Raw genomic sequence first — 72089 nt, forward strand, 5'->3', positions numbered from 1 at the left:
CAAAGATGGACCGAGAAGTTGAAGAGTTTGTCAAAAGCTGCCCAGAATGCCAACTAGTTACTACACACAGTCATCCTCCACCCATCACGATGACTGAACTTCCTAAAAATCCGTGGGATTATGTATCAATGGATTTTTCAACCGCTTCCGATCTGCATAGTTGGAAAGCCTTAGTCCTGACTGATAACTACTCTCGTTTTCTTGTTGCAATTCCTATGGACAAAACCGATACCGAAGCCGTAAAAAAAGTACTTCACAGGGTTTTCAACACCTACTACATTCCAAAAACGTTGAAAGCAGACAACGGGCCGCCTTTTAATAGTGTAGGACTCCAAACATGGCTAAAAGACAAATGGGGCGTAAAACTTATCCACAGTACTCCAATGAATCCCACGGAAAATGGTCTCGTTGAAAGAAGTATGCAAGGTATAAATAAAATCTCGGCTATTGCAAAACTTGGAAAGCAAAATTGGAAAGATGTTTTGGCTGACTATGTAGCTGCGTATAACTCGTGGCCACACCATGTGACAAAAGTACCGCCAGCGGAACTCATGTTTGGACGAGCTGTCAGGAGCCTGCTACCGGATGTGCGTACAGATCGACGAAATATCATAGATGATGAGTTACGTGATCGTGACAAAGAAGCGAAGTTCACTCGTAATTCCAGGGAAGATACACGACGCTGTGCTCGCGAGCCACAAATCAGAGTGGGCGATACCGTGTTAGTTGCTCAACAGAAACGAGACAAGACTGACTCATCGTACAAAAATGCGTTCCACAAAGTGGTACAAATAACTGGAGCTGGTAGAGCGACCATCGTGGATATGACGACAAACAAAACATATGACAGAAATGTTAAAGATTTGAAGAAATATGTTAAAAAGGACGAGTCGAATTCCAATGGTGAAAACAAAAAGCTGAATTACACCTATACAATCTCTAATTTTTTTTCTCATTTATTTATAGTAAAACCGCAGGACGACGTACCGGAATCATCGACACAACCTCAACGCAGTTCTAATCAAAGATCGTCTATGAAACGTTTATCTGAAGACCAGTGCATTGAAGGTCAAGAATTGAACGATGATGAGCCGGTTCCAAGGCGATGCAATGGCAGAACAATAAAACGACCACAAAGGTACATCGACAGCTTGGAGCTTGAAGGCGCATTGGGACACTAGCTCATAGCAACATGATGTTTTGTCTCTCATTGTTTGCCAGGGGAGGATGTGGTATCTAGAGATTAACGGGTCCGTGTGTCTGTGAGCAAAAAGACAGACAGTGTGTTATGTCAGTGAGTGAATAAACGGTTGGAGGTTACTCCACATTGAAATAGGATATTATAAGGTATTTTACATTGTAATTTCTAAGATATCACAGTAGGTACCATGCACGTTAATTATGCTGATGTTGAAGAACCGGCCCTTGATCCTCAACCTGCACATTCTGTCACTGGCCGGCCACCATCCGATCACACGCTTTTGCATCTCCCCCACCTAGGGTTGCCACCCCTCCGGGTTTGACCCGGAGACTCCGGTTTTCGGGAGCGATCTCCGGGTCTCCGGGTTTTACATCAATTTCTCCGGGTTTAATTAATTGATTCTTTACAAAATATTTAAAATGTCTAAATTAACTATTACTCTGGTTCAGATTTATTTTTCCCGACTAACCCTTCGTTTCAAGAGTTCACCAAATATTGCTAATTTCTTTCACAAAGCAATGAAAATGAAAAACTAATAAAATTTACTACAAATTAACCTTCCGGAAGTCGTGCTAGTACATTAGAAAAAGATCCTGCTCTCAAAATCTAGCGAAATCGTCTTAGGGGACCAGCGGCTGCTCGTTCGATAAGCCATATGCGCGACTTCCGGAGGGTTAAGGAAAGTAATATTTCGCTATGTGCTACAATTGAAATTATTTACTACAATTTTACCAAATCATTTCACTCTTAGTGGTGCTTATCACCAGCTGCACTAGGGTCTGGCAGATTTGTTCTAATCCAACTGACTAGGTCAACATCAAACGAGTTCTTGCGGTGTTGTTGCTACTCTAGCAGCGATCCTTAATTGAGCTAGGGAGGTGAGTTTTGCTCCTTTGTTGCGAAATTAAAATTTGTTGGTGACGACTAACCGACACCACATAGTGTGATGTCGCAGCTTTGCCTCCTTTGCTCTCCTTCACCTTGTGGAGGAGAGCAATGCTCGTTCGACCTCCACAGTGAGAGTAGCTGGTGCTTTTGTGTTCATGGCACTTAGTCGGGAAAGTGAGATACTACACCACATTAAACCGATAAAACCGTTCTCAAGCGTGAAAAATTTAATTTTACTTTAACGTGGTAATAAAAAGTGATTAATGTGCTCTAAAATGCCTAGTAATCCGCTTTGATTCCAATTTCTGTCTCGTTTCACTCAAAATCCACCACCACCCCCCAGATCAGTTAAAATCTCCGGGTCTAAGCCTCTCCAGAGGTGGCAACCCTACCCCCACCACCATAAAAGCTGTTCCCAGCTCGTGTGTATTGCCGCAGCTCCGGTAGATGGTGTGGTTCTCGCGAAAGACCCGCACCGTAGACCCCTTCCAACACACCTCCTGCAGCGCTACAATGTCGAACTTGCGGTCTTTCACTATATCGGCAAGTATGCGAGTGCGATAAAGTTAAGCGACCTGCAGTTCCATGTCCCAAGTTTCCAGTCTCTTGTCCGTTTCCGTTGCGTACGTCTGTGCCAATTTTGTCCATCCGAAGTTTCTTGTTGATCATCCTGAGCATGCTATTTTTATGGGCGGCTAGCTAGGCCTGCGCCAACCTTGCAGTAACGCTGAAGGATCACGGGAAGAGAAAGATTTGGGCTAAGCGCTTATTAAAAAGCGGTGCTGGCTCGCCTTGTCAGGGTTGCTTTAGGGCTTGTGGTATTTAGGGCCAAGAACGTGTAGAGCCCACTACCTCGTCCTACCCCACCCGCAGTCAGCCCCTGCTACAGGTTCGGGTCGCGAATCACAACTAGTTGCTATCGCGACTAAGCATTATCCACCACCTATGACCCGCCCGGTCGCTTGCAGCTCAGCTTCCCACATACCGTTCCTCCGCCACCACGGGGCCCGGGAACAATCCGAAGTGTAATCGTAATAATTCACGTCAGGAAGTCGCCATCTTGGATTTCAACATGGCGTCAGACATAAACTCTGGACTCAGAACTTCAAGCTCTGCACTCGGGTCTTTGCATTCTGGACTGTGGGCTCTGTCCTCGGGACTGTGGGCTCAGTACTCTGGACTCTGAACTCGGGACACTGGGCTCAGTATTTTGGGTTGAGGATTCTGGTTTCTGGATTCTGAACTCTGGTCTCAGGATTCTCGTCTGCGTGTTAGTGGTTAAATAGTGAGCACAAAATTTTGGCAACTTTGTGATCCACAGTTAGCCACAGTCGCACGAGTGAACGAATTTTCCCATGCTTGGCTACGAGTGGTCTTAAGACGTCCCTGAGAATGGCACCCAGTCCCAGATAGTGCAGTAAGACATTTTCAATGTCAAAAGATATTCTGCTTTGCGTACCCCAAGTAACTGCTTCACGGCTCCTTAGGGGTCCGCTACCTCTGGTTTATAATCGCTACTCCGCGTGTTAAGATCTAGCTAGTTGATGTGAAGAAATTTGTTGCATCGATAATTTCAAGAAAGCATTGAGTGCTATATTTTCGAATAACTACAAGTTTGCAACGTCTATTTGAAGAATATGATGAATGCTACCAAACCTCTAATGGGTTAAACCCGCACAAATTCATCCCTTCCCGTTCTATCCAATCATTACTTATGTGATTTTCATATAAGCTGGATTTCAATCATGGTCGTGTAAGTGAAACTACTGGCCCAAGTTTTTTTGTTAACCGCATATATCTCTCCGATCTCTACTGGTAGCACATCTATATTCGTAATTTTCATTCATGTGCATTAACCTTTCTTCGAATTAACGTTTGCTACGCTTATTCATGTCACGCTAATAATCAATGTTTTGTTATTCAATTCACGTATGAGTAGGTATTTAGTCTTAATAGAGAAAAGTTCAGTGTTTGGTTTGATCAATAAAATTTTATTGTCGTATTTGTCAATTTGGAGTAAATCTGGAAGCGTAAATTTACATGGAGGCTACGTTTGTCATCATGTTGGCTTTAGCATAGTAAACTGCTTGGTGACTATTCAGATGCTTAGGGAGATCTTCCTCCTTCTTATCGTTGAGAAATAAAAAATGGTTTATTGGGATACGATAGTCACCACGCAATGATAAAGCAATCAAAATTCTGTTACTCTGGGCAGCGCTAAAATAACTTCCACGTCAATCTCCAGAAAATATGAATTTTACCAACCATACATGCTTCTAAATAAATGGCTCATCATGATCATACTATCCTCAGCATTCCTATAGTGAATTGTATTTTAGTATTCTCCTTTATATTGCACAAGAGTATACTTATTACAAACATTCATACTTCAACACTGGATTTCCCAAATAGGCAAGAAAACGCCAACCAAGTAATTCAATACAGCACATAGTATCACAGATTAAGCACCTTCATCAACCTAAGCGGATTATACCACCTGACTTAGCTATTGCCCCGTGTCCGAAGGTAGGGCATTTCTGGCGTTGGACACTTGAAGTTTGTAAACTCGTGCTCCCAATTATCAGCTTTCTTTCCTATCGGCTCTAACATGTTATTCCACAATGCATTGCTGGCACGAGCATAACCTTTCTGACTTAAATGGAAACAATCGGTTGACATGTAGCTGAAATCTGTATCCCCGTTTGACCTATCCGGAAACGTTAAATTCATGATAAACGGTTGATAGACCACACTAAAGTCGGGCTTCTGGTGAAATTCCTCCCGGTTTGTGATATCCAGCTGTAGCAGGTTCCACTTTTCGATCAGCTTCAGGAAGCGTTGCTTTTCGCTGCGAAAGCGAGATGCGATAAAACAGGGACATTCCACGGCGTGCATCGTGACACATTGGTGTGGTTTTCCTTTAAATCGGGTTAGGATACCGACATCTGGGGAAATTGAAATAACATACATCCATGAGGACAGTGATATATTCGTCGTTATACATACCTGGACTTGCGATTAGATTTACAAAAGTACGCGGTAGATAATCACGAAAGATTCTCAAGGCAGTTAGTATGTTCTTCTCGTGGTACTCCAAGGTTTTCTCTGGTGGATTCGTGTAGCAAATATTGGCACAAAAGTCGTTTCCTCCTATAAGTATGGTTATCAGTTTCCAATGGTTCTTTAAATCTACTCTTGGATCATAGAGCATGCGTTTGACTAGATTTTTTGCCATGTGTGGGATGTCTTGGCTCATGGCACCGCCTTCGGCTGCATTAAAGCTATAACAAAATATAGAACTTACTAGAGTCTTTTTTACATCTTTGCGCAAATTACCGTGAAGCTCTGCTAGTTGATACTCCATCTTTTATAGGATATCCATACAAGTTTGGATTGTATTCTTTAAGTATGTTTGGTATTGTTAGGAACTGTCTCCAAGTGCCTTGACCTCCAATACTCCAGGAAAGGCCTTTGTTTTCTACTAGTACCTCCAGAATATTTGTGGCCATCGCACCATTTCCAGCTGTCAAAGAATCGCCAATAGCTCCTACAATATCTATGTCGCCAGGTCGTAGCATGTCCACCGACGTAGGAACAGTTGAACTTCGCATTCCGGTTGTGTTGCAGAAGAATGGGTAGTCCAGAGGAAATTGCCTTTGCAGTTTCTGAAATTGCAAGTAATTAGTAGTATTTCGAATTACACTAGTGGAGATAAGCTATAATTTACCCCCTCTTTTAAGTTGATTTTAAATTTGTAAGGATTATTGCCCGTGCTTCCAATGATGTTAAGAGCCATACTGCGGAAACCTCTAAACTTTGCTATAAATAACGGCGAATCTAACGATGTTATCTGTTCCTGAGCATAGCTAAGATGGTTCGAACAGATAACAATCAGTAGGGATTGCGTTAGTCCGAAGGCAATGTAAAACGTGTTTCTCTTGGAGGGCATATTGCTGGTGCAAAGGCTGCAAAAAAGATTATGCATTATTATACTTATTCGCGCTGCTACTTAACTAGTTAACAATTGAGTAAAAATGAGATTTAAATTAACAAAAGAGGGACTAGTAAAGTTGTATTGTTTCAACTGTGTTACTATTTCCTACTACATACAGTTTTATTGAAAAGGCATTTAGCACGTTCCATAAGGATAGAGTAGATCGGGACGAAGCGGGGATGGCTCACGGAAACGAACATCGGTATCGGGAGCAGTCTACCGCCGGGGAATTCATGATAGGCTAGATTCGCCTACTCCACAGAATCGTGATGAAAATGGGAGTTAGTTGGTTTAAGAAACAAACACCGGTGCCGAGAGAAATTCCGTTGCCGGGCTCGATAAAGCTGGGAGCTTAGCTCTCGTTGATGTCTTCTTGGTTATGTGTCTTCAGCTTAGTTTCATAAAGCTTCATTACGCCAATAAATCGGATAGCATTTCACTTTTCTTAAGGGGGTATTCCCATTTCTATAAAAAATTGAATGAACAATATAAAAAAAAATATCGCAACCTTGTGTAATGTTTAAGTTGGAGGGTTTTTAAGGGTGCTATTTATCTATATGTATGTATGAGCTATATATATCTATCTATGTGTTGGTAGTGATCTGTCCTTTTTTGAAGTTCCTTACAATAAATTCATATCACTTCTTGAAAGCTTCATTTTGAAAAACAAGCATTAATTCTTTGAAATTTTCGTTTTTATCCCAAAATTGGCATCAATTCAAATTAATGCGTTCACGAAGGTTAGTGCCTGAAACTTTAAAGAATAAACCGAAGTAACCAATACTTAGGTACATATCGCTCGTTTAAATATTTAGAAAAGTAAACTCATTATCCTATATGTCACGGTGTTAAGTCCTTTAGTTTGAGGGTATACCTTATTAAGAAACTATACCTCACGTTAATGGTCATTTAATAACATTCCTATGTAAAAAAATAAATTTTAGCTACGCATCCTCCCCAATCGAGCGCGGAATCTCATCCGCAATTTTGATGTGGCATCTATCCCAATGTAGGGCAGAGATGCCGCACGACGAAATTTTCCTCTGAAATTAATGAAATTAACCGTGTTTATAATCAGAAATCAGAATGCCTTCTAAAAGGTCCCAACTATTCAACTGATTCATGATTTACTAAAAAATCGCATCATTTAAACAAAAACGCAATTTTAAAGTGCAACTGGGCGCACATAATCATTAATAATATTTTTGTGGGTTAATAATAAGGATTATTTTACATCTCCAAGGTTGTAATTCTTCGAAAGACAAACTTGCAATATGATATTACCGCACTAAAGTGATTCTATATACGGGATATAGAGAGTGCGTCATTTCACCCGACATTACCCTAAATCATAAGTTTTTTACATTTTAACGACATACAATTAGCTAGAGATTACTGGGTAGGGAAAGTTATGAAAATTAGATCCATAGTACTCAAGTGAGAGCAAGGATGTGAAGTAAACAGATCGGAAAACTAGAAGTGGCAGGGTCATTAGAACAGGCTTAATATCGTGCGGGCTTAATCTTTGTCTTCCGTTAATGAGGGTCGAGCTTAGGCAGTATAACTACGAATCACCCGAGTTCACTAACAAGTGTCCTGGTAATGATAGACGTCATATTATAAGTTTTCGTCTCAACAAAACATAATCTCTCTACTAGAGGTCGCATGCCGCTGTTGACACTGATGGTTTATTATCTCACTCTTACATACTGCCCATTAGTTTGGTACATATAAGGTCTGATCCAGTACCGGGAGAAACTGGAAGTACTCCGGAGAAAATCGTTCCTGTACTCTCTTCTTCTCTTTTTTCTTCTTCTGGTAGCAAACCGGAGTAAAAAGGAGCAAATATTTTTTGCTCCTGTTTACTCCGGAGTGACTTCCGTGTACTGGAACATACCTATTGTTCCTATCGATGTCTGATTTTTGCAAATAATCGATTATCCATTAATCGAATAATTTTTGAGAGCTTGATTAATTCATTAACCAATATAATCGATTAAAATCAATAATCGATTACTTTGTAAATCTTAGCTTGTCAACCAAAAAAAGGGCATTGGATACATTTTGAAAAATTTGGAGAAGTCTTGTCATATTTTTTTCTGCGTCTTTCATTTTCAACACTCACCCTTCATTAATTATGCTCTCGATTAATTGATAGCAGCTACTCGATTTGCTCGATTATACCGAAAGCTTGTAATAGATTATTGATTTTTCGATTATTTTAGAAATTAATCGATTATTTGCGTTAATCGAATAAAAAAATACATCACTAATTGTTCCAGGTCAAAGTAATGGAATGCAATATGCTAGAGCGAGACCCCATGTTTCAGTCCGTGAATATATATGGAGACATTAGAGCTTTGCTCCCTCTAGTAGTTATAATCTTTTTGTCTAAACTCTACGCATGCATAAAACAACATTTTCAGAAAATGTTGAAATTTATGCAATTTCATAATCATTCAACGTATTCCAACTTGCGTAGTGTGTTCACTTGCCCATATTTCGGTAAATCACTTCAAAAGTGAGCTCAATATGATTAGAAATATTATGGTTGTTATGATCACACAGAAAAAAAATTGGTGAAAGTAAGAGTGTTCCGCTCTTAGCAAAAAACAACCAACGCTGACTATTAGGTTGAAAGTAAAACTTTTAAAATAATCAACAATAATAATCAAAATAAAAGTTTTCCTTTTAAGCTAATGAAGAATAGTAATCAAAATAAAAGTTTTATTTTCAAACTAAGAGTATGCGTTGGTTGTTTTTTGCTAAGAGTAAAAAACTCTTATTTTTACCAACATTTTTTTTCTGTGTAGTTTCTGAACGTGGAATTAGTTTCTATTGAAGTCTTCTCATGAAGATATTTTACATGATATTGATATGATTTGACAACTATGGGATCCCAACTTCGAGATCAGTTACAAGATCTCATTCCCACAATTTTCCAAAAGTCTCCGTAATGCGTAAAACAATTGATCAGACTATTATTATTGTAAAATTTAAATAATTTAATCAATGACTTTTTCTTCAATCCATTTAATTTTGGTTTGGAGGGGGTATTAAGTAGGGTTACCAACTGTTCTTATTTTAAAGGACATGTCCTTAATTTCGATGATTTGGGAAAGTGTCCTTAATTTTACTTCAAACATCCTTAGTTTTAGTCAAGGGTATATTTGAAATCAATCAGATTAAGTTCGTCCAAGCGAATGAAACATTTTATTCGCCATTTTAGTTGATCACTGCTCTACAGTACATTTGATTTCTAATGTTCAGATTAATGATTCAAAAGCATTGATAAAGTTTATTGATTTAAGTAATGTTTCAAACTGAAGCTTGTTGAATATTGGCTGAAAAAAAAAATTTTGTCCTCTAATTCAAAGCATAAAACTTTGAAAATTTTTGAGCAGCTCTTATTTTCTAGCACAGGGTTCTATTCCTCAGGGTAGTCATCTCGGACCATTCATATTTTTGCTCTATTTAAACAACTTAAACTATTTGCTGAAGCACATGAAACTTTCGTTTGCTAACGATTTCAAACTATTTCACCTTATCAGGAATGCTAAAGACGCAGAATTCTTGCAGTCCCAGTTGGATGTTTTCACCAATTGGTTCTATGCTAATAGGATGATGTTAAATGCTCCCAAGTATTCGGTTCGAAAGTTAATTTCGACTGCAATATTTCACAAATCGTTCTCAAACGGGACTCGTCTGTTCAAGATTTGGGAGTCTACCTAGATCCCGAACTAAATTTTAAACATCACCTTGAGTACACTATTTCGAAGGCCTCTAAGCTGCTAGGATTCATTTTTAAACTCACTAAGAACTTTACGATTTACGAATATACATTGTTTAAATGTACAATATTGTGCTTTGGTTCGTGTTTCACTCGAAGACGGCAATGTAGTCTGAGCAACTTATAATCAAAATGATATTCAACGCATTGAAGCTAGAGTTACTATATCAAGAGTTAGGCGGACACAAAAGCCGGAAAACTGGCAGCTCTTATTTCAGGAAGAAAACACTGGCATCCCATGTAAATGTTCAAGCTCTAGCTTAATAATTTCATTGTCATCGTGAGTAAGAACTTTACATGCACGAATAGAAAAACCACAGATAACAGACGTTTAGGCTAGAACAAAATTTCTTCAAAAACCTGTGTAAACTTTCAAATTGATAAACGTTGAAAATCCGTGTTTCACTATTGCCATCTGCGCAACTGTTTGCTACACGTGTTTGACAGCTGCACTATAACTGCATTGTATTGACCACTGCGCCATCTGCAAACGTTTGCCAAACGTGTTTCAGACGTCTGATTTATTCGGAATTTCAGTAGCGGGTATTTACACACCATTCAAATCGAGCCTAACCGTCTGTTATCTGTGGAAAAACCAATTCGAAGATCTGATGATATGATTTCATACTTGTGCGAATATCTCTTCTTGCTACAGAAAAAATTTGGTTCTTTTCGTTTCTCTACACTCGATAACACAAGATAAGAGTAAAATAGTTGTGACCATAATCATAATACCTTTTCCATATACATTCAAAGAGCACATGTTATGTGACGTCATGCTCGATTGGCTCCGGCATTTGACATGTTCAATTGGCTCTGCTCAGTGTCTCCGCCTAACTATGAATATAGTAACTATAATTGAAGCTAGTCAGAGAAAATTTGTTCGTTTCGTCGACTTCCATGGAGGGGCCCACTGAACCTACCAAGCTACATAGATCGCTGTAAAAACTTACTTGACCTAAAAAAAGCTGTAAAACTTACTTGACCTCGATTTTTCGCTATGTTTCGGAACCAGTCTTCATTTCCGATTTATTGCAATCTCGAATCGACATCGACATTCGCTGACGTAGAACAAATAAAGGGTATAACAGACCCTTCATCTAGTATGTGTCGTCTTTCCAAATTTCCATACAAATTTCAATGCAGATGAGCAAAATTTGTTAGCCTCGGTCAAAATACACTTTTAGCTCATCTGGTAACCCTATTAATTAACCTACAATCCCTCCTCTCTGGCTATGCCAATGAGTACACGCATGCTCGTCAAGTTATATGGCTGTGATAAGTGGTTGGTTCAAACATAATCTCACATTTCTGCATTCAGGGCCGCAGAGAGAAAATACGGGCCCGGGGGGTCCAACGTACGGGCCCCCACCACTGTGTATTGCCTGAGTACAAAAAAGTCAATGTTTGAAATCCACTGGAGTTCACTGATATTATGTATAGTACACTGAAATTTTATATTCATGTACCATTTTTTTGCTCTAGTTCTTTGTAGTGCCGATGAATGAAGGAAAAAACGTAGAGTTTTTTTTATACTTTGGGAGTTTTTAATACCTCTTCGACAGTTTTGACTTTGAAAAGCGCCATTTTTGTTAATAGTATTTATAAAAGTAAGGAAATGGCAAGATTAAAAATGTAGTAATTACAAAAATTAAAAATATCCAAAGGGCGACCAACGGCAAAAGATAAAAAACAATAGGAAAACTAAATATTAAAAGAATGTACAAAAGAGCTAAAAATAACAAAATCAATCAAATAAACAAATTAATGTCAATTGTCAAAAAAGGTTTAATCGAGAAAAACCAAAACAAAACCGATAAAAAATTGATAAAGGAAAACAGGAAACTAGAAAAACATATTGCGAAGATTAAAAAAGTCGAACGTTATTGAACAAATGGTGAAAATAATGAAAAATCGATAGAGAAGTAGGAATTTTTTTTAGAATCGATGAAAATGAAAAAAAAACCATTAAAAAGAATGCAAACATTAATATAAAAATGCATAAAACTGAAAAACTCGGTAAATCAAGAATAATAAAATTTATTTAACATTAAAAACAAGACATATTTAAAGCAATAGAATAAATAAAACTAAATAAAACGTTAAGAATGCATAAAACTAGAGGAGTATATATAAAAGACAAGAATAAAATAACCATAAAGAAATTACAAACAATGAACGAACCACAAAATTTTGAAAAGCTGGAAAATTTAAATGATGAAAAGACGAAAAAGTAAAGAAAATTGGAAGTATTGAACAAAAACGGAGCAAACAGACAAAATGGAAAACAAAAAGTAATAGAAAAAAGCCAACATGGTATACTATAAAAACACAAAAATGAAGATATTAACACGAAAAAAATGAATAAAATAGATACTATTTAAAGAATAGAAAAAGCACTAGAAATGAAATTTGAAATAAATTCAAACAACTAACTAAATGTAAAATTAAGAAAAAGTGCGCATAGTGTTAAGAAAAGATAAATCAAATGTTTGTTAGGAAAATAAAAAATCTATGAAAAAGTACTTTCAAAATAGGTTAAATGGAAAACATGAAGAAATAACAATAACGAATTAAATCTTAAGAAAAAACCTGTTTTAATCCACCTAGCGGTGCAATTGTGCCTTTCTCATTTCTCTAAACTATGGCACGGAGGCTTTTTATGTTCAACATAATTGTGGAAATGTCCATTACATTCTTAGTACATTTTGCACTTATACACAATGGCTTGCCAGCCACGAACTTGATGAGCTACGTGTCGACGGTGAAACACTTGAAACAAAAAAATATCATACTCCATTAGCCTAATCAGCATTAGATCAATGTTATCTGCTTGCTAACTCATTTTGTCATGCGGGGGTGGGTATGTGAGGAGGGCGAAAGTCCCATGAACGAACGACTCCCCAGCTTAAATTAGTATGCTTTGTGATATAGTGGTGGTTTAAAGATGATGGGGTTGAAAGGGAGGGGTATGAGGGCTGAATGGGGTGGTGGTCTGAGGGGTGATTTAAGGAGATTTTTAAAGGAGGGGAGTGAACAGTAGAGGGGGGGGGGTGTAACCCCTCTCCGTAAACCATCAACTACGCCCCTGTTAAAATCCAGAAACCTTATGCGAGTCGAAAAAAAAGGCCGGGATTAGGTTGACGTTTTTCAGAGTGATTGCATAACCTTTCTATATGAGAAAGGCAAAAATGTGCCAAAATCCAAAAAAGTGAATTGTCGTCAAATTTTTTTTCGAGTTTGCATCAAATCTCGACGTTTCATGCACCTTGAACACATTTCGTCGCTGTTGTGCTATCTTATGACAAACGCCATTTTGGGGTGAACTGAGTTAGATACACCATGTTACTAAATTTTAAAATCTCCATAAAGTCGCGTTTTCAGAATTTTGAAATTCTGCTGGGTTACTGAGATATAGCGAAACACGGTTATGACAAGTGCCAATTTCTCGAGTGATCGAGTTGTGCTATCTTATGACAAAGAAAAAAGAGACGAAATTCTTAGTTTGTTGGCTTGCTATAAGCCGAAAAGCTTATAGCAAGCCAACAGATGTCTCTGATGACATAGGTAATTCCTATGCAGATCAACCATAAGCATTAGCTAGGTTCTTGTCTCGGGAGCAAAACTTTTCCTACCATAGTTTTTGCCTTTCTCAATAGAAAGGTATTGCAATTGCTCTGAAAACCGACTTTTTAACGGAGGCCCGAGTGACATATACCATTCGATTCAGTTCGTCGAGTTCGGCAAATGTCTGTGTGTGTATGTATGTATGTGCGTATGTGTGTGTGTGTATGTGACCAAAAATGTCACTCATTTTTCTCAGAGATGGCTGAACCGATTTTGACAAACTTAGTCTCAAATGAAAGGTGCAACGTTCCCATAGGCTGCTATTGAATTTCTAATGGATCCGACTTCCGGTTCCGGAATTCCAGGGTGATGAGTACGAACACGCAGAAAATGTCGATTTTAATAAATTCTGCAATGAATGTATAAAGGTGAATTTTTTTCCAAAATATGACCACAACTGTTTCGATTTGTAGTATTAGGTCACTAATATCCATTCAAAGTCTATTTGGCCACATTGGCCACCATCATCGGTTCCGGAAGCCCCGGCGGAAGTATCTAAATTCAGAATAACAGTCACATCGGTTTCTCGGAGATGGCTAGACCGATTCGACTAAACTTGGCCTCAAATGAAAGGTATTGCGTCCTCGTCAATTGCTATTTAATTTCATCCCGATCCGATTTCCGGTTCCGGAGTTACAGGTTGTGGCGTGCGACCACATAGCAAATTGTGATTCAAACCGATACTCCGATGAAAGCAAAAAAGGTAAAAATTTCGTTAAAATGTCTCTCAAACAACTTAAATTTGCTCTTCTAGATCACCGACGGCCAACCAAACTTTCGTTGAATACATTGACCACCATAGACAGTTTCGGAAAAGCCCGGGAAAAGCGGCCATCTTTCAAAATTTACGAACTCACATCAGTTTTCCGGAAATGGTTGGGCAGATTTTCACAAACTTAGTCCCAAATGATAGCTATAATATCTCCACAGATGTCTATAAAATTTCGTACGGATCGCTTATATGGGTCCGGAAATATAGACTAAATCGTCCGGTCACATATGAAATTCCCATATAAGATTTTATGTTATCTCGAAAAAAAATTTTATTATGAAAATCGACTTTTTGAGACTGCCGATTTCGCACCTTTTTCAGTTCAATATTACCGTTGCTGTTTTTTTTCTTTTTCTAAAATTTTAGAACTCGAATAATGATTTATTTTCCTGTATATAGTTGTCATGTGATGTATAATAATAAAATGTAATATATGCATTTAATAGCTTTTAATGAATATAAACAACGCACACATTCTCGTGATTCATGATTGAGAAAGGCACAATTGCTCCGCTAGGTGGATTAAAATAGGTTTTTTCTGGGAATGGTTGGCTTATATATTCAAGATTATCGAACAAATTTCCTTTTGAGATTTCCACTTGTTTTGGAAAGTATACCGAAATGTAGTGATGAATTATGCAAGAAGAATATTTGTTTCGTCTAGTCACCTGTCAACAATAACATTGTTTGATAGAAATTGTCTCTAAATTGTCAATGAAACCAACTTTTGTTTATTGTTTTTCCTGAATAAAGGAGGAAAATTGGGAAAACTTGGTGTTCCAATACTATCATTTTGCAACCTGATATTGCTGCTATCGCATGGAAAAGTATAATATTGGACATAGTGATCTATAACACATAATTTTACGAATCAGTTATGATTCATTTTTATATGAATCTTCTGTGCACATTTGTGACACGTCATACATATTTTATCATGAATACACACTTATGACACGTATGCGAGCGACTTTGGTTTACATTTTAAGTAAAAACTGTAAGTGTAGTCAACCGATCTTCACACAAATCGAGAAATTACTTCAGAAAAGATAGAAGTATCGAATGTCTTCTCCGAAAAGCTTCTAGCATTTATAAATTTTAAGATATTCAATCTCAAACTTAAAAAATCGTTTTTCTCGAAAAGTGCTAAATGGCGCTTGTCATAAGATAGCACAACAGCGACGATTTAGCATCAAAAATAAAAATTCTATTTTTAATTTTTCCTATAGTTTATATGAGAAATTTCTGTGTGGCCGCACTCTGAAACCCGTAATTCCGGAACCAGAATTCCGATCGATCCAAAATTCAATAGCAGCCGATGGGAAGGTTGCACCTTTCATTTGAGACTAAGTTTGGGCAAATCGGTCCAGCCATCTCTGAGAAAAATGAGTGACATTATTTGACACATACGCACATACATACACACACATACACACACATACACACACATACAGACTTTTTCCGATCTCGACGAACTGAGTCGAATGGGATATGACACTCGGCCCTCCGGGCCGGGATTAGGTTGACGTTTTTCAGAGTGATTGCATAACCTTTCTATATGAGAAAGGCAAAACGTATAAAAAATAAATAAAATTGTATTAAATGAACAATGGGAAAAAATAAAACTACGATAAACGGAAAGCTAAAAACTAGAAAATGAGGAAAAAATAGGAGAAAGGTAAAAAAATAAAGTAAAAAATAAATAATAAGACAAAATGGAATGAATTTGAATAAGTAAAATTGCTTTTGGAAATGCAAAAAATATGGAAAAAGGAAATAGAAAAACGCTATGACAAGAATAAATGTAGCAAATAGACAAATTCTAAAAATTAGATGGAATGACAAAAGAAACACATAAAAAAGCAAGATATTTAAATATGAAACAATAAGAAAAAAATTAAGAAAGCAGAATTTTCTCAAAAAAATGCGAATAATATTAAATAACAGAGAAAAAACTTTAAATTAAAGTAAGTGATAGTGTTAGCAATAGAAAAAAAGCTAAAGTAAGGAACGTAAAAAAATGGATAAAATAAAAGTATACAAAAAGATAAAAAAGGCAGAATCGTACAATTGTAGAAATACAAATACAATACAAATCCATGTAGGAATAAAAAAATGGAACAAAAACGAAAAACATGGATCAAATTTCAAATAAGGGTTTTGGTTGGATTTTACGCTATGCTGGTTTCGAAAACATTCATAATCCTATAAAAACATGGATTGTTCTTTTATTTGTGTTGGTGTGTTAGCACACCAACACAAATATTTTACAAGAATGTTGTAACTGATTTCTAGAAAATAGTTCAAAAATAAAATCGTTACGTTCAGGAAGCGACGTTCAAAATCTCACGCTCACTCCTCCAAAACGAAAAGATTTTGTATGCGGATTTAACTTGCTACATTAGTTAGCTAATCTTGCTAACTAGTTGATTTAGTTCGGTAGCAGAGTTCAATTTTCTCTTCGAAATCAATCAAACACAATTTTGCAATTTAGTTGAACGTATGCATCTTAGAATCATTGGCAGCTGAAGGATTGTGAACTGAGCAGCTGAAGGATTGTGAAAATGTTAGTAGAATTTTCGCTATTCTAGTTACCTCATACACAAGATATTGAATTTTGAATTGTATTCTCAAATAAATTTTTGTCGAAAAAGTTTTTGTCAAAATTTTGGTTTCTGTTAAAAATCCGGGCCCCCTTCAAAACTCCGGGTCCGGGGGGAAACACCCCGCCCCCCCCCCCCTCTCGGCGGCCCTGTCTGCATTGTATTATGTTCAAACAGCACTTTTTGCATAACGTTTTATTACATACACACCTAGAAAAAATAGTGTAAATTTACGTCTCCGGACCATGACATATACGAGCATCAAACATGACATTACGTTTGGTTTTAATTTTACATGTCGTTGAATTTTGTGAGTCATGTAATTTTACTCCATATGTGGCGTTTGTTTAAAATGTTGAAGAATATAATTTTATGGCACTGCGCATGGAAAGTACAGTGAAGCGGTCAAATCAATCTGAAAATATTGAGATTTGATAAAAGTTTTCAACCTGCGTTTCCAGGAGCTTGTCGTCATTCCATTTGCACCCTAGCTGTACCATTTAAAATCGTAAATTGTCGATAAATTATATCAAGCTTTTTACGTGTCATAATGGCGGTCTAAACTGATCGGTTCGTAATACGTTTAATTGCCCTTTTCTGACAATAATCGTTTACGCCAGCAACCCCCAGTTGAAAATGTCGGGCGTTCATTGAATAAACATCCAACGCATTGGATGACTTAATCTCACCGGGCGGTTGACGTAAACGATTATTGTCAAAAAAAAAAAAGCCATTAAACGTAGTACGAACTGAACAATTTAGACCGCCATTATGGCAAGTAAAAAGCTGGATATTATAAATCATTATAAATTATTATTTTTGCTAAAAAAAACAGACATTTCTCAAGGGCACAGTTTATCGTTTTTAGTTTTGGGACTGAAAAATATGGATCAAAACATTGGAAAAATTAGTAGTTTTCTTATCACATATTTTATTTTTGCGTTGCGTTGCGTTGCGTTATGACGATGATTTTGGCGGATTGCACACTAACCGTATCATGTAAGAGTTGCTTAGGAAGTGGTAAGTAGGAATTCATACCAATCCTACCCATATTAAAACCTCAACACATGATAGCCATCATTGCCGACCGCCCCCATCTCCATCGTTCACGGGGAAGGATAAAGGATAAGGTAGACGGGAAGTGCTCCACCTACTTAACGGAAGGACGGTGATTCATCAGACTCTTCCATATGTGTCGGGGAGTTGGTGGTTTGGAAGGGAATAGGGTCTAAGATTCGCTCCAAGCAAGCAATTTGACCTGTAAAGCATATTTTATTAGGTAGTTGTTTAGTTAGTCTTCGAGTACACGATCACTCGAAAAAGAAAAGATCTTGTTTAGTTTTTGGTTCTTTTTAAACTCTGGGCAGGCGGCTACCGAGAGTATCCTATGTTTCCTAAATAAAAGCAATTTGAACTACACACAGCCGACCGTGGGAGAATTGACTAGAAAAGCTAATCTTGTCTGCGTGATGGGCCGGATCACTATCTATTGTAACAGTATTTAGAACGAATTCGCTACTTCTTCTCTACGGTATATTTATTTGTTTGAAAACTACCGAGTGATAACACGTTATACAGACAAAGAGTTATGATAGCACGAGATGTTATAAATCAAGGTATGTATTTCCTATTTTATGTATCGGATGATTTGTAAAATACACGTATACGAGCGATAATAACGACCATTGAAGAGAAAAATAAAGAATTATTAACCTGATACACGGGCTGGTTAGCAATAACGGAACTTGAAATTTTGAAATTAGATTCATAAAAAAGACGCGGCGAATTTTTAGTACGTATTGACCCGCGATCATCGATACTAGTCAGATTAAAGTCTTGTTGCGGATGATTTCCGATCAGATATTTATTTTTACGGTAGTGTTTCCTTGATTAGATCTGTTCGCACCCTTTCATTCAGCTACTATCGGTAGAAGGCTGATAGCACCCAGTCGTCACCGGTTTAAGGACCAAATCCCGATCAGAAACACATAACAGAAATATTTCAGAACTATATATCACGTTGATACTTGTTATACATTTTTGTTATTTTAACTACTAACGAGACCTAATTTATAACACAATATGTTACAAAAATTGCGCTCTGTTATAATCTTGTTATTTCATTCTGATCGGGATGTCATCAATAGACTTAAGGGATCATCCATAAATGACGTAGCATTTTTTGAGTGATTTTCAACACCCCCCCCCCCCCTCCCCCATCGTAGGATTTCGTCACAAACCCCTAAATACCCCCTGGTAATTACGTAGCTTAACGGTAAACCTCCCCCCTTGACCCCGTAAAAAATTAAAAAAATAAAAAACGATGTTGTTGAAACGGGTAAAGCTACGTAGCATGACATGACCCCCTACCCCCCTCTCGTCACACATCATCACAAAATACAAAACTCCCCCCCCATATAATGCTACGTCATTTATGGATGATCCCTGAAGAGATCAAAAAACAAAGAAACGACATGCTCCGTCCTGAATCCGAGCTCAGTTATAAGCTTGTACAGCTGAATTGAAACTTCAAACGGAGCATGGCGTCGCCCTGCCATTCTAATCCCGTTAGTGAAGACTGTGTTATCTCACCGTTTGACGGCCTCTTATCACATATTTTATTTTTGTTTTGAAAAACTCAATATTTACCCTAGCTTATCCCTAGAATTAGAAATTGCAGGAAATTCATATTTTTGCGAGAATTTGACTCTATTCGTTATATAGAATAGCATATGACTACAAACGAAGATTGGAATATTGAATCTCATTCTGAATCCGCTATAGTGCTTAATTTTTCCTTCATTTGTTTTTGCCTAGTTTAGTCAACATTATTCAATTAATGACAATAGAAAAAAATCATTCAAACAGTCGAAAAGCTTGTAATTCCAAAGAAAGGTGATCAAAATTGTTTGGATTTTTTTTGATTCTTTTTTGTAAAAAAAAATAACCGAGTCTTAGAGACCTAGCTTACCTTTTAACATTTAGGAATTTAGCTTGTCCTCACAAATGTTAAATACGATTTCAGACAGCGGAAGAAAACTTCGAAAATGGTACTTTCGGTTTGGTTACCTTTTCGATCAATGAATTGATAGCTGACGCTGAAACTAACAGGTTCAAAAATCGAATGCCTGTGGTGATAAAAGGAATATGGCGAAAATGGGTTCAATATCCTATAAGAACTAAGGTCAATTCTCACCTTATTACATTACGGCAGTAGACGCGGCTCCCTTGATTAAATGATGAATTGGATACGGCACTTTCCGTAAATGTCAATAGACACAAACTTGATCTGCGTCTCTCTTGTGATACTATTTGACCACAAACGCGCGGGCTTGATTTGCACGCATGTGCCTACGTTGAATGTGTATTAACTATTCAATCGACGATCTAACAGGAACGGTATTTTCAAGGTCTTGATATTTTGACCGGTGTCACTTTACAATCGCAATTAGCGCCTTGCTGTTGATTATCACACCCGGCAATTCCAGATCTACCCAAATACCTGCATATATTATTGCCCCTCCAATGGCTGATCTTTTGTTCTCCGCTCCTAAAAAATCACAATGGGATAAGCCGGTTATGTGGCATTTTTTTGGGTCACTGCTAGTTGAGAGTTACAAAAGTAAAACATTGCTCTATTTTAACCCATCTGAATTATAATTGCTTAGTCCATAGAAGCCGGATGTCAGAGAAGGTCGCGCAAGTGAAACTACCGATTCAGGATTTTTTCTGATCCGCGCATCTCTTACCAATCTTCCCTAGCAGCACATTTCCATACGTTTTTTCCATTCATGTAAATGAATCTTTCGTCGCTTTGACAACCGCTACGTGTTTTATTCCATTCATGCCATGCTAATAATGAGAATTTTATTATTCACTTCACGCATGGGTTTAACATTTTGTTTACTTAAAATTCAAATATGCCGAATCCGGCAGTTGTAAGCATTTCGTCTTAATCGAGAAAAGTTCAATGTATGGTTTGATCAATAAAACTTTATAGTCGTTGTTCTGCCAATCTGGAGTAAATCTGGAGGCTTGAATTTCCATACGAGCTACGTTTCTCAGCATGTTGGCATTAGCAAAATAAATTGATTGTTGAACAATAAACAAGAGTTATAAGGGAGCTCTTTCTTCTTTTTGTTGACCAGACCAATAAACGAGTTTTATCTAGATAGTCGAGTATGGGCCGAGCTAAACCTACGGCACTTTGTTCTGAGCATCATCTCCGAGAGCTCAGCTGAGGAATTCTTACCCGCGAAAGCCGTCATGCTTTCAATGTTAATTGCCGGTTCTACATAGACATGATTTATTTTGCTAATTCTCGCCTTTCTTGTAGTTCGTTTTTTTTTGTTCAGGAAATTACGGCTGGAGAAGACCTCCACTCGCGTCATCGTGAGTTGACACCCATGGAAGTACTGTAATAAGGTTGAGAACTATGAAATCAGGATTTAATCGACGAACGGTGCGCGCGACGCGTCGTCGCGACCGATCTTATCATCGCGAGAATGTCCGAAGTGGTGTCTCTTGTCGGGTGGAGTAGTTGTAGTTTGCTGTGCTCGTATAAGCTCTGTAGGACATTTGTACTAAGAATAATATGGAGAAATTTCTTCCAAGATTTAATCGGTTGATTGGCCAGTAGGAATGTTGTGCTATCCGGCATTGCTGTAGTATCATCTGGGTTGGAAATGATATTTCACACGAAACGTCTTCCTTTACGGAAACACTTCTCAGAAAAGAAGAATGATAACTATCACTTTGTAGGTCCAGTATTGTCATAAATTTCTCAATAATATAGTGACAGAAAACCGACATCGGATGCATGCGGAACTTTGCGTTACAAGCATTTGTTAAGATTCTGAAGAGATTAATCACAAGCGATTTTATTTCCTATTTAGTCATTGGATTCCAAGCCATAACACAGTGAACCCTCAAGGTGGGCAGATTCAGCGACTACCGCGTGTTTCGTCATACGGTATATCGTCACTGTTGTACTATCTTATGACAAGCACCATTTATCACATTTCGTCGCCGTTGTGCTATCTTATGACAAGCGCCATTTAGCACATTTAGAGAAAAACGAGTTTTAAAGTTTGATATTGAATATCTTGGTACTTATAAATGGTAAAAACAATTCGAAGAAGCCAATTAATGCTTCTATCTATTCTCTATTACTCTCTCAAATATTACGAAGATCGGTTGACTATGTGGCGAGTTTTTATTAAAAATGTAAACAAAAATCGCACTCACACGTGTCACAGGCGTGTATTGATGACAAAATTTGTACGACGTGTCATAATAGTGCATCGAAAATTTTCCATAGAAAACACATCAATTATTAACTTGTATTCATACCTTTGGCTTCATTTGGTCTATAAACAATCGGTGATATGCATTTTGAAGGAAATAAGTCAGGGAATCAAGAAAAAATACTTTTTTTTGGTTACAGTGTTGCCAAATATACTATGTTTTCAGTTGAAAACTTAAGCTACCTTATTCTCACAATTCGTGTATTTTTCATTTGAAAATGATTATGCCATTGTGTTTCTCAGATAGTTTTACACATAAAAACATCTTATACATCAAGATAACTTGAGTCAAATCCCAGACACAGTCATTTGAAGCCAAAAATTAAATACTCCTCAGGACGTTTCTCGCTATTAACCGTGAAGGTCCGCAATAACCGAGATATGAAAAAGGTTCAGAACCACTGGTCTATGTTAAGAGTTTTTGCTAAAAACGAAAAACAAGAGTCGCACTCACAATACATATTTTGTCATCACTTATGTCTTAAGTGATGACAAAATATGTATTTTTTTACAATGGAGAAGACCTTTACGTCCTAGCCCAGTACACGTGCTATTGGTAGGTGTCCAATCTACCACACGGGGTGCACTGGGGGCGTGTCGGGCTCGAATGGTGACGCTGCCATTAATACCGACTGAACTCCATTGGGCTCCGCCATCATTCCTCCCAGGAACTACCTCTCGGTATTACTTTTGGGAGGATGGCTGTACTTGATGTACTCATTCACTCTCGCTCACGCGTTCATACGTCCTGTATGAGGCTAACTTGGGTGCTCACCCTATCACCTGGTTCACTCTCGATCGTGCCATTCTATTATACCCCTGTCACTCCCCCTGGCATCCCATGTGGGAAATTTTTCTTAGGCCCCACTTCTGACATACCATGCGAGGCTGACTTGTGCGCTCACCTTTTTCATTCCTTCTAGGCTTACTTTTGTGCTAGCCTCTACCATTCCATGTGAGACTGACTTTTGTGCTCACCCTTAAAATACCGTGTGAGACTGACTTGGATGCTCACCCTTTCACTCCTCTGCCACGCCACGAGGCATCGATAGCTAAGTCCCAACATACTACGCTACGACCCTCCCATCTTGGCATGAGGCAGTCCACTTATACGCCTATACACTCGCTCTTCTGCCTTGCTTCGGGGTGGCTGGGTTTACCCCTTACGCGGTTGCGAGTCGCTGCGCCAAACCTGCCTCAGCATGAACAGACCATTCACTCCCTTTTTTGCGCTCGGCTTTTTTCGCTCCAACTAATCAATCACTAGTTAGCCGTGCCCGTCGTCTGTTGCTCGGTTCGCCAGATTACTTGTAGCCTACAGGCAATCTGGGTGGTAGCAGCCGAGACTGCGTTCCACTTCTCCACCGATTGACACATCCGCTGAATAAGGGTATCAGGGGTTGTATCCCAGCCACAGACGTCAAGCATTGCTCTTCTTTCGACGTCGAACCGAGGACATACGAACAGTATGTGTTCGGCAGTTTCGTCTACACCTGGGCAGTTCGGGGAGGCTGGGCCTCCGCGCGCCCGAACCTGTGGAGGTACTGTCTGAAACAGCCATGGCCTGACAGGAAATGTGTCAGGTGGAAGTGAACTTCCCAATGGGGTCTTCCCACCCAGCTCGATATGTTAGGTATCAGCCGGTGGGTCCATCTACCTTTCGAGGAGTTATCCCACTCACGCTGCCATCTGGCGACCGAGGTCACCCTGGTGCGCTCGTGGGCTCCTCTATTTCCACGTAGCTCGAAACACTCCTCATCTTCCCGAATGACCAGCCCGACTGGTATCATGCTCGCTATCACGCAGGATGCATCGTGTGATACCGTGCGGTAGGCAGATATCACCCTGAGGCACATCACGCGGTAGGTACTCTCCAGTTTCTGTAGGTAACTGGTTACCATCAGTGCTCTTGACCATGCCGGGCCGCCGTACCTGAGGATAGATACGGCAACGCCTGCCAGTAACCTACGTCTACTGGCGCACACCTTTGAGCTGTTGGACATCATTCTCGATAGAGCCGCAACAGCAGTCGACGCTCTCTTGCATGTATAGTCGACATGGCTGCCAAAGGTCAGCTTGTCGTCTATAATGACTCCGAGAGACATCAGACTTCGCTGTGAAGTGATCGGGACTTCTCCCACATGGATAACTGCATGTTGTGCCGACTTGCGGTTGTTGACGATAACTACCTCCGTCTTATGATGATCGAGCTCCAGGCCTCTCGCGCTCATCCATTCCTCCAGCGTGTTGATCGCGTGTTCTACGGTTAGTTCTACCTCAGGGATTGACTCCCCGTAGACCTCCAAGGTTACATCGTCAGCAAAGCCGACGATCTTGACTCCAGGAGGAAACTTCAGTCTCAGAACCCCGTAATACATGAGGTTCCATAGCACCGGGCCGAGGATCGAGCCCTGCGGGACTCCGGCGGTAATCGGAACACTTTTCTGACCGGCATCGGTCTCGTATAGCAGTACGCGGTTCTGGAAGTAACTTTCCAGGATCCGGTACAGACCCACCGGTAGGCTAAGCCGGTGTAATGAGAGCGCGATTGCATCCCAGCTTGCGCTGTTGAATGCGTTCTTCACGTCAAGTGTCACTAACGCACAGTATCGAACGCCTCGCCTTTTTCGTTGGATCGCTATCTCGGCAGTCTTTATCACTGAGTTGAGAGCGTCCACTGTGGACTTACCCTTCCGAAAGCCAAACTGGTTGCTTGGCAGGCCGTCCGTACCTTCTGCGTACGGGGTTAGCCTGTTGAGGATAATCCTCTCAAGCAATTTGCCTGTCGTGTCGATCAGACAGATTGGTCTGTACGCCGATGGGTCGCCTGGCGGCTTCCCGGGCTTCGGCAACAGCACCAATTACTGCCTTTTCCATCTATCGGGGAAACGGCACTCGTCAAGGCATCTCTGCATAGCTAGCCTGAACATGTTCGGGTTCGCTATGATCGCTGCCTTGAGAGCGCTGTTTGGAACTCCATCCGGCCCTGGAGCTTTGTTCTTTGCTAGGGATTTAACTACTGCGAGTAGTTCTTCATTCGTCACCGGAGCCACCATTTCGGCCGTGCCCGCACTGTCTCGTAGTGCAGGTGGTCAGGGGTTTGTGGCTCGAAACGGGAAGAGTACTTCGATAATCGTCGCCAACCGATCCGGAGACTGTTGAGGGGGTGAAAAGCCCCCTTTGGTCTTGGCCATCACGATCCTGTAGGCGTCACCCCACGGATTCGCGTTGGCACTCTCACACAGGTTGTCGAAACACGCTCTCTTGCTGCTTTTAATGGCCTTGTTAAGGGCCAATTTCGCAGCTCGAAACACTTCACGGCGGTTCTCTCTTGCATCCTCGGTGCGAGCTCTTTGCATCCTACGTCTAGCTCTGAGGCAGGCTGATCGTAGAGCTGCAATCTCGGCACTCCACGCAACACCCTCGGCGGAGGAGTGTATTACCTCTTGAACCGGGAACCGTCCCGTTGTACAGATTGCCACCAGACCCGTCCGACACCCAATTGCCGTTGCCGGCAGGGATGTTGTACGGGTCTGATAGGAGGGCGACATCTGTCCTCGACTCCGAGACCGACTGCCACAGCAGCTGTTGGGCTGCTGCACAATGGTTAAGATAAACGCTGTGTAACGTTCACGGCTTCTTCTTATTTGCCTCACCGAAGGGACACGAAGGTCCGCCGATAGCATGATTACGGGCTTGCTTCTTAGCGGTGCAGATAAGGCACTTGTGCGCCTTAGTGCAACCCCGCTCCTTATGCCCCTCCTCGCCGCAGCGACGACATAGTTTGCTCCTGTCTATGCCCTTACACTCGTAGGATTTATGGGCGGACTCAAGGCACCGATAGCACCTATCCACTGAAGGCGGCTGGGGTATGCTAATATGGCATACCGACCAGCCGATCTTCAGTTTACCTTTCACGGTAACCTTTTTGGCAACCGCCTTCAGTAGCCTGAGGTAGGCTACTTGAGTGCCGGAGGGTCCCCCTGTATGTATGACATGTCTTAATTGCGCATGTGTGTGATCTCGCTTTAGAGCCAGGGTACGATCCCTGTCGCCAATGCGATAATCATGTGTTCTTTCTGGGACATCATCATATCTCAAGGATAATAGTTTGCGCATTGGGCCGGAGTCCCAAGGGTTGCAAGTTCGAATCTTTCCTCTAGGGGGACTTTATCAACGTAATTTTATATTTTCGTTTAACTCACCATTTCGATCTGTTTTCCTTGTTGGATACCACCAAAAAGACTTATTACTAATGCTTTTTGAATAAAATATTTAGTTTCCATTAAGGGGCTACTAATGTTGTGTTAGACCAAAAATCGAAAAAAATCTGTTTTAATCCACCTAGCGGTGCAATTGTGCCTTTCTCATTTCTCTAAACTATGACACGGAGGCTTTTTATGTTTAACATAATTGTGGAAATGTCCATTACATTCTTAGTACACTTTGCACTTACACACAATGGCATGCCAGCCACGAACTTGATGATCTACGTGTCGACGGTGAAACACTTGAAACAAAAAAATATCATACTCCATTAGCCTAATCAGCATTAGATCAATGTTATCTGCTTGCTAACTCATTTTGTCATGCGGGGGTGGGTATGTGAGGAGGGCGAAAGTCCCATGAACGAATGACTCCCCAGCTTAAATTGGTATGCTTTGTGATATAGTGGTGGTTTAAAGATGATGGGGTTGAAAGGGAGGGGTATGAGGGCTGGATGGGGTGGTGGTCTGAGGGGTGATTTAAGGAGATTTTTAAAGGAGGGGAGTGAACAGTAGAGAGGAGGGGGGGTGTAACCCCTCTCCGTAAACCATCAACTACGCCCCTGTTAAAATCCAGAAACTTTATGCGAGTCGAAAAAAAAATTTGGCCGGGTTTAGGTTGACGTTTTTCAGAGTGATTGCATAACCTTTCTATATGAGAAAGGCAAAAATGTGCCAAAATTCAAAAAAGTGAATCGTCGTCAATTTTTTTTTCGAGTTTGCATCAAATCTCGACGTTTCATGCACCTTGAACACATTTAGCATCAAAAATAAAAATTCTATTTTTAATTTTTCCTATAGTTTATATGAGAAATTTCTGTGTGGCCGCACTCTGAAACCCGTAATTCCGGAACCAAAATTCCGATCGATCCAAAATTCAATAGCAGCCGATGGGAAGGTTGCACCTTTCATTTGAGGCTAAGTTTGGGCAAATCGGTCCAACCATCTCTGAGAAAAATGAGTGACATTATTTGACACATACGCACATACATACACACATACACACATACACACACACATACAGACTTTTTCCGATCTCGACGAACTGAGTCGAATGGGATATGACAGTCGGTCCTCCGGGCCAGGATTAGGTTGACGTTTTTCAGAGTGATTGCATAACCTTTCTATATCGTCGCTGTTGTGCTATCTTATGACAAGCGCCATTTAGCACTTTTCGAGAAAAACGATTTTTAAAGTTTGAGATTGAATATCTAAAAATTTATAAATGCTAGAAGCTTTTCAGAGAAGACATTCGATACTTCTATCTTTTCTGAAGTAATCTCTCGATTTGTGTGAAGATCGTTTGACTAAACTTACAGTTTTTGCTTAAAATGTAAACCAAAGTCGCTCGCATACGTGTCATAAGTGTGTATTCATGATAAAATATGTATGACGTGTCACAAATGTGCACAGTAGATTTCATATAAAAATTAATTATAACTGATTCGTAAAATTATGCGTTATAGATCACTATGTCCAATATTATACTTTTCCATGCGATAGTAGTACTGGAACACAAAGTTTTCCCAATTTTCTTCCTTTATTCAGGAAAAACAATAAACAAAAGTTGGTTTCATTGGCAATTTAGAGACAATGTCTATCAAACAATGTTATTGTTGACAGGTGACTAGACGAAACAAATATTCTTCTTGCATAATCCATCACTACATTTCGGTATACTTTCCAAAACAAGTAGAAATCTCAAAAGGAAATTTGTTCAATAATCTTGAATATATAAGCCAACCATTCCCAGAAAAAAAACTATGGTGGGAAAAGTTTTGCACCCGAGACAAGAACCTAGCTAATGCTTATGATTGATCTGCATAGGAATTACTTATGTCATCAGAGACATCTGTTGGCTTGCTATAAGCTTTTCGGCTTATAGCAAGCCAACAAACTAAGAATGTTGTCTCTTTTTTCTTTGTCATAAGAAAGCACAACTCGATCACTCGAGAAATTGGCGCTTGTCATAATCGTGTTTCGCTATATCTCAGTAACCCAGCAGAATTTCAAAATTCTGAAAACGCAACTTTATGGAGATTTTAAAATTTAGTAACATGGCATATCTAACTCAGTTCACCCCAAAATGGCGCTTGTCATAAGATAGCACAACAGCGACGATATGAGAAAGGCAAAACGTATTGCGTATATTTGAAGTACATATCCTTAATTGGGTTTATTCAAATTTTCATGGCGATCTGAGAGCTAGAATAGAAATTACAGCTCTTGATTACACGCTATCTCAACGCGATTATTTTGATATTGACTTTTGACATTAAAAATGTCTTACTTCATTATCTGGGTCTAGCTGTCATTCTAAAAGTTAAAATATCTCCTATGTACCCTAGCTATGCAAGTTGTGCACGCTATTATTGGATAAATTTCAATCATCTATTTACCAACCGATTCATTTTTTTAATATCTGTTCAATAAAATTGGAATATTGAAAATCAGTAAAATTGAAAAGTTTACGAGAAAAGGGAAATCTACCATTTATGAAGCAGCTTTTTCAGACAGAGCTGTTAATAGGAAGCACCTATGTGGCTCAATAAAATATGAGAAATTATGAATAGAGGCTTCGCGTCTCTGTTTCAATCAATCGTTGCTCACATGTCAAACTATCAACATCATGACTATAACGTCCGGACGGTACAATGAGTGGTAGACGCTGTGGATTTACGGCAGTGGTGGTATTAAATCCGCACACAGTTAAGCTGTGTACGAATTTATCTGGTACTAGTATCTTTTGCACCCACACACAATAATCTTTTTGTACACACAATATATTTTTGTACACACAATAATTTGCAAAGTGTTAGGGTCGATTTGGATTAGGTTCAACACTGCAGGGTGCGACGTGTGTGCGCTGCTTGTGAGTTTGCGCTGAGACTAATAATTTTATGCGCATGCGTTGGGTTGACTATAAGGGGGTAATTCTCATAGCAAAATGCTTTCGTCGGTTTGTAGGTACCTAGGGTAATGAGCCCATTGCAACACACGTTTCATACTTCGGATATATGTCATGCGTTTTTTTATCACTAAAGCATCTAACAACATGCTTCTGTAGGTATTTCGAAAGTACGCGCGGACACAAATGGGGTTCGTGCCAACTGAAAGCGGGTTCGTTGGAGAGTTTAGTGAGCAAGTAGATCGAGTTATGAGTTATGGAATTTGCGTTCCGACTTCGTCTTATAAAAATTCGACTCTAACTTAGTAGAAGGACTAAGCTAGCGCCGGATTGACGCTGCTAAATACTGAAAAGTATAGTTTTCCCTAAAGAATATAGTAATAAACCATATTGTGCATAAGGACACAAAACCTACTTTGAAATTGTTTTTAACATTTCGCGTTCCGCTCTTCAGCACATGACAGCCGTCGTGACCGCCATGAAGGAAATAGAAATCGATTTTAATCAAACAACGAAGCATTCCTGTATGTTGTTTTTAATAAAATAATAATCCAAAAAACTGTGTAACTATAATGTCCTACTGAATACGGTCGTATTCTGGATCTGGATCTCGCTTAAACCCGTAAGCCATATTACGGCGGTTTGCAAAGTTGTGTGCAGCAGTTTCACAACACCTCACAGTCATTAGAATATCAATTTATAACAACTTACGATCAGCTGCGATGCTATAGCTACTGTTCAACCCATCAGTATTAGCCAAGTGACGTTATTAGAAGAAACGAGTTGTCTGTGTCGCGCCCCCAATACCCTGTAATTTTAAGGTCAAGTTCAGTAGCTGTAATATTTCTGATGGCGATAGTCTCCGAGATTACCTGCCCAGTAGTTAGCAGGCGAAGTGAATTTCCGCATATGACAGTGCGCTCCCGGTTTTACGTTTTTTAATTCATATCAGATCTCATTTCTATTTAAAGTAGGTGTGTAGATACGCTGGCACAGGACTTACAACTTGTGAACAGACGCAAACAAGTTCGTAACGTCATCGCCGGGTAGCGGTTGTCGGATGAGCATGTTATGCACGTATTTCAGACATTCATTTGCAGAGCGTGCCGGCCGTGTGTCACAGTGATGTGTGCGCCGTAAACCATTACGGTTATTAAAGCAAATTGCGTACAGAGAAGCAGAAAGAGTAATCTTAAATTAGCCGAGTGTAGATAGTTCTGACAAAGGATATAACTAGCCGATAATAAATTACTACGCTTGACATGTCAATGTATACATGCGCTCGAGATGTGGTCTGAATTTGGAACTTGATTCTCGGCATTTGGTAATTTGGTGTCGGAACACAGGCACTATAGATGAACATTGAACAATCGTTTATTACAATTATTAGTGAGGCACAGTACATTTGCAATGATGCTGTATATTTGTTAACCATGAGTTTATAAGAGAATCGTTATTAATCAAGAGACAGCATGCGACAAATGGTTTTCCATGAGTTTGATAGCGTTTGTTTTACAGATTCATATGAATACTGTTTTGTTTGTGGAAATTTGCCAATTGAAAAGTTATTTTATTCCAAAATGTTGCTCTTTTGGGACAAAAGCTCTGGATAACTAACATTGTATAAAGTTGTATATTTTCTTGGGCGCACAAAATTTTAAATGTTTTGAAATTCTAAAAAATCGCAAGGCAAAGTTATTTTTAGGGATGTATAAAAAAAACTCCACAAATGGCTATCAAAATCAACAGGCAGATACCCAATCTCTTTAGCAAAGTTGTTTCTTATTAAATACCCTACAACTTTGAAGAATATTTTTGTTCATTTTCATAAATACCGAACAAAACCGACAAAAATGTTGTTTCTTGTTTTTAGGAGATTAATTACCAAACTAACACCTCTATAAAGTGGGAAATATTTTATACACAAACTTCGCTAAAGACACCATAGCTTAAAAAATCCACTTTTCGTGTTCAAAACAATTTCGATTTTTTACCACGTTTATCTCGTTTGGAAACACTGTGTGTAGGAAGGATACTGAAAAATGCGTTTATTGTCGGGAGAGTCCTCATAAACTAACACAGGCTACGTGGAGAAAAATTCAAACGGGGGAATTCAAAGGGATATTCAAAGGACTTTTCTATAATTCGTTCATTTGACATGGCTCATTGTGGTAGCTTAACGTAGCCGTGGATATTTTCAATATTTACAATGTATAAAAAAAAAATAAAACCGAGCAGTATTGAGTGTCCTTCAGATCTCTTCCATGCAATCCAAAAAATGGTCTGCTCGTCTACTGCCTCTTGGGGCTATTTTCTTTTCTCTTGTCATTTACGTCAATGTCGTCATCGCTAATGCTGTTTTTGTGTTCACGATCAGATGCTCTTCCTTGCCTATAGCACTTACGGGTCATCAGCGTAAAGCCGTCGTCGTTTGTATTAGCTTCCTCGCCGGTAGGGTAATTGGGGGAGGGAGGCCGCACATTTCTTTAAATCGATCCTGCATCAAAGTAAACCATTCAATATTTTATAAAATCATTTTTATCAATTGCGACAAGTTTCGAAAATACTGTGAAATGGTTTTTGTCATGAAAAAAATTCATCAAATTTACATGCACATATTAAAAAAAGGCCATTGCGGGAGAGATGCCGCATGTGCGGGTGAGATGCCGCACCATGGTCACAAACTGAAAAATGGTGAACAAAAGTATTTTTAGCTATCGTTGATGTTTTTGTGATTAGGGGTCTTCAGCTGAGTTTCATGAAGTTTGATTACACCTATAAATCGGCCAGCACTTTCATTTTTCTTAAGGGGGTAATACCGTTTCTAGAAACATTTTTATACAACATTTTAAAAATATTTTTCTTTTGCAACCTTGTGTAACGGTTAAGTTGGAGTAACTTAATTAAGGGTACTAGTTATTTATATGCTTGTACGAGTGATATATTGGTTGGGGTTCTTTAAAAGCAGCTTTTGGCTGTTTCTTCCAACAATGTATTTATATAACTTTGATTTGTTCTTGAAAGATAAATTAAATATATAGATAAATAGACTCATATTCCTATATGTCACTGTGTTAGGTCAGTTAGTTTGTGGATATACCTTATTAATAATCTATACCTGACGTAAATAATCCTTTAATGACATTCCGAGGTGAAAAATACATTTTAGCTACGTAGCCTCTGCCATCGAGTGTGGCATCTCACCCGCTATTTTGATGCGGCATCTCTCCTAATTGTATGGGCGAGATGCCGCACGACGATATTTTCCTCTAAAATTATGAATGACCGTGCTCATGATCAGAATGCCTTCTAAAAGGTCCCAGCTATTCAATCGATACATGATTTACAAAAAAAATCGAACAATTTAAAAAAAACGAAATTTTAACGTGGTACTGAAAAACTTTCGGCGCTCCGTGATATAACTGGACGCACATAATCAATAATAAAATTTTTGTGAGTTAATAATAAGGATTATTTTACATCTCCAGTGTTGTAAACTCACAATATCATATTACCATATAAAAGTGACCCTATATACGAGATATAGAAAGTGCGGCATCTTACCGACGCGGCATCTCTCCCGAAATTACCCTATTTACGACTGTGGTTCACTGGGAGGTTGATAACAGTCTACTATCTTTCTACGGGCAAAACCAGCCTAGAGGCCCTGTGGCTATCTTAGACAAGAATTGATCCACTGGGTTTCTGCTTCTATGTCGTAAGCGGCGATTGAAAACAGGAGTCTAAAAGTCGTGGTGTTTCTCTGCATCGAAAACTGAATGGCAGGCATGATTAAAATATGCCAGTCGCGCACGGAGACCCTTGCTGTGTTAAGCGAATGTCTGACATAGTGGACGTTTGTTTCTTCGATTTGATCGGAGTTTGATCGAGTATGGCTAGAGTAGCACAAATCAACCTTCACAATACACGTTTTGCTACGTTGAATCATTCCCGCCCTGTGTAGGAAGGAAAAGATTCTATTGCTTTGGTTCAAGAAGCGTATTTCCATAAAGGAAATTTTTATGTTAGAAAGTTACTTAACCCCGTCTTCGTAGCTTTCAACAAAAATGATATGACAAAGCCACGTGAAATATCTCGTGCATGTATACTTGCGAATAGTACTATTGACATATGTCTTATAGCAGACCTCACAACTCGCGGTATTTGTGCTTTCACGGTCAATATGACTGTTGATAACATAATCAAGAAATACGTCTATCTGTCCGGATATTTGCCACATATTGAACCATCACCTTCTGATGATTTCAAAAAGGTTGTAGCATACTGTGGCAGATATAGGTTTTCTCTCATGATCGGCAGTAATGCAAAAGCCCACCACATAATTTGGGGCAGCTCAGATATCAATTTGAGAGGCACCGAATTGATGGAATACTTATGTAGTACAAATTGCACATACATATTGTAGAAAATCTCCCATCATTTGCACGAGCTGGCAGAGAAGAGGTGTTAGATGAAACTCTCTGCTCTGACAGTATTTCGCATGAGTTAGCAAACTGGCTACTACCAAATGAGCTCGAACCGTCGTTATCTGATCATCATTTAAACATCTCACTAGATATCGTCACGGAATCTACCCAATTCACCTCTAAGAAGATTGGTTGGCGACTAGGTTTTATGGGTACATTCAGTGTTCCGAAATTTTGAAATCAGTTACCTGTTTCTGCTTGCATTTACCGAAACCGACATTCAAATTCAACGCCTCCCGCATTCATTAACTTTCCAACCGACTGAAATTTCATGCAGAATCGAATGCTTGACTGCAGAGGAAATATATTGTAAATTCATTCACCAACCAAAGCATTCATTTGTTATTATGTGGACAATTTAAAGGCAAAAGTTAGCATCTTCTACATTTTCAAGCATAAGTGAACTGCGTAATCTATATCTGAGACACTTTTGCACAATAGTTCCCCTCAGAGCTAGCATAGAAACAAAATTCAGTTTGCTTCTTAAACCGAACATGTCCGTACCTGAATGCGCTGCGTCGGGAGAACGAATGGCGAGGGAAACGAACCAAAAATTTCAATCATCGCATGAATTGAATTTCGTTTTCTTTCAAGTTCACGCAGGGATATCAATTTTTTAAAGCTCTGGGTACATTTCAACGATTGAATTACTAAGAGACTTGGATAGATAAATAGAACTCGTTCATGTTAACAGCATATCAAGAGGTCCGCTTCAAGTTATACGTTCTTCTATGGGAACCCCGTGGTGGAATGGCAATTGAGTCGTTCGACTCAAAAAGTTTTCTGGAAAAATTGCAGACGCAGGGACGGGTCAGAGGCATTTACTTGCAAAGCATACAGAAAAGCACTTCGATCTTCTGAGCGAAGTGGCTGGAAAACCCTCTGCAAAAATGTCTCAAGTCTAAACGAGGCTAGTAGATCGAAAAAGTTACTTTCGAAATCGAAAGACTTTCATGTCAGTTCGATTAGAATTGCTAATGGTGAATACTCATCTGAGGAAGAAGAATTGTCTTTTTGACACACACTTCCAGGATGTACGGAGCCATCACCGACGTCTTCCTCTGAGTTCTTTTCAGGTAGTTCTGGTTCTTGGGCAAGTTTTGCTCCGTATAAGCTTCCGGGAAAAGGTGGAATCATTCCAGTTCTACTTCAAGCATATTTTGAAAAGAAGTTCTTACTTGTAGTCTTGCAACAGGATACATTCCGTTAGAGTGGCGGGAAATAACCGTAAAATTCATTCCCAAAGGTGGCTCCGTCACTTTTGAGAAGGCAAAGATCTTTAGAACGACCAGTCTGGCCTTACTTCTCAAATCAGTGGAACGTTTGATCGACCGCTATGTTCGGGATGTTGACTTGGGCGAGCAGCCGCTGCATGCACTATTTATTATTACACAATACTCTCTACAACATTCAAAACACTTTTTCGCAAAAGCAATCAAGCTTAGGAGTTATTCTTGATATTGAAGGTGCTTTTGATAACCTGTCTTTTGAATCCATTTTGGAGACAGCACGAGGTCATGAATTACTTTCATATATCACGAACTGGATACACTCAATGCTGAGCAACCGACATCTCTGCTCATCGCTAAGACAAGTGCAGATAAGGAAACTGAGTGTCTGCGGATATCCTCAAGGTGGTGTGCTGTCACCACTTCTATGGAATCTTGTCGCCGATGGCTTGTTGAGGTAACTTAATGTGCTTGAGTTTCCAACATATGGTTTCGCCGATGATTATCATATAATGTTCACCGATATTTGCATTGACACACCTTTTGATTTGATGCAGTAAGCTTTATGTATTGTTGAGGAATGGAAGAAAAGAAAGGAATGGTATCTTCATGTTGAACTGTCAGTTAATTCAAACAAAACATCATTGGTGCTTTTCACACAACGAAGGATTACAACCGGAACTCGTCCGTTGCACTGAAAATATTGTCGCAGATCAAGTTAAGTATGTTGGGGGTAATTCTTCACTTTGAACTACATTCGTCTGCTCTCGCCGATTTCAAAATCATGAGAGCATGTATGGCCTTCGCCAAATCTTGGGGACTCAAACCCAAGCACAATCTGGCGATTTACACAACAATTGGTCGGTGTTAAGTCAGACCGGACTAAGTCGCAAATCATCGAAAAATGAGATAATGATAGCACTGGATAAAGAATTTCGTCAGCTACATTGAACTTTTGCCAGATTTTAAATATGTAACAATAAACAGGAATTATGGCAAAAATAAATTTCCTATTATAATGTAAAGGATGCTGCGATTCAAACATTAAACTCGTTTTTCTCGAAATCAATATTTTGTCACTTAGTCCGGTCTGACTTTACACCGACCAATTGTTGGACCAATACTGGCATATGGGTGCCTTTTTTGGTAGCAGAAGGGAGAAGTCATGACAATCCAATCAAAGTTAAATCATCTTCAGCTTGCTTGACAACAGTTACTGGTGCTCTAGAGGCAGTCTTGAACATAAAACCACTATATGAGTTTCTGAAACAAGAAGCACTTTCTTGTGCATACCATCTTAAGGTTACTGGGCTCTGGAACAGTAACCCAATAGATCGTGCAACTAGGCACATTAGACTTTGGCCTCAAATGGTTACTTGGGATGAGTATACACTTGCTCCTAGTGACCTTACACTCACATGTAGTTTTCCTTTTAGAACTTTCAATGTGACAATTCCTCTTCGCGAGGAATGCTTGTCTGGCTGGGTGGAGCGACAACTTGAAGAATACGTAGTTTGTTACACTGACAGTTCTTTGTTGGAGGGCCGAGCCGGTGCTGTGCAATCTCACGATGGTCTTTGAATTGTGACGGTAAATATGAAGTGACCGTATCACCATAAAAATGACCGATATTTCATTTACATTATCCTCGGATCGTGTTTCAGTTAACTATCTCTCACAGAAGCCGTGCGAGAGAAAACGCATTGAAATAATAGAGAGATTGAGTATTATTTATTTTGTATTGGTGTGTAGTTTTTATTTCTTTTATGCATAGCTATTTATGTGAAACCGCCTGTTTGTTAATTCTAGCTCGCTATTTGTAATAAGATGATCGTCATAACCGTATTTATATTGCTAATAAAATGACGGTCAGTTTCCCTTCCTCTCAATAATAATTCCAATGAGTGAGAGATTCAGAAGAGAACCGTCTGACTGTTGTCAATTCATTGGAATGAGAACCGTAACTCAATAAGCATCGCTTACTGTTTTAACTGCTAACCGTTTCATTTTCTTTTGTCTAGCAGGTTTGCCATCAGTACCGCGATGGAGCTCAGCACTGCTGGTGACTATTGTCGTAAAATGAGATTGGACCAATCCCATTCTCTTGGTAGATAATGTACCGTATTCCAAGTAGAAATCTTCTGTGTGGCGTACAATCGGCCCTTTGATATGGAAATTGCAGTTAATTTATTTACTCTGACAGTCAGGCTGCCCTAGAAGCACTTAGTTTAGAGGCGTAGTAAGAAATTTTTTTGGGGGGGGGTATATAGTGGAAATTTTTTAGAGAGCAGAAAAAATGTTCAAAAACACCCTGAGCAGAAAAAAGTGTACAAAAACCCACAACCAACCAACCCGCTAATACAACTACTCTTGCACGGAACCTGATTCCTCCCCGGAAATATGGCATTACTTCGGAGAGAGAATTTTTTAATGTGCACAGCACACACACCAATCCAATAACTTAGTAGTTAGTTGTTCTTGGATCACAACGTGGCAATTCCTGTATGGTCGTAGGAAAGCTAGCTGTGGGTCGAGAATCAGTGCTCTTCCGCTATCTGGGCGGTAAGCTTCAGGTTGTCTAATTTACTGAGCCCTTGTTTCATTTAGAACCACTTTCTTGTCGAACTTCCGACTTGTTCTAGTCCCTGACAATGGATCTTGCCTACTTCGACGGAGAATTCCCCGACGAGAGAAGTTTTCGCGAAACCGAACCAACCAGTCAGGTGCCGAGGTAAGTTCCGGTGGAACAGGGCGTTCGGTTCGCTGGTGCCCCGACGACCAGCGACTCGTGTTGTCTTCTCGCGGTGTGCTTACGCTGGTGTTTACGAGACCGAGAGTTCCACGGAGAAAGAAGTTCTCCCGATACCGATTATTCTTTGATTTTCGCTATATTGCTCTCGGGAAAACCGGTAGGATGCTGTGGTCGGTCCGGCGATTCCGGGTGGAGCTTGGCGTACGGTTCGCTGGCGCCCCAGCGATCCAAACCTGGTGTTCTGTCGCTGTCTACTCGACTAGTGCCCGGCGGTGGATCTAGCCTACTCTAGCGGAGAGTGTCTGGTGGAAGTTCATCCCTCCTTGCTTTCTTTTGACCCACGTCGACAGGTTTGTGGTGAGCCTTCCTTGTTCTGTTTTGTCCCATTCCTGCTGCCACGTCGCTATCGAATCGATTCTTGCCATCTTCCTCACGTTTCTGGTATTTCTCCGATTGTAGCACTCGATATCCTCCGACAGGGTGATGCTGATGGGGATCATCCCGGCGATAACGCATACTGCCTCCGACGATATTTTTAGGTACGCGCTCGCGACTTGTACGGCTATCAGCCGGAATATCCAGTTAAACTGTTCGCTGTTCCGCTTGGTTTTCGGCGCTGTACCCTAGGCAGGAACCTCATATCGCAGTATCGAAACACTAGATAGCAGACGTCTCGTGCTGCTTCCCGGTCGTCCAATGTTTGCTATGATTCCTCGTTACTGTGTTCGTTGCCTTCGCCGACTTTTCGCAGGCGTAGTCTACGTGGTTGTTAAAACTCAACCGGTCGTTGATTATCAATCCCACTTGCGTCAGTGCACGTTTCGATGCAATCACGTGCCCTCCGACGTCGATCTTCATCCGCTTTGCAGTTGCTGACCAACAACACCTTTGACTTGTGGTGAGCTCCCTGCAGCTTGATCCCGTTCATGCAGTTCTCGATCGCATCTATTGTCTCTGTTACCGACACTCCCACTTCATCAAATGTCTCACCTATCACCGTTAGTGACACGTCGTCGGCGAAACTCACGATTTTCACTTTCGTTGGCATCCGCTGTATCAAGACACCATTGTACATCCCGTTTCAAAGAGTTGAACCGTGCATGAAGCCCTGAAGAACAGCAGCGCTCTGCTCTGGAAGTAGCTCTTATGATCTGCGATCTGCCATAAATAGTCGGGGACCCTTATTCTGTGCAGCGCTGTGGCGATGGTTCCCCAACTGGCGCTGTTAAATGCATTCTTCACATCTACCGTTTCTTCTCAGCACTCTCGAGTACTGTCCAAAGCATCCACTGTCGATGCTCCTTTGCGGAATCCGAACTGCATCTTGGGCAGTTTGCGCTCGCCCTCCGTGCATTTCGTCATCTAGTTAAGGATAATTCTTTTCCAAATTTTCTGAGTGTATCCAGCAAACATATAAGCAAATATGAGGCTGGATCGCCCAGTAGCTTCCCTGGCTTTGGCAGCAACACCAGCTTCTGTACCTTCCACATTTCGGGAAAGTTACCTTCATCTAGACACTTCTGCAGCACCATCCTGAACATGTCAGGGGTATGTTAGGATCGCAGCTTTTAGCATCATGTTCGGTATTCCCTCCGGACCGGAAAACCCAAGATGATACCAGATAAGGTATAGGCATACGTAAAGCGAGAGTTTTGGTTTTACAATTGGCAACATCTATATTGCGTAAATACTGCTTTACTTCCAGAAAAAAGAAGTTGGTAAAATCGAAATTAATTAAAACAATGTTTTGAATATAGAAACTAGTGCTTTCAGCCTTTTTGAGGTTCTCAAGGCGTTTGCCACCAATAATATTATTGTACACACATGCATGCACCTTATGCAGATTATCTTGAATCTGTTTTGCGCTTGTCAAATCTGCCACTCTTCTTATTCTTATCCGGGCACGCTCTTCTTCCCTTTGGGGCAGACCCTCGATCCCAACGGGAGAGCGATGAGACGTTATGGAATGGCACAAACCTCCGAATAACATGGAGAACATGCCAATCGAGCCAATATATTCTGATTCCTGATTCATATAGTTTTAAGAAATTTTGAATGTAAAACAAAGAAATTGGCAACGTCAGGCTAACGCTGTCGTGTCGTGTCAAATAAATGGAATGAAGAAAAAACTCTAGTTGTCGCAAGTGTTTACACATATTCCGAATGCGAACTGTTGCAAGGAACCGCGGCTTTTCCAATTCGACAATCTTTATTATTAATAGGATTAAAAAATTTCTGAAACATAGTTTAAGGTTATTTGAATATTTAAAGTAATGTTCACATTTCTTACGTTTAGTGCCTTTTTAACCTCTTTTGATATCGGTTCGGTTCTTGCTCCACGTTTGTAGCAACTGTAATTTAGGTTAGGTTTTCATAGAATATTCCGAATGTCAGTTACTTAATTTAATATTACCTCTTTACGGTTCAATCTACTGCGTATTCAAATTATACCCACAGAAAGCGTAGGCCACCTTTCACACCTGCATTAGTTTTAACATAAGTTTATATAAATTATAGTTATTAAATTCACATGCTTATACCTTAGTTTTTCACCAAATAATTATAAATAATGCCTTTACTGCTTAAATTTCGCTTGTAGTCTATAGTTTAAATTTAAGTTAAATATTTCTTGTAGCATTAAGATAAGTAAGTAATTTACCGATTGTATATAATAAATTTGTAGATGTTTAATTTTGTATAGAGACAATATAGTCCGCTTCCTAACTAGACTTGTTCATCTGTCGCTGTCTATGAGTTGACGTTCGATCGGAGAGGTCTCCAGGTACCGGTAAAGAAGATTTGTATGGACGAGGGGGCTTTGTCGTAACACGAATCTAAACCTCTGTTACCTGTGGTAGTACGTTCAACAGAAATTATTACATCATTACTTGAAGAATCCTTTTTACATCGTCATCCTTGATGTGGGAGCAGAATCTCACTGGCTTTGGCTAAGATACTTCAACCCGCTGGATTCCACACGGCCGTTAGTTTGGTCCTGGTGGACTACAGCCCTATACTCAGCCCCATATCTCATCGTTACCGGCGTTCTCCACATTTCACTAAATGAGTACGGAAGACAATACTCCACATTTCAAGAAACAAATCATCAAGTAGCACGCAGTAGTCGAGTTTTATGAGGGAGTCATTACTGCGTGGTACCAGCTCATCTAATTGTGAATTGTGATTGCGGAAGTTCATAACTGTTACCCTTTTTTTGCTACCATGCCAATAGGTTATAAGTAAAAACGACTATTACTGCTGTTTTCATTTACCGGGCCACGTATGATTGTTCAGATTGATCCATCATGATCTTTCTCAAGGATAGGTCATAAACATTAACTGTGACGTTTTATCGTACTTTATGATTGCCGCTGCAGGTAACGGTTAAAGGCGGCAATTGCGATAATTGTTTTAATTTGGAAGAGCAAATTGTGTTCTATCGTACAGTGGCGTAGTTTCCTGATTCCATAAAAATGATTGGTCATCGCTCATAGGTCATGCGATCACTGGTTGTAAATATCGAATTACGCCAAGTTCAATGGTCTAGAATCCGTTGAAAGGTGCATATTGATTGGGCACATTTTTCAAATTGTTTATCGTTACACATCATTGTCAATTCTTAATTTTAGCCAATCATAAAGTATCATTTATAGGTTTTCATTGATTTATTTCTGTTCCTCTAGATTTCATATTGAGAACCAGTATAAGCCCTTTCAGCGGTGATCGAACAAACGGAGCCATGGTCGACTTTTCGAACTAATGGTAAGGATGGCTGCCCACATCAATTTGATTGAATTGAAACAAGAGGTCTCAGGGTCGTCATATCTAGTCTACTAAATCAAATCTGTGCAGCGATAAATCAGCCACCACTTTAATGTTCTATTGTTGGATAATAGGTGACAAGAGTTTGAAAATTAAGGGGATCGACCTTAACATCATAGCCAACAGTATCTAAATAAAAATTCAAACTTACAGTTTTATTCATGGCCCAGTTACCGAGGTACTGATGTAGGAATTTTTGAACATTTAAATTATCAAAATGCGTTTTTTTATTTTGTCTCGTAATTTGAAAGTTCTGTCCGTAAATTGTTTACATATACTGCCCATAAATGCACAAGAGTCCCACATTGAAAAACAGCAAGCTGAGAAAAATACTGTTCAATATTTGCATTTTCATTGAGCTATATGGATGGGACAACGATGTATTGGTATTTTTTCGATATTTTCAAAACAAATCTGGTTGTTTTGTTTGTGCACTCTTATGCTTTTATGGGCAGTATAATTTGAAGCTGATTTGAAGCCTAATTCTCGACAAACATATGATTACGGCCTAAAAGCCAACTGTCAAAATCCACTTTGAATGGAAATTCCGGACAAACCGTTAGACGCCAATCACAGATGTTGGTAGTAAATGAAAGAGAAAAGTTTTCTCTTTCATAAACTGTTGTGAACTGTTTTCGACTAGTAACGGTTTGTCTGGAATTTCCATTCAAAGTGAATTTTGACAGTTGGCTTTTAGGCCGTAATCATATGTTTGTCGAGAAATCATACCCAGCATTTTGAAAAAAATAAAAAAAAACTCCTTTCAAATTGTTTTTATATTTTGAAGTCCTGTAATGTAATTTACGAAAAACCTTTGAGAGTAACAAAAAAGTTATAGTAGGAAAGTTGGTTCGAGAAAGATGAAAAAATAATGGGAAACGTACGAGTTGGTTGAACGGAGTTGAGTCCGTACAATTCACAACAACTTAAAAAGTGTTCTGTGTATTCAGCAAACATCGTTGACGTGAAAATATTTGTTCAAACTTTTGATCCCGCTCAGTCTCTCCATCGATTATTGAACTTAAAACACAAACGACGATCAATCTGGTTTTGTTCAAGTATTAGCATAGCGGCTGTCATTCATGTCTACTTTGGGTAATAAATACTGGTTATCCGCGATTTTTTTATGAGCTGATCACATTAAATATTTGTTTGATGAAATTCGACCTCGAATTGCTCAATCAAGTTGTGAAATCTCTCCTAGAACGAATTAGACCGAGTCTGTTTGTTACCGGTTTTTTCATGTTCCTGTAGTGTTTCTGGTGTGAAAAAATATTAGTCATGCTCAATTATTACCGATTCTGCAAATCATTCTGAGACTTAATTTTTAATGTTCTCTTCGCTCTGCTTTGTATACTCTTTGCATGTTGCCTCCGTGGTGAAAAGTTCTTCAGTTCAAACTCAAGAGTTGTTACGATGGGTGTTTGAGGGCTTTTTAAGCATGCCTGCGTTGGTTTGGTTTCTTCTTCGGAGTCTGATCGAGCATATGATTTAGCCACGTGCCAGACAGCAGCTGACTGTCTAATGACTTATGTTCCCTCTAGGCGTGCATGGTTTCGTTGCTCACGTTAACTGACAGAACTAATTTGACTCAAGTAGCTTAGTAGACAAGGGAGAAGCGACAGTTTGAATCGATGATTGCATCATTAGTGTTAGGGTTAGTACTTTATTATTTTGATCTCTCATGGTGTTTTTATTTTTCTTATATTTGATATTGTTTACCCTTGTGTTTCTATAAATTTCAGGAGAAGAGTAGACGAAAGCGTATTTTCTGATACTCCTATTAAATATCTAGGGTTACATTTTCTATTTATTTAAAATATTGATCATTGATGCAACAATAAATCAATAAAACAAGATTTTTGAAAGGTTCTTCGATTTGATCAAAACGAATTCATCTATATTATAAAAATAGTGCATCTTAGACACTATTCTTTGTACAGCGAATCAGTTAGTTATTGGACTAGTCTAAAAAATTCGCAACACCTTGATAGATAGATTGACAATAGTATGTCTCAAGGTGAGACTAGTAATTAACTTTCCGGCATATTAACACGTTTTCCGGAGGGATAAATAGGACACGGTTGTAGGTCTGGCGGTATAGAAGGTAAGACCCAAGTCATCCAGTTAGTAGGATTGTAGCATCATCTCTGTAATTGGCATGTTATCTTTGAACTAACTGCGGAATCTGTCGAAATTGAATGGAAAATTCAATAACGGAATGTTCATTTCACTTTATCATTTGAATCAATAATACATTTAACGAAGATAGCAAACGCTAACCCAATATTAGTAGAGTCACAATAGGAATAGGGTAGAATTGCTGCACTTAAAAGGCAAATTCGTTTCCCAATCCCTATTTATTCGTACAAAGTGACCTGCCGCGTAAAATGAACATGAAGGCCGGATAATGTAGAAATACCTTTTTTAATCCACCTAGTGGTGCAATTGTGCCTTTCTCATTTCACCAAACTATGATTCCATGGCTTGTTATGTTCATCAAACAATGATTTCATGCTTGTTATGCCACTAATTTTAAAAACTAAATGCCCATGCAGGTCAATTCTGGGATGGGAAGGAATGTTAGTTCAACACTTGTGACTATTATGACCCATAAATTCTCTGTATCATCCACAAATGTCGCAGGGTAGGATTGGTGTTAGTAGGTAGTGAAATGAATTAGGATATATCTTGGTAGATATTTTGATTTAGCTAAGTACTCATGCGCATTGTCTTTTCATTGTAGTTCAAAGTTTTCAGGTTTGCGACCTCCAGTAGAAATATAAAAACAGTTCAAATAGGCATTTTGATAATTATTCTTCTGCGGGGCGTTATATAAAAAGACAAAGCCGCGTGGAATATAATAGAGGTATCTATTCATCTATAGACAATGTGATCTTAGTAATATGTACAAACGTCGCTCGCAATCAATTTCGAAACGAATTTGAGCTCCTAACAGCCGACCATCGGGAGTATTGCTTCTTATTAACATGCCAATGATCATTTCCAAAGTTTGCAGTATAAAGCAAGCGTACAAAAAGTATAAAAGATATCCCACATGAATGTGAAGAAATTCGCGGCGAAATGTTAGTGACAAGTTGTCATCTTCACTCTCCCTATCAGACACGTTTCCATAATTGGGTTAAATCCCAACTTGCAAACGACATGTTTATTATGCGGAATAAATGTAATAAACACAACGACAAGGACACTTGATCCATCGGCGGCCCAGGAGAAGAATGGATGGGACAAGAGCAATACTGGCAAAGACCAACTACCATATGAGCGGTTCAAGCTCGAAAGAGGGACGCAGAGTACTGCACTGGATAATTTTGAAGAATGGATCCGGAGTACGTTTTTACGAAGTTTTAGCTTCTGATGGCCCTACATTTTCTGACAGAGTGAAGTTCTGGAGTGTTGATATGTTTACCACTGTTTAGGAAAGTAAAAGCAGTACAAAGCTAGTGCCAGACCTTTATGAGACCTCAAGAAGTCACTTTTGGAGGTATTCGTCAATGTAGATTTGTCGGTAGACTGTTCCAGATTTAATAAAAAAAACCTGGCTTATTTCGACACATTCACAGATCGCTTGCCACACAAAAAACTTTTTGTATAATTTGACAGTTTCATCTTAGGCCAATTCAAAAAATTTCCTACTTGAAAGTTTGCTTTTTTTCAAATACGGTTTTTAAACCAAAGCTTTGAAAGTTATACCTTGGCGCGGAAGAGCCGGTATATTATTTTATGCTGTTACTTAGTATAGAATTAAACTTCATCATTTACGGCTATTGTACAACCGCCAGAAGAAACCTAAAACATGCGTTGGTACACAATCGGGAATAGCGAATCACAAAACGACGACTATATTCACTCAATACAGAATGGATAAAGGCTATGACGCAAAATCTTAAGGTCCGTTCAGGTTAAGTCTTTGGTACAGAGCAATACCTAGGAACTCCTAGCATGTTGTCAGTCGCCTTTTATGACATGGGAGCAGGTTCTCAGTGGTGCTATTCTTGGCTGAAATAGTGCAAAAAGATTTTAGATCGCCGGACACCACACGGCCTGTTATTGAAATGATACATTACAACGCACAAAAATTTTGATCAATTCGCTTCACTTAAGTTTCTAAAATAAATTCACAAAAAAGTATTTTTTTCGCTGAAACCCTTAAACGACGCCGTCAAGAAAGGAAGAACGAAAACAAAAAGGTGAAATCATAGAAAAATTGAAACCCTAGAAAGTGCATTGTACATATTGTGTCAAATTCGTATAATCCGGTTTAGTCATTTATTTTATTCAAAAATGGTTTTTAATTTCATTCTAAATACTCAAGTTTTTCAGTTTCTTCATTTAATGGATTTCATTCGTATTGTTTATTTTATGAATTTTGAATATTTGACTAATTTGAAGTAAATGACATTGCATTTTAATTATTTATTTCATTCAGCTTTATTTTTATTCATTTGGGTTAATTCTATCTATTTTATTCGTTTAATTTTTTGGATTCACTCTGATCAGTTTGTTTTTTCGTGCATTATATTCATTCATATTTTTTCTATTAATTTATAACTTTTTCCGTTTTAATAAAAATCATTTTGTTCTACCTATTTTCTTCTTTTTATTAATTTTATCAATTGTATTCGTTTCGTTTATTTAATTCTTTTATTTTATTTATTCATTTTATTCAATGAATTTATTTATTATTTTTTCAATTTTATTCATTTAATTTATGTCCACAATTTTATTAATTTATTATCCATTTCATTGATTTGATTTATTGTATTTACAGGATTCATTAAATTCATTCGATCCATTTGATTCATTTGATTCATTTGATTCATTTGATTCATTTTTTATTCATTTGAGTAATTCGAGTAATTTGTGTCATTTGATTCATTTGATTCATTTGATTAATTTGATTAATTTGATTAATTTGATTCATTTGATTCATTTGATTCATTTGAATCATTTGATTCATTTGATTCATTTGATTCATTTGATTCATTTGATTCATTTGATTCATTTGATTCATTTGATTCATTTGATTCATTTGATTCATTTGATTCATTTGATTCATTTGATTCATTTGATTCATTTGATTCATTTGATTCATTTGATTCATTTGATTCATTTGATTCATTTGATTTATTTGATTCATTTGATGCATTCGATTCATTTGATTCATTGGATTCATTTGATTCATTTGATTCATTTGATTCATTTGATTCATTTGATTCATTTGATTCATTTGATTCATTTGATTCATTTGATTCATTTGATTCATTTGATTCATTTGATTCATTTGATTCATTTGATTCATTTGATTCATTTGATTCATTTGATTCATTTGATTCATTTGATTCATTTGATTCATTTGATTCATTTGATTCATTTGATTCATTTGATTCATTTGATTCATTTGATTCATTTGATTCATTTGATTCATTTGATTCATTTGATTCATTTGATTCATTTGATTCATTTGATTCATTTGATTCATTTGATTCATTTGATTTATTTGATTCATTTGATTCATTTGATTCATTTGATTCATTTGATTCATTTGATTCATTTGATTCATTTGATTCATTTGATTCATTTGATTCATTTGATTCATTTAATTCATTTGATTCATTTGATTCATTTGATTCATTTGATTCATTTGATTCATTTGATTCATTTGATTCATTTGATTCATTTGATTCATTTGATTCATTTGATTCATTTGATTCATTTGATTCATTTGATTCATTTGATTCATTTGATTCATTTGATTCATTTGATTCATTTGATTCATTTGATTCATTTGATTCATTTGATTCATTTGATTCATTTGGTTCATTTGATTCATTTGATTCATTTGATTCATTTGATTCATTTGATTCATTTGATTCATTTGATTCATTTGATTCATTTGATTCATTTGATTCATTTGATTCATTTGATTCATTTGATCAATTTTTTTTTAATTTGATTAATTTTATTCATTAGCTTTTTGACATTTTAACGACATTCAATTAGCTAGTGATTACTGGGCAGGGAAAGTTATGAAAATTAGAGCCATAGTACTCAAGTGAGAGCAAGGATGTGAAGTAAACAGATCGGAAAACTAGAAGTGGCAGGGTCATTAGAACAAGATTAATATCGTACGGGCTTAACTTTTGTTTTCTGCTGATGAGGGTCGAGCTTAGGCAGCATAACTGCGAATCACCCGAGTTCACCAGCATGTGTCTTGGCATAGACAGACTTGTCCATCTTTACCGTGACAACCGACCTTCATTAGATTCATTTGATGCATTTGATTCATTTTGTTCATTTGTTTATTTTTATTTGTTTCATGATCAGTCATTCCACTTATTTATTAAATTTAATTTGTTACTTTGAGTCAATTTTATTTATTCTATTGATTTTATAACTATTTTTAAATATTGCATAATTTCCTATTTAATGAGCTAATCTAATTTTGTTTATATATTTTATTAAGTTGGTTTATGACGAATTTCGTGCCAACTCGAACAAATGTTGACAGCACCCTCTCAGATTTTAATGAAACTTTCTATACATGAAGACTTTGTCACAGAAAGCCACTTTGCATACTTTGTTTTTCCAAAAATGATCTAGCCTGTCTTTTGAAAAGGGCCAAACTTTTTTACCAATTTTTTTTCAAATGGCTAAAAATGACAAGTCCTACAAAAAATGTTGTGATTTTCACAAAATTAGTCAAATTTTTGAATAAAAATATTGAAAAAATTCTTCATTGACTCCTACATCGAAAAAAATCGATTTTAAAAATTTAAAGTCGATTTACAAAAAAACCCATTTTTGATTTAGATGAAATTTTGTTCCAAGATAGGGTGATGAGCCTATTTTGGCAGCATTAGGGAGAGGATCGCACTATTTTTTGAACAACTTTAAAAGAAGCCATATTATCTATAACTTTTCTCAGCATAAAGTATCAGTGTACTGTTTCTTAAACATCTATATAATGCTTATTTAGCAGAATTGCCTCAATTTTCAGCATAAATGAAAATAAATGTTCCATTCTGTGCATCTATTCCCACCTCAACGATCCAATTATCGCCTCATGGGTGTGCCAATTTCCACCTCATCGAAAAACAATCTAGTTGAAACGCAATGCCTGATATTCCATTTGCGTCGATTCTAACTAGGTATCCAGATCATGGAGGCCAACGTGTGATTTGTAAAACGAATCATTCTGCTTTTTTCAGCCGATCAAAACAAACGTAAACATCACGCACATCAATGAAACTCATCAGCTGTTAGTAGAAGAGCGCCCAGAATTGCGCACGCAGAAAAAAACCAATCGAAGGTTAGCAACTGGAATGACAAGTTTCACATCACACGTTGCTTTCTCGCGATCCGAATTGTATGTGCAGATGAAAATAAAATATCTGCAATCAACAATTAGTTGAATAACTTGAAATAATTGAATACTTATACCTGAAATTGCATTACATTATATTTGCAAGTTCATGTTTTGGTTTGGCCGCACTGGTGATTCTTTTCTGTATGATGGATGCAAAAAGTTGGTTTTGATTGTGGTAGTGTATCAGCAAAACATGCCAATAATAGGAACCCCCGTATTTAGTTTTATCCTATTATAACACTAGGCCTATTCTAGCGTTTGGCGAGTGATTTTAAAGTGAAATTATCGTAAAAAGGTTCTCCAGCTAAAATAAAGGTATGTATCAATGCAATGTTTAGTATATTTGTGCCGGAAAAACGAGATATGAGGCGGTAAATGCTGGCTCGTAAGTGTTTATTTTGCTAAGCGCCGTTGCATTCAATTTCGGTTCACTACGTGAGCGAGGCGGATTAGTAGATATTTCAATAAGGTGATTTTGTTTTAATTAAAAGTTGGATTTAGAGGATAGTTCTAAATACATATGTGCACAACAAATAAAGAATATAACTTGAGCTTATTTTTTCTCACCTGCTTTAGCCAAATCGACAGTGTCATTATCTCATATGCTTGGTTCGAAACCAAGGGGTACGAAATAGGGTCACAATAGGCTCTACTGCCATAATAGGCACATCACCCTAGGTAATTAAGAATTATGAAAAAGAGAGTGAAAAAAACAGATGCATTTCCGGTCCCAAAGATTCGTTTTGGGTGCAACGATTGAGCATTATTTCTAGAAGAAAGCCAATATTAGTCACGATCTAAAGCTTGTTAGCGACAAAATCTTGACACCTAAAACACACAGATCTCTTAAAATATTCAACCAACCAAAAAAATGAAATTTTTCTCACAGATATGCACGTTTGTCAGTTCTATCTAGAAATATAGCGCACGCGCGTTCAAAGATAGCGTGCGTTTAAAAAAGTTTTTAGGGAGTGGAGCCTATTTTTGCCCTGTTTCCATTATCGTCCTACTCATTTGAAGCCGTTAATTAGAGCAGTCTCTGCCATCTTTGTTTAACGCATTGGCTCAAATGGTAGTGCAATATTTGCAGCATTCTATGCGTGTTTTCGTTGCGCTCAAACAGAAGTATTTCATCATTTTCACGACATTTCTGTTATTATATTGGTTCTTGGGAACTAAGCAAGGATACTGATGCCAATTTATACGCATTTCATCGATTGTAGGCTGCGTAATTAATGAAACAGTGCGGCGATCTCCCAAAATTAAATCTTTACCCTATATGCAGTCCAAACGAAAATGGAGGATACGTAATTTAGCGGATTTGCTCCACAATTTTTTTTATTTTTCTTTGGTTGTTATCTGCTGTTTGCATTTTGACTGCTCTCTCACCGTGAGAGTCCAATTTTGCCTGATTGGACGTAGCTGGATAGTTCAGCGAATTTTGTTCTTTCAATGCAACATAGATATTATTGGCTTCATAGCGCGCCAAACATAGCTGATGTAGTGAGAAGATGCCAAATCTGGTAGTAACAGAAAGAGCGCATTATGACTGAATAGAAGTGGCTAAAACAGTTTCTGTAAACAATCTTGTTGATAAATATTCTGGGGTACCTTTCTGTTGGTACAAAAAAATTACTGGTTCATTCACTGTTGCAGATGACTTGCCAAACCAAATATTTCTAGGGAAACTTAGATCGTTCATAATTACTTGGTTGCCTCCTTTCGTTGCATAGCTGTATAGAAAGACATACCATGAAGCTAGTTGAAGTCTTCTATGTCCTAAGTATTGTCCTCCATCATCACATAGGAAAATTTGGTCAAATATCCCAGAACATTTTTTAGAGTAAGTGTTAAGCCTCTCATTCTGCCTATCATATACATTGAATGGCTTCATTCCGTAATGATGCTTCGAAATATGCGCAAACATTTTTGACATTTTTATTTTCCTAGCAACAGTTCGAACAGCAAAGGTCTGGCCTTTGTTGTAGTTTTTTTTGCATTTCTTTCACTGTTGGCAGGCGAGTATTAAACGATTTTGAAACACTGGGAACAGAACTTGCAGATTAGCCAACTTTTATAGAAGTATTCTAATTAGGTATCCATGATTTTCGCTTCAACAGTACATAATAACTTCTCTAAAACGCACCTCTTTCGACGCTATTTGTGAAAGTGCTTTTTATATATCAACGTATGTATGTATAAGTATTTTATATGTCTATCCGCGTGAAATATTTCATTTTCGATTGAATATTTCTAGTGGTCAATGTGTTTTTACGTGTCCAGATTTTGTCGCGAACAAGCCTAAATACGGAATAACCTGCACCTTCACTTCTTGAGTTCAGCTCACCGTACTTCAACCTTGTAACAAAACATTGATACCAGTTAACAACTCGAAATGTCGCATGAGAAAGTTAAATAACTATTTTCAACTTGATATTTGAATAAATATTCAAGAACTATCACACGATGGTATGTAATGATGAGCTGTTATAAAAAAGTTTCGATTCCTTAAATATATTGGAAGACAAATTGCTGTTCAAATATGTGCGATTTGCTATTAGAATTTCGAGCATCCAGGTACATAGCAACAGATACACAGCAACCCCGAGGCTGTTGAGTTTTGTCACTTTGTTTGCTGAGCTTTTAATTGATAGTTCGAGCCGTTACATTCTGGAGCAAACTCACATAAGAAACACATGTATTCAGAAATAATAATTTGATTAATTTAGATTCGATCTACATACTATCTACACAAATGATTTCAATAGCACTCTCACTCACCGTATAAATATTTCTAGTGACTTTGAGCAACCTGTCGAGAACAGAAAACACAACTCTAAACTTCACTAGTGATTTTCCCAATTATCCCGTTTTCACCGGACAAAAATGTACATACTACTGCTGACAGACCGAAAAACTAGGACTAAAAACGACGCACGTCGACTGACTTCCAGTTCCAGCAGTATATCTTGCAACGGCGCGAACGCGATAATCCAAGAACGATGCGACCGACGCGCGCGCTCTGTCAAGAATAAGTATTTTCGAATCGCGCCTCGGGAACAGAATACGGGGAGATGATACCGAATCAAGGCGCTTTTGAACGGACACGGTGAACGGGTAACATCAGGTGAGATCGGTGAGAATAGATGGATCGCTTACTCTCCTGTTCTATGTGGAGAGTTCTATTTCGTCGAAGCGCATCTGGAAGCGATGATGCACGGATTCCAATCTAACCACAGCGGAGCCTGTCCGGCGGAATCCGTATGCCCTCATGCTCATCGTCGTCGTTCGATTTAGATCAAAAGATGGAAATTAAAAGCGATGACAATGGCTATCGGTTAGGATGCTGCCCATGCAAGGATAATCATCACGATCGGTTCTTCCTCAGCCGTGAGGTGGCGGGTACCTAGAAATCGTGCTCGGATGCTAGACATTTGCAACGAGTTAATTGATGCTGTTGAACTCTCCGTAGCAGGTTTTCTACTGCTTTGTGGTACTGATAGGTAGCAGCGAGTAATTCTTAAACAACCAGGCATTGTGTTTGTAGAGCTACTCTGTCCATGGTAATTGATAAAACCTGTTCTAAATGAACTTGGCGCTGAGATATTTTTCTGTGTTATTATGAGTCATATGTGGTACTAACGTTGTACATATTGGATTTCAAAGGAGGCTTAAAACCATTGATTGGATGTCTTATTAAATATGCTATGCTTAAACTTATTTCGCCTGTTATTAAAACTTGTAGCTTGAATTATTATCAAAACTGTCAAGTATTTAGGATTTGGTAAATAAGCTGACCTTCTATGATTGCTTTTTTCATCTTTTACTGTTTTATTTTATATAAGATCTAATCCGATTTACACAGGTTCTATTTATTACATAATCAGTTCCGGACAGTTTCCAGACTTTTAGGAGCTCAGTTCTCTTCAATAAGAAACAACTTTTCAAAATTTCAAGGAATATGAAGCTTTTTATTAGATGCTGTCATTTTTCAAACCTTGTGTTGATCGGTATACAAAAACACCCAGATGTTAAACATCTGATTTAACGATCTTTTGTACCTGAATATATAAACCTCCACAACATCAATGTTTCAAACTGACAGTTCAGGTATATTATTGTAGTCGAAATCTAGATTGTGTTAAGTTATTTACCAAATGTTGGCTCTACTAAAGAAAACTGCAAATTGAAGATTTATCGTAACATGTAATATCAATCAAATGTTTTAATTATAAACTACCAAATTTTGTCATTGTCATCGTCATTGGAATACTAAAGGAGAAAAGTCGAAATTCCGAGCGATTGCATAACCTTTCTATATCGCCTTTATGTCAAGGAGAAAGCTACAGGAAATGTTATGGGCCTTTTGAAAAACCTATTGTTGTTGATGGAGAAACGCGAACAACTTCTGAAAAGGTCGTAATAAAATAAAAGAATAGTGTTGTTAAAACAAAATTTAAAATATCTCGAGAATAACTACATTTCACAAATGTTTTGTCATTAGCATTTTGGTTTAGAATGGCGTTTAGAATCATATTCAAAAAGAAAATTATATTTTTTACTGCAAATAGTGTGAATTATAAAAAAAATATGTCAAAAGTTGTTCTTAGGAAAAGTTTTTAACTGAAAGCTTCTCCATGATCCAAAGATACTGAAAAGTTTCTTTTACTTTAAACATTGGATTTTTGACATTTTATGATGGGGTAACGCGAATAACTTTTAAAAAGGGCATAATAACACGAATTAACTAATTAAGTTTGGTTTTTTTTTTTGTGTTTCGAATTCATCTCGTGAGTAATTAGCACCATCTGGGTGTCTAGTTAGACGATGTATCTAAACTAGTACCCAAATTAGCACTAGTTAGACACAAAAAAATCCAAACAGTTCACACGACATATGTGAACGCCTAAAGCCACATGTCCCGAATGATGTCCCGGGAAGCAAATATAGCTCTGGTTTGCTGACGAGAAAGCGAAGACGAACTCTTGTCTTTTGGTTCAAGAAACCAAACGCCTGGTATTATGCAATAAAAATTGGACTAAACCGTTTTGCGCGTTAAGGGCACAAGACCTAATTTTAATTAAGTTTTTTTTTTGTTTAGTCCAATTTTTATTGCATAATACCAGGCGTTTGGTTTCTTGAACCAAAAGACAAGAGTTCGTCTTCGCTTTCTCGTCAGCAAACCAGAGCTATATTTGCTTCCCGGGACATCATTCGGGACATGTGGCTTTAGGCGTTCACATATGTCGTGTGAACTGTTTGGATTTTTTTGTGTCTAACTAGTGCTAATTTGGGTACTAGTTTAGATACATCGTCTAACTAGACACCCAGATGGTGCTAGTTACTGACGAGATGAATTCGAAACACAAAAAAAAACAAAACTTAATTAAAATTAGGTCTTGTGCCCTTAACGCGCAAAACGGTTTAGTCCAATTTTTATTGCATAATAACAGGCGTTTGGTTTCTTGAACCAAAAGACAAGAGTTCGTCTTCGCTTTCTCGTCAGCAAACCAGAGCTACATTTGCTTCCCGGGACATCATTCGGGACATGTGGATTTAGGCGTTCACATATGTCGTGTGAACTGTTTGGAATTTTTTGTGTCTAACTAGTGCTAATTTGGGTACTAGTTTAGATACATCGTCTAACTAGACACCCAGATGGTGCTAGTTACTGACGAGATGAATTCGAAACACAAAAAAAAACAAAGCTTAATTAAAATTAGGTCTTGTGCCCTTAACGCGCAAAACGGTTTAGTCCAATTTTTATTGCATAATACCAGGCGTTTGGTTTCTTGAACCAAAAGACAAGAGTTCGTCTTCGCTTTCTCGTCAGCAAACCAGAGCTATATTTGCTTCCCGGGACATCATTCGGGACATGTGGCTTTAGGCGTTCACATATGTCGTGTGAACTGTTTGGAATTTTTTATGTCTAACTAGTGCTAATTTGGGTACTAGTTTAGATACATCGTCTAACTAGACACCCAGATGGTGCTAGTTACTGACGAGATGAATTCGAAACACAAAAAAAAAAAACAAAACTTAATTAAAATTAGGTCTTGTTCCCTTAACGCGCAAAAAGGTTTAGTCCAATTTTTATTGCACGAATTAACTATTTTGGTGAGAAAAAATTCCAAATAACTCGAAAAATATCGCATTTTGGAAGATTTTTGATAAAATCATTTAAATTTGAAACGATACTTAGAATTATATTCTGTAACAAAATTACAGTTTTTAATGTCATTCAGTATGGAATTTAAAAACATGTATAAAGTTATTGTTAGAAAACTTTTTTACCGATAAGTTCTCCATCTTATAATAACATTCGAAATGTTTTTTTTTTCTCTTTAGGTTTTTGTTGAGAAAATATAAAAAATAGAAAAAATGTTTTTTTTGCAATTTAAAATTTTTACAAAAAAAATGTTTTTGTGAAAAATGACAACATTTTTTTCGTACAGAAATGTTCATTCCCTATAACTCGTTCTCAGAAAGTTTTGCTGTATAAAATACAGTAAGCGATCAAAAAAATTAAAATGTCTACACCCTTTTGAAAAATTGCTCTTGTATCAAGATATTTCAATTGTCAGAGAAAATCATGGATATTCATAAACCGAACACAAGTTCTAAGTTTCGTTCGAATCGATGATGATCATATTTTGTCGTTGGCCAATGTGATAGTACAGTACAGAAATTCTTGCAATTGTAACCAAAATCTAACATTACTTTTCAAAACAAGTGTCAGTTTATACGTAGATACACACTTTGAAAAATTATGATAAGGATGCATGTCATTTTAAGAAATTATCTTAGTGTGAACGAATAAAAATGGCACAATTGTAACAAATGATGCTTTTGAAAAGGTTTCGATAATTGAATAATATTTATAATAATTGGTTCCTTGTTTCAACTGACATTGATTGTTGTTTCAAATTACCTTGGTAGGAGGAGAGTTGAAACAAAGAGAACACTGTTACAAAAAATATTATATTGATGCTTTGTTATTGATTTTCACCATTTATTCTGACGTAGTTCGTTAAAGCATAAACAGAAGTAAAAAATTTAAAAATACAGGTGTACCTCGATAGTACTTACACCTTCGCTTCGTACTATCGAAACGTAAAACTCAAAACATTACTCTTTATGTTTAATATTGAATGATAATGAATTCTTTGAAATTGGTACCATTGTCTTGAGCATTTCGTTAAATTTATTAGGAATTTTGTAGAATTTTATTGATGTTCGTAGGACTTTTTTAAAGTTCTAGAACTAATCTCTGATATTCGTAAGATTTGCTTGAAATTCATAGAAATTCCCTGAAGTTTTTCTTCAACTTTAGATTTGCCTGAATCAGAAGGAAGGTTTTTTGTATATTTTATTCGTGTAATAATAACAGTATAATTTATCAAACTGTGGGAACGAACGGAAATTTGGTGGGTTAAAATAGCAGAAGTTCCCGTTTTGTGGGAGCGATAACAATTCTTCTCAGCTACATGCAGGATTTCCGATTGGTTTTTATTCCTTTCAGTTTTTGGTCGTGAATGAACTCCGAAAACGAATATTTAAATATATTTGCAAAGGTGATATGATTTGAAATTAAAATAACGTCGGCATACAAGCTAAATGGTATAATAACCACAGTTCTTGACTACATGGTAAACGAGGTATTAAGAAAATACTCATTAAGGTGCGTTTTTTCAGCTCTATAAGTACTACCAGCAGCCTCTAGCGAATTCGCTAGTCGTGCGAATTCGTCCCATTCCATTCTAAACATTGTATCTCCTAGAATGTATGGGACTCAACACTCAAATTTTATGTAAATAATGTTTGAAGATCGTTCATCAAAAATCGTTTTATCACCGGTCTAGATATTTACCTTCAAAATTGCCTAAAATCGAAAAATGTCTCGAATTTCTGCAATTTTTCTTAAAGTTAGTAAGACTTGGGACCTAAGCTTGAAGCTTGATATTCGCGACTTTTCCAATTTTATAAGTTTTTTTTTTCGAAATACTTCGTTGAAATTAATTGTGAGTTTAATGAAATGCACTTGGCATTTTTTTAAGTTTGATAGAATTTTGTAAAATTTGCAGACGCCCCCTGATGTTTAAAAGATTTTTCATAAATCGTTAGAATATTCTTGAAACTTCGCGAACTTCGCAGAGCTTCTTAAGATTTTACTTAATGTCGTAGGATTTTCTTGAAGCAGCTTAACTGAATCACCGATAGTCGTTAACAAAATCTACTGAAACTGTAATTTAGAAATATTACAGTTTCAGTAGATTTTGTTAATGACTATCGGTGATTCAGTCAAGCTGCTTCAAGAAAATCCTACGACATTAAGTAAAATCTTCGTAGAATTTCTCGAGGTTAGTAAAATCGTGAACACTCTGTTTTCTATAGATCAAGATCATCCTTAAAGTTCATTGAGATCCGTTGTGTGTTGTACAAATTATCTGAAGTATTAAAGATCTCCTTGTAAGTCAGCACACTCCCAAAATATAAAAGACATTCCTGGAATTTCTAGGGCGTCCCCGAAGCTCGCAGATTTTTAATACTTGTTAGATTTTCACAATGAATTTATGACTTACTTAAAGTTTGATATACATTACTGGCCTTTACAGAACTATTGTGAATTAGAACCCATAGAATTTCCATAAAATTTTTCCTACTTCGTTGAAGTTTACAAAATCAAAGGAAAAAAGTTTGTGAAAATCGGTTCAGCTATCTTTGAGAAAAGTGAGTGAGATTGTGTTCGCGTACATACACACAGATGTACAAACATACACAAACATACACAGTGTTACACACACATACATACACACACAGACATTTGCCGAACTCGACGAACTGAATCGAATGGTATATATCACTCGGCCCTCCGGACCTCCGTCACAAAGTCGATTTTCAGAGCAATTGCAATACCTTTCTATTGAGAAAGACAAAAATTGATGGTAGGTGTACGTACTATCTAGTCTAGTCTAGTCGACACAGACACAGCCAATACATGTAGGGATCCTGGAAAATTGCAGACGTTCTTCCAAAATTTTTCTTGTCATTATTAATGTTTGTGGCACATATTGAATACACAAGCATTAAAGCGGCCAGGCCAACTGTGCAGCGTACAAAATAAAGATGATTCAAAATTATACGGCAATCAAATTATTCATTCAATGAATAATTTAATCAACGGATTATTTTGAACCTTGAATAAGGAAAAAACGTGGACAACCGTACACAACCGTTTCAATTTGATGGGGGTTTGATAAATCGTTGGAGGGAATTGACGAAATCGGTTAATTAGTAGTAATTTAAACAAAAAACGCTGTAGCGGGCCAAATGGCCGTTTACGGTTTCCGTCTACCAAAACGCTCCTCAGGACGTTTTAAACGAGTAGCTTTAGCGCCACCCCCGAAGAGGACCACTCGTCAGGTTAGAATTGCCCAGCATGAAACCTAACCTCAGGGCAGGTTATAGAAATTGATCCCGAAATGGCGCAAAGGAACGGTAGGTAAACACAAAATGTGAAAAGATGCACTCCGTTTCGCGTATAGATGGAGCCACTACTATGTTTAGCAAAGACGCAAGAGAAATGATCGTTATACCAACTCGAAAGCTCATGCACTAAAAAAACGATCAGTTATCATCACAGGCAGAACTCAGTCGAACACTCTTTCCCTCTCGCTTCGTAAGTAGTAGTGGGGACTAATTCCCGATAGCCCATCGGAGTAAAACAAACACAAAGAAAATTCAAATCTACGGAAACGACGCGAAACGTGAGAAATCTTCTCGAACCAAATTCACTACATGGGAAAGCTAATCAACATAAAAAATACAAACATTTCAGGTAACACTAACTAACAGGAAAACATTTTATTGGACGGATTAAAATACGGCATTTTATTCTTAACCTAGGTTTCATATATTCATTAAGCTTTACATTTTTCGTGTTCCTTCCCTTTCTAGCTTTCCCCTTTCCTGTCTACCTATGTGCGGTCAAAATTTCCTGCTAGCGGATAAAGCTGCGCTGAGCAGTACAAATGCGCGCTCGGCTTTAGCTTTCGAGCGGCAAAGAAAGCTTTCGAAGGTTTAAGTGTTGTGTGTGTATGGATCTACGTGCACGGATCAATGATCTATTTTTACTCACATGTGTTATTTCTGGAACAGCGTCGATCTAGTAGAGCTGCATCTCAGCTGGGTGCCGACTGGTATTGCGGCTTCGGCACCGACTTCCTATCGCAAACCTATTCAGCGATGGCGACGAACGGCGTCTACAATGGCGTCGCAATGATGACGCTAATTAGGCCTTTGCCTACTGGGCGTTGAATTCGGCCGACTTTTCAATGATGATGATGGCCGTCGCTCTAACGAAGCGCGTTGATGGTTTTGCTGCTTCCTTCCGACCTTTTACCAAAAGCGTCGGGAACTTTCGAAGCCGGAACGTGGGGTCAGCAGGGTGGTAAACGAGACGGGCGGCGTGCCGAGCGTATGCGTCGCTAGAACGCGGATGGCGGAAAATCCCCAAACTTTTGCAATAAAAGAAAAGAAGCCGTCGATCGGCTATTCGACGCTTTGAAGCTTTTTATCACACAACTCAATTATTTAATCTTACCTTCTTTTCACACACAAGTTCGCACGAAATGTAGCGAATTCAAATTTGTATTTCTGACCGCACAATTCACTGACCGCACTAGCTATGCCTATCGGAAAGGAACTTTTTTAATAATTTTAATCCTAAAAGAACTTCTCACATTTTTAACAAACTACCTTTTAAAACACACCGCGATACTAAAAAAGAACTTCACACTGCTGCCTCTTCCACGATCAGGATCGAAATGGACGAGTTGCAGTTCTGTAGATCCTCAGATAGGCGTCAAGTGATTCGAGTATTCGTAGTCGGAAGTACGTATTTTTACAAATACTACTCTTTCGACAACCATTTCTCTCGCTTGAATTTTAAGAATACTCTTTCCTCTTAACACATTCGTATCTATCCATTTCATTCTAATGCGCATTTGGGTTTCGGTGAGACGGAATATTTTGAAAGTTCATCCGAAATAGGCTAAAATTGCATGCAAGGGAATATTTGTACACAAGCGTCTGAATATTTCTTGATGTGATGCGTTTTGGCATAGTGAGCGTAGTGAACGAATAATGACAAAAATTACGAAAAAGGTGAACATGCTACATCATCCCCTACTAATTGTACGAAAATTTGATTGAATTGCAAAATTCAATCAAATTTTCGTAGGGTTTAATTTTACTGAATTGAAAAATTTGGCTATTGAAATGAAATTCCAAAATAAATATGACAAGCAAACTCATTCAAACATCAACACGCAACAAAAAACATTCATTCAACAATTATAAAAACATTACTTTACTGAAATTTATGAAAATTCCAGAAAATAACAATACTAGAACATTGTTTTCACTTCAGCAACGAATTAGCCGAACCACTGAAAACAATAATCTGTAAAATAACCCGCGACTTGTGGATCCAGAATCATGATCTACTCCAGAATAAATTCCGAATTAATGATCATGTACGTTTTCCACATTATAAACGATAAAAATAATCCTGCAAATCCTGAATAACGATCACTCCAGAATTAATCCCGAAATTCTGATCGTATTCACTCTCCACAATAATAAACCTGTGAATCCTGAATGGCAATCCCTCCAGAGTATACTCCGAAACTCTGATTGCATTCATTTTCCACAATAAATTCGTCTTGCGCTATGAAAAACCCTCCAGAAATAATAATCCGAAATACTGTTTATCATAAACACAAAACGTCAAATCGAAAATATTATATTTTCGACGAAACTAACAATACCAATTTACTTCTCAATCACTCACACGCATACTGGGAGCAAATCGTCACTCACTCCCGTAACTCATTCACTCCTAGTGCATTGCCAACAAAACGGAACAAAAATGAAAAACAAATGTCAAAGTGAACTACAGTGATGGCGGCTTTGTTTATTTTTGTAGTACCCGGACTGTTGCGGAATGGTTTTCCGTAAATTTTCGTCGGAAAACCACGGAAAATCCAGCCGAAAACTTAGGGAAGTATTTTTTATTTATGTGTCGTGTCGTTGTTTTGCTCATTTGAGCAATTATTTTCCAGGAACCCGGCGATTTTTCCTCTGTGTTTTCAGGTAACTTGCCGGAAATTGTTCTACCGATGGTTAAAATGCGAATACATCTACTACAAAAAACGTAACATGCAACCAAATAATCATGGACAAAAATAAATACAACGGAGAGAAAATATTGATAAAAAAACTGAAGAGAAGAGATACTAAATTGAAGGCATGCAAATGATTTGGATAAAAAATAAGAAGAACAATGAATTAATCGTGAGTCTTTGAACAATTAACTAACAGAAACTTAAACTAACAATACATTTAACGTAGGGCGTTAGGCGCGTACTAATCACTAATTTACAGTATTTACATGGGGAAGCAAGTCCTCTTTGTTGATTGATTATTTCTTCTCCGTTTGGGTTTTTTGATGGATTTTTTTTTTAAATTTCTTAGTTGCTTTAGATGAAGTAAACATAGCTCGAAATCCATCTCGTGAGGTCTGATCACGTTTTACTGTGATCGAAGAAGGCCAGCAAGTTTCCTAGAGAATGACTCCAAGAATCGACTTTTGATGGCTTCAGAGTCGTGCTCATTCTCGCTCTTATAGGAAACATATACGTTTTTGTTTTTCGAAGTCATCGCCAGGCTCACTTTAAACATTCGTTTGTTAACTACTGTTGACAGGTCATCGCCTTGGGTCGTTCTTATCATTCATCAATCCTACTACTTGCTTGAAATCAACGCACAGATTCCTCTTTGGCTATCTCAAAGCAAATGATTCAAGTAGTATTCGTGGGTTTCCTTTCTTGAAGTGTTTTTTGAAGTTCTTGTCTCTCACGATACATAGCTTGGAAATGAATGGGTGGTGTTGTTCTTTATTGTTCAATAATGACCCCGGAGGTGTTTTATTATGACGTGCATGTAGTTACTCCGTAGAGCTTCATAGCTGGAAGAAGTGGGTCTTATTTTACAACACGATTTCAATACTGACCCGAAGGTGTTTTCTTTGGAAGTGTAATGTGGTCACTCCGTAGAGCTACATAGCTGGAAATCGTTGGGTGTTGTTATTGTACAACACAGTTTCAGTATTGACCTTGAGGTATTTTGTTATGAAACGGATTCATTTTGTCACTCCGAAGAGTTTCATAGCTGAGAATGTTTTACTTGGGCAAATGGATCTTCTTCAGGTGGTTCCCGTAGAAGACGCCAAGTCGCTTTCCAGTAGAATCTTCAAGCTCGTAGCAGTGTTTTGTATATATAATTTCCTGACTACGGCGAGATCTTAATTTACGGGAAAGGTTTATATTTATTGGTTTTCCTCTATCAAGCGGACGGTACACCAACCGTGTTAGATTTCGGAAATAATTGTCCCAATTGTAGTTAAGGTGCAACTTTTGCATTTCCTTATAATATTCACCATTTTTTCCAAAATCACTTTTGACCTTAAGGGAATCGTTTAGCTTTTTGACTTTGAGTAACTCTATTACGTTATTAGACAATCCTCTGGACAAGTTTATTGACTCGCTGTTATTTTTCAAAAGCTTTTGATCGAAGCAATTAATTCCATGTCCGATTTCATTCAGAATTAACATGCCTTCTGCAGTGTCGCGGTTGGGTTGCTCGCATCTAATAATATGCAGTTCTAGTTGGCTTTCAACTTGATTACTATCTTCTAATGTCTCCATACCCGAATTCATGGTATCATAATTGTCGCAGAAACTTTGAGTTTGTTCATCTACTTTGTGTGCATTAGGAAGATTACATGGCGATTCTTCCGTAATGACTGGGATATCAGGCCGAACTTCTAGCTCAACCTCACGACTACCTTCTAGCTCGACACTACAATTAGCTTCTATCTCGACCTCAATACTATTAATTTTTACCTGGTTTATCAAAGCTTCGAGTTCTATAATCCTCTGCAGCAAATCTTCATATGAAGGTTCCACTGCCTCTTCTTTATCGACGTAGCCAGATAATCTAGTTAATTGAGCATTGTCTACCTCTTCGTCTGCTGAAGACTGGGATTCCTCCTCTGACGTAGTTTGCAGTTCATAGGAAGCTTTTCTAAGAATTTTGCTGATTCTCGTCAAAAGTTCCCTACGCGATTTCTCAGTTTCAAAATATCTTGGTTCTCCCCTAAGGGTTCTAAGATAATAATGCCTTAACCGCGATATCAATTCCGCGTTCGCTCCTGCCAGCAATTCTATCTCAATTAGATAAACTTGATCAAGGATATCATCTATTTCAAATTCAAATCTGTAAGGAGGCATATACGTTTTGCTTTCCTTCTGATCTTGCAAAAATAGTCGACGTAAAAGTCTTAATTTCGACTGTCTTGTCTTCTGTCTGTCTGTCGTACGATTTCGCAGAAGTAACTCATAGTCCACTTCGACATTTAGTAAATGGTTTGGATTTGGAAATTTCATTTTTCTTTGCCAAATTCAAAAGTTAAATTCAACCAATTTGCAATTCAGATTAGGTTCACTCACCTACTTCACTGCCTTATTTTTATTAAGTTAAAAAAAATTAATGTGTACCAATAAATTTAAGGTTATCATAGAAGAATATATGTACAGAAACTAGAAATAATAATTTTTTGTATCTTAAGTATATTCAGGACGCATGTACAAATATAAAAAAAAACAGAAGAATAAACGTTATAAAAATGCCCAGTTTTTCTTTTGATTTCAACAAATCCGAAAAAAAAATTACCCGAAATCGTTATGTATTTTTTTGAGAAAATGCCGTTCCCAAAACACAACTAAAAAAAAATCCAATACTAGATTAACTCAAGATGCAAATTGCATTACCTGAGTCCGCAAAATTTTAGCCTTTTTTAAAATTGGATGCCAAAATGTGATACGTGCAACAGGAAAAAAAATTACCCCAAAATTTACGTTGGGCGCCAAAATGTAGCGGGCCAAATGGCCGTTTACGGTTTCCGTCTACCAAAACGCTCCTCAGGACGTTTTAAACGAGTAGCTTTAGCGCCACCCCCGAAGAGGACCACTCGTCAGGTTAGAATTGCCCAGCATGAAACCTAACCTCAGGGCAGGTTATAGAAATTGATCCCGAAATGGCGCAAAGGAACGGTAGGTAAACACAAAATGTGAAAAGATGCACTCCGTTTCGCGTATAGATGGAGCCACTACTATGTTTAGCAAAGACGCAAGAGAAATGATCGTTATACCAACTCGAAAGCTCATGCACTAAAAAAAACGATCAGTTATCATCACAGGCAGAACTCAGTCGAACACTCTTTCCCTCTCGCTTCGTAAGTAGTAGTGGGGACTAATTCCCGATAGCCCATCGGAGTAAAACAAACACAAAGAAAATTCAAATCTACGGAAACGACGCGAAACGTGAGAAATCTTCTCGAACCAAATTCACTACATGGGAAAGCTAATCAACATAAAAAATACAAACATTTCAGGTAACACTAACTAACAGGAAAACATTTTATTGGACGGATTAAAATACGGCATTTTATTCTTAACCTAGGTTTCATATATTCATTAAGCTTTACATTTTTCGTGTTCCTTCCCTTTCTAGCTTTCCCCTTTCCTGTCTACCTATGTGCGGTCAAAATTTCCTGCTAGCGGATAAAGCTGCGCTGAGCAGTACAAATGCGCGCTCGGCTTTAGCTTTCGAGCGGCAAAGAAAGCTTTCGAAGGTTTAAGTGTTGTGTGTGTATGGATCTACGTGCACGGATCAATGATCTATTTTTACTCACATGTGTTATTTCTGGAACAGCGTCGATCTAGTAGAGCTGCATCTCAGCTGGGTGCCGACTGGTATTGCGGCTTCGGCACCGACTTCCTATCGCAAACCTATTCAGCGATGGCGACGAACGGCGTCTACAATGGCGTCGCAATGATGACGCTAATTAGGCCTTTGCCTACTGGGCGTTGAATTCGGCCGACTTTTCAATGATGATGATGGCCGTCGCTCTAACGAAGCGCGTTGATGGTTTTGCTGCTTCCTTCCGACCTTTTACCAAAAGCGTCGGGAACTTTCGAAGCCGGAACGTGGGGTCAGCAGGGTGGTAAACGAGACGGGCGGCGTGCCGAGCGTATGCGTCGCTAGAACGCGGATGGCGGAAAATCCCCAAACTTTTGCAATAAAAGAAAAGAAGCCGTCGATCGGCTATTCGACGCTTTGAAGCTTTTTATCACACAACTCAATTATTTAATCTTACCTTCTTTTCACACACAAGTTCGCACGAAATGTAGCGAATTCAAATTTGTATTTCTGACCGCACAATTCACTGACCGCACTAGCTATGCCTATCGGAAAGGAACTTTTTTAATAATTTTAATCCTAAAAGAACTTCTCACATTTTTAACAAACTACCTTTTAAAACACACCGCGATACTAAAAAAGAACTTCACACTGCTGCCTCTTCCACGATCAGGATCGAAATGGACGAGTTGCAGTTCTGTAGATCCTCAGATAGGCGTCAAGTGATTCGAGTATTCGTAGTCGGAAGTACGTATTTTTACAAATACTACTCTTTCGACAACCATTTCTCTCGCTTGAATTTTAAGAATACTCTTTCCTCTTAACACATTCGTATCTATCCATTTCATTCTAATGCGCATTTGGGTTTCGGTGAGACGGAATATTTTGAAAGTTCATCCGAAATAGGCTAAAATTGCATGCAAGGGAATATTTGTACACAAGCGTCTGAATATTTCTTGATGTGATGCGTTTTGGCATAGTGAGCGTAGTGAACGAATAATGACAAAAATTACGAAAAAGGTGAACATGCTACAACGCATAAAAATACAAACCAACAGACAACTCACCTTCGACAAAAATCTATACAGGACTTTTATGTCCCAATAGGCAGTACAGGACCATGAAAACAGAAACCTTCCGCGTTCGTTGAGCGTTAACGGAAAACACAAATAACTGTACCGTATATTTCACAATAGGCCAAACCGATACTAAAAATCGACTGAGAAGTCATTGCTATTTCTATTTGTTTAAAAATCAACAATAGTGATTCCTCAAACAAACACGCAAGATAAAAACGATATGAAACCATAACCAGTAACATTAGGGAAAAATTCGTTATGATACTTGTATTACAAAATATTTTAAGAATCAACTATTATAATGCTGGAACCAATTACCAACTAATACAACAATAAATTAGACTAGTTGATGAAGAGATTACAGTGTCAAATGTTGAAATGTCGAGCCAACGAATCAGATGAATAAAAACTCCTAACTTCTATCTTTCCAAAAACCAAAATTAGGGACTTTATTTATTAGAAATTTTAGCATCCCATGATTCAGGATTTAGCTAATTTGTGTATTTTAGAGAAATCAGGCCTAGACAAAATTTGGCATCCGTGGGTTTAAGCAGATATCTAGTAATTCCCTATTTGGAATTTTAGCCAAGAACTTCAGAATTCCACGAGTCTAGAAATTTTGAGATATGTTACTCATTTCAAGCATAAATAAGCCTTAAAAACGGAAGCGCAATATTTACAGAGTTCTACCGACTTACAAAACTGAGAATATACCGCAGCCACCAATCTGAAACTCCGGATCCAATAATTTTATTGGGGTAGTCAACATAAAACCGACTAAACATATATATATATATATATATATATATATATATATATATATATATATATATATATATATATATATATATATATATATATATATATATATATATATATATATATATATATATATATATATATATATATATATATATATATATATATATATATATATATATATATATATATATATATATATATATATATATATATATATATATATATATATATATATATATATATATATATATATATATATATATATATATATATATATATATATATATATATATATATATATATATATATATATATATATATATATATATATATATATATATATATATATATATATATATATATATATATATATATATATATATATATATATATATATATATATATATATATATATATATATATATATATATATATATATATATATATATAAATATTAGTCGTTGATACTTCTTTTGGCCGGACAGATGTCTCTTGTCTTTCAATGGCGATCGCTCTCTGTAAGATTTTCCTCACCTTCATTACAAAAATACATCACTCGCGGAAATCGAACACTTTTTAAAACGGAAACTCACATACACCATAATTTCGAAAGGAAATTGAGAGCAGCGAAAAAAATGCACCCGCTGATGTAGGTTGCTGCGATCAAACTCTCTGATGGTAGGTGTACGTACTATCGAGGCAAAATGTACGTACTATCGAGGGTACGTACTAACGAGGGTACGTACTAACGAGGGTACGTACTATCGAGGTATGACAGTTTTTGTCGATTTATCTAATAAAAACAAAAAATTGTTTCAACCCTCCTCAGTCTCCCCTGCAGGGCCCTGCTGTCGGAGGCGACATGCTTCATTGCCGGGATGATCACCATCTGCATCACTCTTTTTGGGGATGTAGAATGCTATTAGCGGGAGACTACACGAAATGCAAGGAGACAGGTCATAGCAGACTCGTCGAGGAACTCTCCGTCGGTGTAATCAAAGTCCATCGTCGGAGACTAGATGTGTGATGTGAGACGAAATACTTGTGTCGGATCGTCGGCAACGCCAGCGTACCGGAATGCGCGCCCCGCCCGGAATCGTCGGACCGGTCTCGGAATCCTGCAAGTTTGCCCACTGTTGAGGAGATAGCAAAGCAAACCTCGGACATCGTGCTGCAAGAACGAATATCCTAGAGTAGTAGCAGGGGCCCTGCGAATGGAATTGCTGATCCCAAGCGAAGCAGTGACTTTCTCTATCGAAGCGACTACAGCGAACGTGCGGTATCTGACTAGAACAAACCATGTGCACGCACAGTACAGATACGAGAAATCAGTGAACTAGCAGCAACCGCTAGGAATTGAGAGTTGTGAATGCATGAGTACAACTCTCCTCCGAAGTAGTCACATCCAGTGGTTCCGACGCATAAGGAGAAGAGGTAGGTCAAGCAAACCACTCAGGAGTGCTTGGGTGGAGGTTTTAGTAGGTCAACGTTCTATCAACCGCACTCCCTTAAATAGTGATAAGATCAGGGTCAAGTTTTCGAGTTAGACCTATTATAGAGTCTAAAAAATATTCTAAAAAAATATTTTTCCTTACTACACCACTGAAGCAAAGAGTTTGATAACTCTATATAGAGGCTAACAAACGAAAAAAAACATTTCTTGAGCGTTTTTTCAAAACGTCATATCTGCAATGAGTTACTCTCTTTGTTTACTTTCTCTTTCGATTTTTACGGCGTCACTATAACACTTTTCACTTATTTTACAGTACAGATCGAAAGACGGTGGTTTTAACTAGCATATTATGCAAAGAGTTGAGGGATAAATGTTAAAGTGACCGAATTATTAACAGAAGAGAAAGTAAACAAAGAGAGTTGCAGATATGACGTTTTGAAAAAACGCTCAAGATTTATGTTTATCCTGTAGAATGGAATGTCTCTGACAGAATGCAATGATCAAAAGGAGAGTGAGACAAAGCCTTCTGGATTGGCTAGAACGACATCCGAAGGTACCTGATATCCCGAGCAAATACTCATGAGTTCAAACACCACATAGCCCTTTGAAAAGATCTTAAACATGGTCCGCGCCAAAATTCACAGCCATCAAAACACCATAAAATGGTCTCAGTAACCCATTAATATACCAACACATGGTATTGTATATGGGATCTACCGGACCATGGTGATGGTGTTTTCATTGGTTGAACTCATTTCAAACACCCATGTTAAACCCCATGAGCATGGGGGTATTATGGGCTTTTCGTTTGCTCGGGATGGCCCGCAGAATGGCATAACATGCTAAAGAGAATCAGGGAACTGTACAGGGACGTTAGCTATGAGTGCTGTGTGGCGACGAATGAAATCAAGAACAGATAGCGATATGCCAGTTGAATGTCAATTTACTATCCATCATCATTCCTATGTCTCGTATGGACTCTACTCGCTTAACTACGTGTGGGATAGGAGGGGGAAGGTATTTTCGTTTTTGACATCGCACTACATCATTGTAGTCAGTGTTACCCTCATACACGCTTGGCTGTAGTAAGTCTATCTTATTTTCTATATTATACCGGTGTAGCAGTAGGAGAGAACATAAACGCTACAAGAGAATCGAATAGGGGTATGAATTCGGTTAAAGGAAATCACTTTCCATTTATGCATAGTTATTAACATTCGTCCCATTTCCATCCCACCATACAGGATTTGAGATGCTGTCAGGAATGTCATTCTATTCGAACCAGAATGAGAGCGAGATCCTGCTCAAGATTCTCAAGAAGATTGGCAGATGGAACGAAACGATTAAAATTGCAGTGGGGCAAACCCTTCTGCAGTGGCTCTGCACAACTTTCCGAAAGCACTTTGGATTAAGAATCGTTTTACAATGATACTATAACCCGAGAGATTTGAAGATTGTCAGAATGAAAATTCGTGTGTTTCAGAAAACTGGTTTCAGCAATTCAACAAATTGTTCAATCGGTTCAAACACATTCACACAGTTATTGTGCCCATAGTTGCGCGTTCCGCATTGAATGGGAAACTGGTGGTTTCCCGAAGTAAAATCCGAGCAAGCACGTGCTTGGGCCGACCGCGCACATGGTGATGATTCGGATACGGTGATGCGATCGGGTTTTAATGAACTTGAATCTTATTTGCGTCTCGTTTGCTCGTTTTCCGTGTCGAGCTATGTTGAAGTGACTGCCGAGAATTTATTTTCTTCGATGGTGCGGCGATGAATGAATATATGAAATTATCCACTGATATACTAGAAGGGGTTATTTTACTTACGAATGGTTTAAATAGATTGTTTGTTGTCAGAACGGTTGGTGTATGATGAGAGACGATGGTTATGTATGTTATTGCCAGCTCCGTCTTTATGCATGGGTTCACTGGGCTTGGGTCAGAGGCCCCGGAATTTCGGGTTACCTATAAAAACTATTAAGTACGCCAAATAAGCCTTGACAATAAAAGCCTATTTTCAAAGTATACATGAAATTTTAGTTTATTTTCTTGAATTTAAATTTAGATGAGGCATTGTCTTCCGGCGCCCTGGGCGAAGACTCAATTTTGCTCCCCTTTGGCGTTCTTTTTCAATTAGACTTCCGAACAATAATTTGGTGTCTACGTGAGATTGGCACCTATCTTGACTTACTCTATGACTTATCCTCACTAAGTTTATAAAGCAACTCAAGATTTCAGTGCTCTCAAAAGGTTGGCATACTGGACGGAGGTCAATCCGTCCAACAGCACACTATGCATCTGTGCAGGTAAAATTAAATTGTTGAAAGGTATGAACAATGGTACGGTGAATATGGAGTTAAATATCGGTAAAACAATATAGCCGGTACAGGAGCGGATCCAGAAAAAAATTTGGAAGGGATCCGAAATTTCGAGTTTGAAATGTTCATTGTATAATACGTAATATCTAATACCCTCATTAAATTAAAATCAGTTTTGGTGGTCGAATCTGGTTTGGATTGACTTTGAGTTTAGAACACATTTGAATTAGAAACTATTTTACTTTCTACCTCTGCCGCAGTCAGACGTACAATGGAGCCAAGTGAACAACAGGCCTCTCGATCTAGTGTGCATTGTCTCGAGAACAAAGGAAATATCAGATTACTCTTGTCATCATGAGTAAAGTTGACGAAAAAGCTCTACTTCGACCTAACGCTGCTGTCGTTGACTTTAAATTTTGTTTAAAACGACCGAGTTTTAGTGAAGTGGAATACCTTCTGAAGGTAAAAATGCAACTTAGGCTTGCGAAAGTCTTGTACCTTCAGTATCATCATCTTCGCAATGTAGTGTTAATATCATTCAACACGTTAGCACAAGCCGAGCGTTTTGTTTTGAAGAACAACTTAAAACACGTGGTTGAAAGTGACAACGTTGGAATTAAGATTCCCGTATACATTGAGAATGATTATATAGATGTAAGGTTATATGACCTATCACCTCGTACCCCTCCTGAGCCAATTGCAAAATGCATGTCGCAATATGGAGAAGTAGAATCCGTTACACCTGATACTTGGAGAAACTTCTTCCCGGGTACTCCTAACGGCGTTTTTGTAGTGAGGATGCGGGTTGAAAGGCCTATACCTTCCTACTTGGCAATAAAACTCAATGCTCACGGAACTACAATTATGCAAACTACGCTATGTACCCTTGAGGGGCAAACTCCTACGTGCCAGTATTGTAATCAGACAGCTCATCATGGACAACCTTGCGCGGAAGATGCAGAGGAAAATGCATCTCAACCGATTGCTAACTCATCTACGGCAAACCAATCTAAAACAGAGTTTTCAATACCAATGCCTGAACCACAAACGGTGGCCAAATTTGTGGCAGCTGTTCAGACCATAATGACAACCGCAAAAGAATCATCCAGCACCCCAAAAGCAACTGTAGGCAACATCGGCAACGAATGCAGTAACAATGACGACGGATTTACACTGATCAACAATAAGTGCAAGAAGCAACGGAGAACATCTGAACCCGGACACCAAGCCAGCTTCGACCGGGCCGTGAAAAACAAGAGAGAATTAAATAACCCCCCTGACGCTGTTTGCCAACAGACCTCGCCAAAAAAGGGCTCCGCTCGCAATAAAAAGTTGCGCGCACGAGATCCAATTAATTAATTCTTGTTTGTATTTTTATTTTTACATGTATTGTAAACGTATAAAAGATCCACGGCTCCGTTAAGCTACCGCTATGAGCCGTGTCAAATAAACGAATTAAAAAAAACTATTTTAAAATTTCTCAAGAAGTTAAAAAATTTCGGGACGGGGGGGGGTCCAGACTCCCAGGACTCTCCCCATGGATCCGCTACTGAGCGTGTAAGTAATGTATTTTAAAATGTATCTAAAGAAAGGTTTCAGTTTTAATGAACAATTTC

General features: G+C 38.1%; 1 protein-coding gene across 1 annotated transcript; it reads right to left on the reverse strand.

Annotated features, from left to right (window-relative positions):
- Positions 1–4069: 4069 nt before the first annotated feature.
- On the reverse strand, positions 4070–52084 carry LOC131692380 (phospholipase B1, membrane-associated). The gene is made up of 5 exons (XM_058979389.1): positions 51816–52084; positions 5817–6054; positions 5426–5754; positions 5096–5370; positions 4070–5034 (listed from the first exon to the last, which is right to left on the reverse strand). Exons 2-5 carry the CDS (start codon positions 6036–6038, stop codon positions 4592–4594), a joined length of 1269 nt encoding a protein of 422 aa, XP_058835372.1. The 5' UTR covers positions 6039–6054; positions 51816–52084; the 3' UTR covers positions 4070–4591.
- Between the last annotated feature and the right edge of the window lie 20005 nt (positions 52085–72089).

Source organism: Topomyia yanbarensis, chromosome 3 (genome assembly GCF_030247195.1).
Source record: "Topomyia yanbarensis strain Yona2022 chromosome 3, ASM3024719v1, whole genome shotgun sequence".
Taxonomy (NCBI): domain Eukaryota; kingdom Metazoa; phylum Arthropoda; class Insecta; order Diptera; family Culicidae; genus Topomyia; species Topomyia yanbarensis.

What these genes read in the sequence shown, in the direction of transcription:
- LOC131692380 (XM_058979389.1), bottom strand. Translation starts at nt 6,038, where the DNA reads ATGCCCTCCAAGAGAAACACGTTTTACATTGCCTTCGGACTAACGCAA. An exon ending in AAATCAACTTAAAAGAGGGG is followed by an intron (nt 5,755 to 5,816) that starts GTAAATTATAGC and finishes TTGCAATTTCAG; the next exon opens with AAACTGCAAAGGCAATTTCC. An exon ending in AAATCTAATCGCAAGTCCAG is followed by an intron (nt 5,035 to 5,095) that starts GTATGTATAACG and finishes CAATTTCCCCAG; the next exon opens with ATGTCGGTATCCTAACCCGA.